Source organism: Peromyscus maniculatus, chromosome 13 (assembly GCF_049852395.1).
Source record: "Peromyscus maniculatus bairdii isolate BWxNUB_F1_BW_parent chromosome 13, HU_Pman_BW_mat_3.1, whole genome shotgun sequence".
In the NCBI taxonomy this organism is placed as follows: Eukaryota; Metazoa; Chordata; class Mammalia; order Rodentia; family Cricetidae; genus Peromyscus; species Peromyscus maniculatus.
In genome coordinates this window covers 2,222,112-2,294,200 of record NC_134864.1, presented here as the reverse complement: position 1 = coordinate 2,294,200, position 72,089 = coordinate 2,222,112, and the positions used below count along the sequence as shown (strand labels likewise).

At 39.8% G+C, this 72,089-nt stretch overlaps 1 protein-coding gene and 1 long non-coding RNA gene across 9 annotated transcripts in view; both read left to right on the top strand.

The window, feature by feature from the left end:
• Pid1 (phosphotyrosine interaction domain containing 1) overlaps window positions 1–5,598 on the top strand; it is a 261,901-nt gene extending 256,303 nt beyond the window's left edge. For all 6 annotated transcript variants that reach the window (XM_076549422.1, XM_016002693.3, XM_042259713.2 and 3 more), the window contains one exon: window positions 3,416–5,598. In XM_076549422.1, the coding sequence (XP_076405537.1) occupies window positions 3,416–3,892 (477 nt within the window). In that variant the 3' untranslated portion in view covers window positions 3,893–5,598. The remainder of the gene's footprint in view (window positions 1–3,415) is intronic.
• A 27,179-nt stretch (window positions 5,599–32,777) lies between these two features.
• On the top strand, window positions 32,778–48,450 carry LOC143268247 (uncharacterized). 3 transcript variants are annotated; one of them, XR_013043932.1, is made up of 4 exons: window positions 32,778–33,040; window positions 39,507–39,619; window positions 42,429–42,772; window positions 46,067–48,450. It is a non-coding gene; the product is annotated as an uncharacterized LOC143268247 (long non-coding RNA). The 3 variants fall into 3 exon arrangements; XR_013043933.1 differs by lacking the exon at window positions 42,429–42,772 and having other exon boundaries at window positions 32,791–33,040; XR_013043931.1 differs by lacking the exons at window positions 32,778–33,040; window positions 39,507–39,619 and adding an exon at window positions 39,632–40,502.
• Window positions 48,451–72,089: the final 23,639 nt, after the last annotated feature.

The window sequence follows — 72,089 nt, the reverse complement described above, 5'->3', positions numbered from 1 at the left end:
TGGACTTTTTCGTTGGGACTGCTGGCTCCCCAGTAATGACATGGAGAATTATTATTAATTATAAAATCTCAGCTGATAGCTTGGGCTTGTCTTTAGTTAGCTCTTATAACTTAAATTAAGCCATTTCTATTAATCTATGTGCTGCCCCAAGGCTCATTTACCTCATCTATATACTGCCCATGTTGCTTTTTCTGTGTCTGGCTGGTGACTCCTTGCCTTCTTCTTTCCAGCATCCTATGTTCCTGAAAATCCTGCCTAGCTATTGGCCATTCAACCTTTTATTAAACCAATCAGAATGACAAATCTTCACAGTGTATAGAGAAATATTCCACAACACTTCCTTTTATATGATACTCTGCCCAGATACGCCTATCAGGTGCCCTTACCAGAGGCCAATCAATGCTCCCCTGCCCCTATCCCCACCCTGTATCACCATTTTGTACTTTAAACTCCCAAACTTTGGGCTAGGGCAACCTCCTTTATATGTGAATAGGCTGGGCTGGGCATCCTCCCTTGTTTCCTTCCTGATGGGATGAAACACTCTGACCAAAAACAACTTAGGGTAGGAAAGGATTTATTGGCTTACAATTCCAGGTCACAGTGCATCATTGAGGGACATCAAGGCAGGAGCTCAAGCAACAATTTAAAGCAGAAGCCATGGAGGAATTCTGTTTGCTGGTTCATTTGCTGGCTTATGCTTATCTGTCCTTTGTCTATAGACTTGGGACTGGGACTGCCTGTTCAGGGAACAGACTCATCCCAGAGTGACCTGGGCCCTTCTATATCAATTAATAATCAAAATAACCCCCAAACATGCCCATAAGCTAAACTAATTCAGGCAATCCATCAATTGAGACCTCTCTCAGGTGACTCTGGACTGTGTCAAGTTGACACAGGTATTTTACTTCCTGATGAAAAACTGCCAAAGGCATTAGTTTCAGTACTGTTTTAAATCCTCCAAAATGGCATAAGGACTATTTCTTTTCTTGCCAACACCTGTAATCATCCATTCCTTTGGTGACAGTCATAGTAATGTGTTTGAAGTATTAATAGTATCTCCTTGCAATTCTGATTATATTTCTCAAATAATTAGTGTCCAAGTTAAGTTTCAATTGCTGTAATAGAAGTCCATGACCAAAAGCAACTTGAGGATGAAAGGATTTATTTGGCTTACATATCCTAAGGACATGTAAGGAACTCAAGGTGAGAACTCAGGGCAGGAACCTTGAGGCAAGAACTGAAGTTGAGGCCATGGAGGAATGCTACTTACTAGCTTGCTCTTCCTGGCTTGCTGGTTTTGCTTTCTTATACCCTCTTGGACCATTTGTCTGGGAGTGAGACTGCCCACAAAGGGCTGGGAGCTTCCACATGTATTATCAATCAAAAAAAAAAAATGCCCAGCAAGCTAATTTAATAGGGGCATTAATTTCCAAATGAGGTTCACTTTTCTTAGACTCTAGCTTGTGTCAAGTTGATGAAAAACCAACAGTTAGCAATGCTGAACATCTTTTCACATGCTAGGGGACATGTGTCCATCTTCTGCATTCAAAAGTTTGTGAAAGTTCTATGTCTTAGTCTCCTGAGTGCTGGGATTGAAGATGTGCACTGCCAGGCCCAGCAAGACTACTTTTTAAAAGGCAAATGCTTGTTTCAGAGAGAACCAGTACACAAAAGGTTACACTACAATCCCATTTTTGTGTTCTAAAGTTTTTGTATATAGTCCCTGTGGTCCCACTAGCATAGCCATTGACTTGGAGCCATTGTGCCAAATGTCAGCTCTCAGTTCTATCCCCTTTCCATGAATCTTTTTCTAGGATCCCCTTTCTCACATTCATCGTGTTTAGATCTCCATGTCTAAGTTTAAACCCAATTTCACACAATTTTGCACTGTTAACTAACCACTGTAGGGGTGTGTGTGTGTGTGTGTGTTAACTCTTTGGGGGCCTGCCACTCAGCTTCCAAATAAATACATGGAGACTTATTCTTACTTATGAATGCCTGCCTTAGCTTGGCTTATTTCCAGCCAGCTTTTCTTAACTAAAATTATCCCATCTACCTTTTGCCTCTGGGCTTTTATCTTTCTCTATTCTATATACCTCTCTTTCCTTCTTATTCTGAGTCTGGTTGCATGGCTTGGTGGCTCATCCCTGGTGTCCTCCTCTCTTCTTCCCTTTCTCTCTTTTCTCCCTCTTCTCTCTGCCTCTTTATTCTCTCTGCCTGCCAGCCCTACCTGTTTCTCTCTCCTGCCTAGCTATTGGCCGTTCAGCTCTTTATTAGACCAATCAGGAGTTTTAGATAGGCAAAGCAACACAGCTTTACAGAGTTAAACAAATGTAACATAGAAGAATACAACACACCTTTGCATCATTAAACAAATATTCCACAGCATAAAGGAATATAAAACATCTTTACTATTCCACAACAAACCACTTAGTTTCATTCTTTTAATGTCTACATTGTAGTGGCAACAGTTCTACCCATTCTGATGAGAAAAACCATACTATATACCTCTTGGGAGATTATGAACAAGGGCACATGGGATCAGAGGACAACTAGGGGAAGTCAGTTCTCTCCTGCCATCATGTAGGTTCAGGGACTGAACTAGTCTTCAGGCTTGGCCGAAAGTGCCTTTATGAGCTAAAACCCTTTGCCTTCCCCAAGGTTTTTAAAAAAGACAGTATCTGAATCCTTTGGCATTATTTTTCCTCCTTTTAATAATGCCTACCTAGCTATTTGATAACCTTGCATTAGTCTCCCCTAATCTCTCAGCTACAGTCTCATAACCAGATGCCCATCATTTCACAAACTATTTAGGTTGAAAAATAGCTAGGCATTATCTTACTTTCAAAACTTCTCATTGGAAGGGGGAAATGATGCTTCAGGCTGTAATTTGGACAGAACACTCTTTTGTCTCTTTGGTATTTGCTGGAAGCAAGCAGCATAAAGGAAATCAGAAATGGAAGGATTTGGGGAAAGGATCCAGTGGAGAGATAAGCTTCATAAAGGCTTTGTTTTGCTGATGTACCGGCCTCCTGATTTCCTGTTGTCCTTGAGCACTCACATTTCCAATTTGATTGAAAGTAAACTTCTAGTGACCTATGATTTCAAAGAAATGCCAAATTAAAGATCATCATCATTGGTCACTTTTAATTTAAAAGGGGTTTGAAAGAACGAAGGAGTTCTCCTGGTATTAGATTTTAAAAATCCAACTCTGTTTAAAGAGTTTTGATGCATTTGCCCCAGAGGAAACTTACTAGGAAGGAAAGGAAGAAATCCTGCTTCTCTGGGGTCAAGGAGTATGCACACCTCCCTGGTGGCCCTGCCACTTCAGTGTGTATCATGGCTCTTGTCTCTCAGCCTATCAGAATGAGTGCAGTTCTGACCTCCCCCTTTGCTTCCTATCTCTCATCTGCAGGTCACCTATCTGGGGAAAGTCTCCACCACAGGCATGCAGTTTTTATCTGGCTGCACCGAGAAGCCAGTCATTGAGCTCTGGAAGAAACACACACTGGCCCGAGAAGACGTTTTTCCAGCCAACGCCCTCCTAGAGATCCGTCCATTCCAAGTGTGGCTTCATCACCTTGACCACAAGGGTGAGGCAACGGTGCACATGGATACCTTCCAGGTAGCTCGCATTGCCTACTGCACAGCTGACCACAATGTGAGCCCCAACATCTTCGCCTGGGTGTACAGAGAGATCAATGATGACCTGTCTTACCAGATGGACTGCCATGCTGTGCAATGTGAGAGCAAGCTGGAGGCCAAGAAGCTGGCACATGCCATGATGGAGGCCTTCAGGAAGACTTTCCACAGTATGAAGAGTGATGGGCGGATCCACAGGAGCAGCTCCTCTGAAGAGGCTTCCCAGGAATTAGAATCTGATGATGGCTGAAGGAATTTGAGATGTTACAGGGAAGGCAGCAATTGGGCAAGGAATTTCAGAAGATAGATGCATTTGCAATGATTCAAATTTGGTATGAAAAGACTGCCAAAACTATTGGCTGACCATGCTTTTTAAATTCAGAAGAGCAATTCTAAATCTAAAGAAATGTATCATTAATTATGTGACACTGAAATCTGCTGCTGTGACCATGAGGAGAGTGGGTGTATGGGCGGGGAAGAAGGTTCCAGACTGTCTGCTCGGTTTTTTTCTCCTATTCCAACACTTCCTGGTGGGAGATCTCCACGACTATTTTCACCATTCTCAGGCAAATGCTCTCGGGCTATAGTCTGATGGACTGTTCTAATCTGCCTTATGAAATCCAACAAGAATGTTAGAGGCATATCTGTGATCCCTAGGCTGGTGGGTGGTGTGGGGAGGTGATGCTGGTGTGGAGGTCGCAGGATGGAAGGGACATGTCCAGTCCAGGTGACTGACTGATTGCTCCTCTCTCTTGGCATGTTTGCAGACACTCTCCTCAGTACTGGTGAATCAGCAGAGCTTGGATTGAGCTTTACAACTAACAGCACGCTAGATGGCAGTTAATTCGCAGTTAAAGCTAATGCTTTGATTTACGTGAGCATATCAAGTAGTAACCTCCTATTGTATTTACTTCATCTATTTTCTTAGAATCCTTGCAACTAATGATCATGTTCCTCCTTCTGCCCCACCATGTTCTTTCTCCTTTCAGTCTCCCCAAAAGGGATGGAAGCTCAACACATTGCAGGACTCCAACAGGGAAGAAAATAAATTAATTCAATAAACTGTCAGCAGACCTACCGGAAGTCTCAGACATCAGAAACCCTAGAACAAAAGGAGAATGGGTGGCCCAAGTCTATAGAGGTTGTCCTTATTAAGTCCTGATATATAGTAACTTACTTGGTTAAGTCCCATTGGATGACTCCTTCATGGGAAGTTTAAATTCTGACATGACATTGCCTGGGAAGTCTTGCTCCATCCTTCAACCTTGAACTCATGTAGGGAATGAGTGAAATCAAGTCAGTTTGCCCATGTCTATCTGGAAACCTAAAGGGAAATGTGACCTTGTTGTCCTGAAGTCAGTAATATCTTAGAGTCAGAATAACCCCTTTGACTATCAGTTCTGAAGAGAAATTATCATTGATAGCTTGAGATCTCTCAATTTCAAGATCTTTGCATATCATAATCATGGAAAGTATTTGTTAAAATATACACATTTAAGATGAATAGACACATTAAGAGGGCACATGAGCCACCTTTTCAAGTGATATTGCTCTTTTAAAGGGTGTGTTTTATTTCTGGTGATGCTAAGGGCAACGGGGTACCTTAGAAGCCTTAAGTGAAAGCTAATATAATCCAGACAGCAATGGTGTTGGTATTTTAGTCTGTGTACCCATGTGTCCATGTATGTGTTTGTGTGTGTGTATGTCCCCTGTGTGGGTCCAGTTTCAAGGCATGTACAATAAGCATGGAGTCGTTTGGTGAGGACTCACCTCCTGAAGATATGCTTGTTGCTTTATGACAACTGTAAACTATTCTTTAGATAAATGCATTCACTCTTTAATAAAAATATGTTTGTGTTAATAAAGCCAGGATGTTTCATACTTTATATGAATTTCCCTTTTTTAAGGAATGGAAATTTGACATGTAAAATAAATAAAACTTGTTAAACAGGGCAATTTTATCTTGTTTTTTAATTGATCATACATAGGACATTCCTTGTATTTTGAGATCTTTTTCAATTTGTTTTTCACATAGATGACTGCCCCTTAATTGAGACAATAATGTTACTAATATTATATTGACCTTGCTTAATGTGATGGACTTATTTCAGAGAAGAATGTTTCCAAACATTTTGCAAATAATTGCTGTTTAAAACCCTCTGTTCATCTTTTGTAGAGCCTATCCTGAAATCCTGAAAGGTAAGCCTAGAATGATTCCTTTGGAGAATAGATAAAAATATCTCTCCAGGCCATGATCTCTTAGAATGGCCACGTATTAATAAACTGGCTGTGAAGAAATAAATAAATAATAAATAAACTGTCCTTCTTGGAATCAGTAATGAACAGAAAGGCTTTGAAGGAGATAATGTGGGTGCCTGCTGAACAGACGGACTCAAGTGTTGGTTACTCCCTAATTCTGATTGAAATGACACTTCTCTAGAGTTGAAGTTCTCCCGATTTCAGGTTCACACTCTTGTCCTTGAATTTAAAAGAAGCAAAAGAGTGAAGAAGGGGAGGAAGGGGGAGATAGTAGAGAAAGGGTGAAAGGAAAAAGGAAGTAAAGTGGACAGGAGAGTAAGAATAAGAAGGAAAGACCCGAGCCATCACATCTCAAAATGATGTCGCCTTCCTTGCTCAGATGTGTACGAGGTTATTTATACAAAAGATTTTTGCTAGAAATCTGTTTTGAGGACAAAGAATGGCATGCTCTGTGACTAGCTTGGCTAATATCAGCTTGAGGATTCTAGGTGGAAGATGTGTAAGTAATTGAAAGATAAATTTGTAATGTTTTCTTTGAATAAACTTAGAAAGTCTTCTAGACAGCCAGTTGTCACTCCTCTAAAAGGGAGGACCTGCCTTTCATCCTGTTTTAACTGTGTCCAGTCTCCTTCTGTACTACAGTCTCTGTTAGTGGCCACAGGCTCTGCTTTTGTGATCATTAACTCCAACGCAAGTCAAACAGACCCACTGGTAATATGGGGATTACTTTAGAATTGAGGGACTCACCCAGGGCTCAGCCAGGCCTTGTACTGAGATCCCTCTCAGGGTGTTGCAAGGTTGTTGCTGTGTTCAGGCAAGATCCATTTTCTTAGCCATTTCTCCATCATTGGGTGATCCCCGTGTCTTTCTTGGGGTCCTGTTTTCCAGGTAGCCTCCCTGGTGATGTGAGTAGCAGTCCAGTCATCCTTGTTCCACCTCTAGTATCCTCCTATGAGTGAGTACATACCATATTTGTCTTTCTAAGTCTGGGTTACCTCACTCAGGATGATTTTTTCTAGATCCATCCATTTGCCTGCAAACCTCATGATGCCATTGTTTTTCTCTGCTAAGTAGTATTCCATTGTGTATATGTGCCACAATTTTTTTATCCATTCTTCAGTTGAAGGGCATCTAGGTTGTTTCCAGGTTTTGGCTATTACAAACAATGCTGACATGGACATAGCTGAGCAAGTGCTCTTGTGGTATGATTGAGCATTTCTTGGGTATATGCCCAAGAGTGGTATAGCTGGATCTTGGGGGAGATTGATTCCCAATTTTCTAAGAAAGTGCCATATTGATTTCCAAAATGGTTGTACAAGCTTGCATTCCCACCAGCAGTGGAGGAGAGTTCCCCTAGTTCCATATCCTGTCCAGCATAAAGTTTCTTCAGTGTTTTTTATCTTAGCCATTCTGACAGGCATAAGGTGGTATCTCAGAGTTGTTTTGATTTGCATTTCCCTGATGATTAGGGATATTGAGCAATTCCTTAAATGTCTTTCAGCCATTTGTGTTTCCTCTGTTGAGAATTCTCTGTTTAGTTCTATAGCCCATTTCTTAATTGGACTGTTGGTCATTTTGATGTCTAATTTCTTGAGTTCCTTATATATTCTGGATATCAGTCCTCTGTCAGATGTGGGGTTGGTGAAGACCTTTTCCCATTCTGTAGGCTGTCACTTTGCCTTGTTGACCATATCCTTTGCTCTACAAAAGCTTCTCAGTTTCAAGAGGTCCCATTGATTGATTGTTTCTCTCAGTGTCTGTGCTACTGGTGTTATATTTAGGAAGTGATCTCCATGAACAACCTGGACATGATTGGGAGTAATGAAGGCCGAGGGTCGAGGGAAAGAGAGCCTGTGGGAGCGGGAGATCCCAGCTGGATCAAGAACAGAGAGGGAGAACAAGGAATAGGAGACCATGGTAAATGAAGACCACATGAGAAAAGGAAGAAACAAAGTGCTAAAGAGGCCCACAGAAATCCACAAAGATACCCCCACATTAGACTGCTGGCAATGGTCGAGAGACAGCCGGGACTGATCTACTCTGGTGATGGGATGGCCAAACACCCTAATAGTCATGCCAGAAACCCCATCCAAGGACTGAGGAATCTGGATGCAGAGATCCATGGCTAGGCCCTGGGTAGAGCGCCAGGAGTCTAATTAGCGAGAAAGAGGAGGGTTTATATGAGCAAGAATTGTTGAAACCAAGGTTGGATAAAGCACAGGGGCAAATAGCCAAACAAATGGAAACACATGAACTATGAACCAAAGGCTGAGGGGCCCCCAACTGGATCAGGCCCTCTGAATAGGTGAGACAGTTGATTGGCTTGATCTGTTTGGGAGGCATCTAGGCAGTGGTACCAGGTCCTGTGCTCATTGCATGAGTTGGCAGTTTGAAACCTGGAATTTATGCAGGGGTGCTTGGCTCAACCTGGGAGGAGGGGACTGGACCTGCCTGGACTGAGTCTACCAGGTTGATCACAGTCCTCGGGGGAGGCTTTGCCCTGAAGGAAGTGGGAATAGGGGGTGGGCTGGGGGGAAGGGGAGGGGGACAGGAGGGGGGAGAACAAGGATATCCGATATCCGTGGCTGATATGTAGAACTGAATGGTATTGTAAAATAAAATAAAAGAAAAAAAAAAGATCCATTTTTTTTTTTTAGATTTTCATTTCCTCTCCAAACCTAGCTTATTTTACATTAAAATACTAAAACATTCTAAATAAACTTTAAAAAAAATATTTGTTTTTTAAGTGTTTAACAGGGACAGAATTTTAAAAGCCAAGTTTCCAAGTGATTTTGGTGGATCACAAATAACAAAGTTTTGATCAAGTTCTTTTCCTGGCTATGGGCAATGGACAAAATCTCCTGGTTATCCTAAATCAAGATGTCCCTTTGAGTCTGTTTTCTAGGACATGCTAAAACTAAATGAAAAACTAAGGAGATGACTCAGCAGTTAAGAATGATTATTGGTCTTGTAAAGGACCCAGGCTTCCTTCTAGCCCCCACATCAGCTGGGTCACAAACACATGTAAGTGAAGTTGCATGAGATCTGATGCCCTGTTATGGCTTCTACAGGCACTAAATGCACATAAAATAATTTAAAAACCTGAACAATAACAACAAAACCCTAAACTCTCTAAATCAAGACTTTTTGCTTCAGGATTCTATAGTTTTATGTTTTTCACCATGGTTTCCAACTACATTTTTATTTATATAATTAAGCAATGTCTATTTAAATCTCTTGGGTGTTAAGTTGTCTTTAAAATAGTAGAAATTGTCTTTGCTGTTGTTATTGTTCATGTTTTTTCTCCAGCTTCTGTGGCAGGTACCAGGAGGAACTAATTAAGTTTCTGTTAGAGTGCTACAGATGGAAGGATGCATAGGTGGAGGGAAGAATCACCATGTCTTGGATTCATAGGTTTGAGGATAAAATCCTGGAATTATGGAAGGCTCCCCAGAGTTTTCCCACTTTCCTCAAAGATGTGCAAATAGCTTTTTACTGAAGTTAAACATTGGCCCTTACCTACTTGTGGGGCGTTTACCCACCACCCCCACAGTTCCCCAGAGTTTTCTTGAGTGCAATCAGCAGGAAATATTAGATAGAAGGATTTATTGCGGAGAATATCACAGAGAAAAACAGATAGACAATAAAGGATAGCCTCGAGAGGGCCTGGAACCTATTCCAACGGGCCCCGACTGTCTCTGGCCCGGGGTTTTTATAGAGACGCCAAGGGGTGGAGCAAAAGACCTCCTCCCCCAGCACAGCCAAGTGCAGACCATCTCAGACACCTGCACTCAGGCCCGTGGTCCTGATCATCCTCTATTCGGACCTGCTGGGTAAAGCCATGAGGAACCCAAGAACGGGCTCCCACACCTACTTACAAAAATAAATTGGGAATGTATGTATTGATGGGGAGAAATACAAAGTTAGATGAACCATACAGCTGAAATATAATGTGCATGACCTAAGGAAACACACAAGCATGGTACTTGTGCTTAGCAGATTACAGAACACTGGTCATGTAGTGGTTTCTGCTTGTTTCTGTTGTTTTCATAATTGGGATGTTGAAGGAGAACATGTTTACATTCTCACAGTATGACACATAAAGATTCAGGTGGCTTACAAGAACATATAGAAACATTTTATTTCCTTCTATCCCTTATTTTTTCTCTTTTATTTCCTTCTTCTGTCATCTTTACCCCCTTCTTCCCATCTTCTTCCTTTCTGCCTTAACTGTCTATATTTTACATCTCAGGCTTCTTCATATTTTAATAGGGAAGAGATATGCACTCCGAATCTGAGACTACACATGCTGTAGCTCATGATCCAGTAATGCAAAGTTTGACACTATTGTAGGAAACCACATGCATTAGTTACTTTCTGTTGTGGTGTGCACCCGTGAGCTTTTTGTCACCCTGACACAAGTTCGCTAGGATTATCTGGGAACAGCCAACCTCAATTGAGCAAATGCCTCCATCAGATTGGCCTGTATGTAATTCTGTGGGGGACATTTTCTTGATTAATGGTTGATATGGGTTCGCCAAGCCCACTATGAGCTGTACCATCCCTGAGCAGGTGGGAATGAGTTGTAGAAGGAAGCAGACTGAGCAAGCCATAGAAATTAAACCAGTAAGCAGTGTTCTTCCATGGCTTCTGCTTCAGTTTCTGCCTTGACTTCTTGCTCTGACTTCCCTCAAAAATGGGTTATGAGATGGAAACATAGCTAAATAAACCCTTTCCTTATCAAGTTCTCTTGGGAAGAATATTTTATCACAGCCAAAACAAGGCAAACTAATACACTGTGATAAACATTCCGACAAAAGCACCTTGGGCAAGAAAAAGAGTTTATTTTTCCTATGGTTCCAGATGGATAGAGTCCATCGTGTCAGGGAAGGCATGGCAGGAGGAACATGGGGGTAAGAGAAGGCAGCACTCAAGAAGCAGAGTGAAAGAGCAAGAAACTCCAAGTGAAATACACCCCCGCCCCAGGAAGGCTCCACCTCCTGAAGGTTTCGTTACTTCCCTAATCAGTTTCGCCAACCAGGGACCAAGCATTTAAATACACAAGTGCTGTGGGACGGTCTGTATGTCAAATTGCTCTGATTGGTCAATAAATAAAACACTGATTGGCCAGTGGCCAGGCAGGAAGTAGGTGGGACAAGGAGAGAGGAGAATTCTGGGAAGCGGAAGGCTGATGCGGAGAGACACTGCAGCCACCGCCATGACCAGCAGCATGTGAAGATGCCGGTAAGCCACCAGCCTTGTGGCAAGGTATAGATTTATAGAAATGGATTAAGTTAAGATATAAGAACTGTTAGCAAGAAGCCTGCCACGGCCATACAGTTTGTAAGCAATATAAGTCTCTGTGTTTACTTGGTTGGGTCTGAGCGGCTGTGGGACTGGCGGGTAGCAAAGATTTGTCCTGACTGTGGGCAAGGCAGGAAAACTCTAGCTACTAATGGCGCCCAACGTGTTGGCAAAAGTTTCTACCTAAAACCTGAGAAAAGATTCTAAAATGGAGCTAAAAACAGCTTCCTAATTGTCTCTCTCAAATGAGCGGCAGCCTGCCGGTTTGAGTTACTGGCGGGTTCCTAGCGTACGAGCTCGGTCTGCAGTATGGCGGGAATGAGGCCTCTGCAAGTGGCACATTAAGCTGCGTGGTGGATTTAGCCTTTGCTAGTACAAAACAAAAAGAGGTTTCTGGGCTACACGCTGCTTGGATAAAAGCATAGACCCACGATGGCTTCCAGAGATGGCGGAAAACGTACCACCGCCATGTTGGGAAGCTGAAGTGGGCGGAGCCAGCAGCCACAGCACCGTTTCAGGCTTAAAAGGCTGCAGTTTAAAACAATAGGCTCAAGGTAATATAAAACATAAGCCATTGCCAGGCGGCGGTGGAGCACGCCTTTAATCCCAGCACTCGGGAGGCAGAGCCAGGCGGATCTCTGTGAGTTCGAGGCCAGCCTGGGCTACCAAGTGAGTTCCAGGAAAGGTACAAAGCTACACAGAGAAACCCTGTCTCGAAAAAAAAAAAAAAATAAGCCACATAAAGATGGCTACCACACAGAGAATCTGGATTATGTTCTCTTTGATATTTGTAACTGAAGAAAAACATTTGATTACAAAAGCTGTTAAGTTATGCCAAAATGTGTATTTTAAAGGTACCTTGACTTCAAAATTTGGCTATAAGGATATGTTGCTTTGGAAAGGAGGCTCTGCTTTTGTTTCTACAGAAAGCCAGAGGCTATGGATTTGTTCCAGATTAAGATACATCAGGTTTGACCAGCCAAGACCACCTGAAAGGTCTCCGATGACACCATGGCCCAGATGATCCAACATCCAGAATCGTTTCAAGGCAACTGGCTCAGACGATACAGCCTCACGGACTACTCCATGATCCTTAAAATTTTCTTTGTGTCCCCATAAGAAACAGCGCCCCCCTTCAGCAGGAAGTAGTAAGAAAAGCTACGACCAAATTCCCAAATATACCAAGCTGACTTTGGAGATGTGTAAAAGTTAAAACCTTTCTTTAAAAAAAAAAAAGAAAGGGGAAGTGCTGTGGGACGGTCTGTATGTCAAATTGCTCTGATTGGTCAATAAATAAAACACTGATTGGCCAGTGGCCAGGCAGGAAGTAGGTGGGACAAGGAGAGAGGAGAATTCTGGGAAGCGGAAGGCTGATGCGGAGAGACACTGCAGCCACCGCCATGACCAGCAGCATGTGAAGATGCCGGTAAGCCACCAGCCTTGTGGCAAGGTATAGATTTGTAGAAATGCGTTACTTTAAAATATAAGAACAGTTAGCAAGAAGCCTGCCACGGCCATACAGTTTGTAAGCAATATAAGTCTCTGTGTTTACTTGGTCGGGTCTGAGCTGCTGTGGGACTGGTGGGTGACAAAGATTTGTCCTGACTGTGGGTAAGGCAGGAAAACTCTAGCTACACACAAGTCTATGGAGGACATTTCTCATTCAAACCACAACATTGCAGATTATCTCTAGTTTCTCTTATTTAAGGTTGTAGTCAGATGGGACATGATGGTGCTTTCATCATGCACAACTTAATATTTCTTAAGGATTCCCAAAGTGTGCTTTTCCCATCTCCCGGAAGACCCTAAACTAATTTTCAGTGAAGATGAAGAACTTGTAGCCATGAGGCAACTCCAAAATTCTTATTATTCTTCAACAATTTCTGTGAGATACCAAGGTTTGACTCTTAGAACAACTTCATGGAATATATTGTTCAGTAAAAACAAGTATTCTTTTCTTTTATTAAGAGTTGTCAAGTGATAATAGTCTCCCCAAGAGGATGTGTGTGGTGTAGAATACTAGCTTTAATAATAAAAACAATTGAAAGGACACAAGCCAATGGCCCAGGGACAAAAATCTAAACCATCTCAATATGGACAGTTAAAAATAAAACATATTTGTTGAAAATGAATTCAAGACCTGGTCTTGGACCTTTTGAGCAAAGCTGATGTTTACAAAGAGATTTGGGGCTGTTTATTTTGGAGTTTCCCAACAAAATCATCTGGGATTTTGTATACTTCATCAAGACTGAGTCTTCAACAAGAATATGAACAAATTTTGCTTGAAATTTTGGTTTTCAAACATTCTCATATTCTGCCTAAATCTTCCCTGGCTTTACTTGGAGGATACTATTAGAAGCTACTCATATGCTCAGAAAATGGAATTCAGAATATCTGTTTGCAAAACACAAAACAAACACTAAAAATGACTAGCCCTCACCCCATTTCTCACAGATATAGAGGCAGCTGTCGAAATAACGAATACCTATTTTTTCTGCTCAATAATCTTTGAAGTCTTTTCTTTGCTAATAAGCTATTTTCCCCTTCAACTATCAAGACACTAAGTCAATGTATAGAATTTTAAGTCGATAACTTATTGACAACATATGTGTATTAGATGTGACAATCATCATCAGTGGTGTGGTTCATATTTCAAGTTCAATATTGTGGACTTTTTCAAGTTAGTATGAGCTGTGGTTACATCAGCCCAATGCCGATTTAAACAATCAGCTTTATTTCAATGGCACCGGCATTCTAGCGTTGACTCCACCTAGCCTGTGTCCTATGTAGGAGTCTTTAGTAAATGGAACCAAGTAGGTACGTTAAAACGGCTGAAGTATCCAGGGCTGGTGCTAGAGGAGGTGGCAGTTTAGAGTTGGGGGAGCCATTTTTCATCCACTAGCATGGAAAGGGTGCCTTCTACCCACTGGGTGCACTTTTTCACAATTCGTCTTTAAAATAGCACCTTTGAATGCTACCTGCATCCTGGTTCTGGGGGAGGGGAGGTGGTTGATAGTGGGGCTATTCTTTTTTTTTATATACATTATTTATTTATTTGTTGTTTATAATAGGGCTTTTATATATTTCTTCTTTTTCTTCTTCTTCTTCTTCTTCTTCTTATTATTATTATTATTATTATTATTATTAAGAGATTTCTATTAATTTTACATATCAACCACAGATTCCCCTCTCCTCCCTCCCTCTGTCCTCTGCCTTTCCCCTGAACCCACCTCCTCCAAGGCAAGGTCTCCCATGGGGAGTCAGCAGAGCCTGGTACATTCAGTTGAGGCAGGTCCAAGCCCCTCCTCCCTGTATCAAGGTTGTGCAAAGTGTCCCACCATAGGCACTGGGCTCCAAAAAGCTGGCTCATGCATCAGGGACGGGTGTTGTCAATGAAGGGCCACTTCCCTATCCACTGCACGCTGCAGGTCGAGCACATATGCTAGGAACGCACCAATAACTCAAATGGGCAAGCTGCTGCCCATTTAAGAGAGACAATTAGGAAGCTGTTTTTAGCTCCATTTTAGAATCTTTTCTCAGGTTTTAGGTGGAAACTCTTGCCCTACATTGGGCGCCATTTGTTGCTGGAGAATTTCTCTCCAGCTCCCGCCAGTCCCGGAGCCCACTTATAAAATAAACACACAGACTCTTACATTATTTAAACTGCTTGGCCATTAGCTCAGCCCTACCATTGTCTAGCTCTTACTCTTATATTCAGCCCATTTCTATTAGTCTTTACTTTGCCATGAGGCTTGTGGCTTACCGGTACTTTACATCTTCCTTGTCCTGGCGGCAGCTCCAGGCGGTCCCTTCTTCCTTCCTCCTTCCTCAATTCTCCTCTCTCCTTGTCCCGCCTATAGACAGGTCCCGATCCCACTGCCTGGGGGACCCCTAAACAGTTCAAACTAAACACAACTTTCTCACCTATCCAGAGGGCCTAGTCCAGTACCATGGGGGCTCCTCGGCTATTGGTCCATAGTTCATGTGTTTCCACTAGTTTGGCTGGCTGTCTCTCTACATTTCCCCATCATGATCTCAATGTCCCTTGCTCATAGAATCCTTCCTCTCTCTCATCAATTGGTCTCCTGGAGCTTGGCCTGGTGCCCAGCCATGGATCTCTGCATCTGCTTCCATCAGTCACTGGATGAGGGCTCTATGATAACAGTTAGGATATTCACCCATCTGATCACTGGAATAGGCCAGTTCAGGCACCCTCTCAACTATTGCCAGTAGTCTAAGGTGGGATTATCCTTGTGGATTCCTGGGAACTTCCCTAGCACTCTGTTTCTCCCTATTTCCATGATGTCTTCATTTATCATGCTATCTCTTTCCTTGCTCTCCCACTCTGTCTCTGTTCTAGCTCGAACCTCCCATTCCCCTATGTTATCATCCCCCAGGAAATCAGTATGGCAGTTTCTCAGAAAAGTGGGGCTCAATCTTCCTCAAGACCCAGCTATACCACTCTTGGGCATATACCCAAGGAATCGTCAATCATGCCACAAGGACACAGGCTCAACTATGTTCATTGCAGCATTATTCATAATAGCCAGAACCTGGAAACAACCCTAGATGCCCTTCAACTGAAGAATAGATTAAGAAAATGTGGTACATATACACAATGGAGTACTACTCAGCAGAGAAGAACAATGACATCATGAAATTTGCAGGCAAATGGATGGAACTAGAAAATATCATCCTGAGTGAGGTAATCCAGACTCAAAAGGACAAGCATGGTATGTCCTCACTCATAAGTGGATACTAGATGTAAAGCAAAGGATAACCATACTGCAACCTGCAGCTCCAGGGAGGCTAGCCAGCAGGGGGACCCTAGGAAGGGTGCATGGATAGCCCAGAAAAGGAGAACTAGATCAGATCTACATGAGTAAATTGCAGGCAAAGAGGGATAATAGAGGGAGCTATTCTCCTTGAGAGCAATCACTTGTTGATTTTTCTTCTTCTTATTGCCTATCATTAACCCCCACAACCACTTCTTAAAGAGTTGGGGAAAGAAATGAAGGTGATTTTTTAAACACACAAGTTGTGCCTACAGGCACTACATCAAGGGACATTTATGTAGGAATATGCCTCCTCTGGTTGAAAAAAGTTCTATCAGGATTCAAGATCAGATGCACTGAATGTCAAACACAGGACACTTTACTCCACCACAAGCTTTGACAGCCAATGGAAGGACCACCAGTGACTGAGATCATCTGTCTGGATGAGAGCCACCTTAGCATCTTAGGAGCCATGGTATGAAAACGTGTTTTTTTAAGAATAGAATCATTGTTTCCTTAGTGATATTTCTTCCCTGTCACTCTAGAGAAAAAGGTGTGATACAGCCCATATGTTAGAAATAACACAAAATTTAGGAAGAAATCATGCATTCCCAGGACCCCAGGGATGAAGTTTGTAAGGCCCATGACAGAATGAGCTAGAACCAGGAGATAAAAACTCGTCAGCACTCTTACTCCAGGAGTCTAAACTCTAAGGCACAATTCTCTATTTCCTTATTCTATGTTAATCTTGCCCTTGTCACCAGTCCTGTAGGACTGCAGTAGGGAGGGGCTCATCTATGAGAGGCATCATAAAGTTGTGAAGGAGAAAGCAGAAAGCCATGCTTTATCTAAAGCCTGGTTTCAATAGAACCATCCCTAATCACTTCTGGACATCAGATACTGATCATTTAATTTTGGAATGCCAAAGGACATACAGGAAGCTCCTCAGCGTGGGACTCTGAACATGCTCCCAACCCCACCACTCCTTGCCCCACAGAGCTTCTGTAGATCCCTAGCTGAAATTTGATTTGCCCAGACTTTTATTTAAAATCCTTCATGCCCCATCAGTGTCTTCAGGAGACACTACTAGTCAGCACCTTCACGTCTGCCTTCCTGCCCTCCTTCCTTAATTTTACATTTTAGTGTAATATCTAAGCTCCCTTTCAAGCTGGTGCTCACTTAGCACACCATGGTTATGTTCAAACCCTGAGTCGGTATTGTTCTGAGTGAAGAACTTATTGTGTCTGGTCTCAGCTTTTTCATTTGTAATGTGGGAATGATGGATGCTTGATTGAGATGCAGTGAGCAGCCATGCAGCAAGAATGCAGCCTGGGATCTATGTATTTCAGATGTTCACTTACAAAGCATTTTTTTTTTTTGGTGGTTTCCTATTTTCCTCTTCTTTGTAGAGAAATGTTAGATAATATAAACAACTCTTTGAAATTCTCAGGATGGTCTTTGGCACACCCCTCATTTGATGTCATTTCATGAATGCTTATGGCTTCTTTTAAACTCCAAAAAAATAGGAGAAGATACTTCCACGGTTGTGTTTGCTTAACACTGTTAATACTTCGAAATCAACTCCACTCCTGGCTTGTGAGCTTCCAGTAAATGCTGTCCAGACACCCCATGTTATCTGCTTCCCATATAATTTAAAAATTTCCAACAGGCAAATTAAACACTTCAAAGAGAAATAAGTGAAGTCCATTTTTTAAATTACACTCTCTACCTCAATATATCAACAGTATCGTAACCTCAACATAAAATATAACATCTATTAAATAGATGTTTGTTTCTTATGTGGCCTTTGAAATCTTGCACATGTATTGCATTTTATTTTGCATTGGTTGTGTGATTAGTAGTCACCATGCTTTATTGCACAGATCACGAGGGTGAGAACACAGCTTGGTCTTCCGTGCACAGAACCCATCCCAGTGGCTGACCAGAAGAAGGAACTTATATCTTGTCAGTGAGTAATATTTTGATCATGAGAAACCACTGCAGGTATGGCCATGGGCTCATTGTCTGGGGCTACATGATGAAGTAGCACAGATATGGTGGCATAATGCAGAGAAATGTATTGCCTCATAAATCTGGAGACTGGATGATTGAGATCACATAGTCTCAAGGTTAATTTCTTCTAAGACTTTGAGGAAGCCTCTGCTTCCCGCCTCTCTCCTGGCTTCTTGTCTCATGCTGGCAAGCAGTGAGTACTTAGCTTCCGTTGTACCATTCTAGAGTTTCCTGCCTTGGTTTGTGTGTGTGTGTGTGTGTGTGTGTGTGTGTGTGTGTATTATGTGTCCAATTTCTTCCTTTTTTTTTTTTTTTTTTTTTTGGTTTTTCGAGACAGGGTTTCTCTGTGTAGCTTTGCACCTTTTCCTGGAACTCACTTGGTTGTCCAGGCTGGCCTCGAACTCACAGAGATCCGCCTGCCTCTGCCTCCCAAGTGCTGGGATTAAAGGCGTGTGCCACCACCGCCCGGCAATTTCTTCCTTTTATAAGGACATTAGTCATCAGATAAGAGTCTTGCTGTGTAATTATTTCCTCTCAACTGAGTAGGAAATACTTCTGTAGAGAGGAGAGAGGATTGTAAGATTCAGGAAGCTCAGGGAATTTACTAGGTTCTGGAAGCTCATAGGTTTTAGGAAGCTCAGGAAGTGAGGAAAAGAACATTACAAGCTCTTCAAGGTCCCTCCCCATAGTTACAAAGGCAGTGAACTAAGCTGGCAGGGGAAGACTTTCTCTTCAGTGGAATGGCTTACAATGTAGCAGAGGGTGGGATGGTGAATGTAGATATGTGTAAATGTTCCAGGAATGTAGCTTCCATGAGTCATTGCTGTGGCAGGATGGGCTTTGTGGTGATAAAGATTGAGCCATTCTTGCTCCTGTAAGCAATGACAATAAACTCATATGATTTGCCAAGTTAGATGTAGGTAGAATCCTTTCTTTGACCTGTCATTGGTGCCCCATCTGGGGTAAATATACTTTTCATATCTCTATAGGATTTATAAGATTCTTTTTGGAACTGAGACCAATTCTCAGGTACTGTGGATTAATGAGAAGGGGGAAACCCAAGTCAGCCTATGATAAACTTACTATTAATGTTGACTCTTGTCCCTGGGATTATGTCTTAGAGAGACAGGGCTCCATTTCAGACCTTTTAATTCCAAATTCGACATATTTTCCTTTGCTGCCTTTCAAGGACTTTTCATTGTCTGGGATTATTCATCCTGGCCATCAAGAGCAGTGCTTGAATTGTTAAGAACAACTAAAGATGCCTTTGTAGCATACTTTAGTTAAATGACTCCCAGGGCTGAGAGCATGGTTCTAGGTGTCAAGTATCTGCTGCATAGCTAAGAACCTGAGTTCAGATCCCTAGCACCCACATAAAAGCTGGGCATGGCAGGATCCAGTAAGGTAGATTCCTGGAGTTTAATGGCCAGACAGCTTGGCCAATCTATAAGCTCCAGGTTTAATGAGAAACTGTCTCCAAAATTAATGTGGAAAGTAACTGTGGGAGACATGTGATATAGATCTTTGGTATCTACACTATGTGTATGCATGACACCTTCACATACCCACATAAACATATATTACTCTCACACCCACAGAAATGAATAAAATGAATAAAACAAGTATTTCTGTGACATAGGTATATTTGCATACTCTGATAATCCCAGTATATGGTAGGCTTTATGAATTTGAGGCTAGCCTAGGCTACATAGAGAGTTCTAGCCGATCTGAATTTCTTTCTTTTTTTGTCTGTCTAGCCATTGTTGTTTTCAATTGTTGGTTGATGGAAATGTAACAGTGAAGGGAAAGTAGTTGGAGGATTTCAGATATACAATTCAATGGCCCCTTTCTATGTGACAACATTAGCCAACTTTTTTTTTTAATAAAGATTTATTTATTTATGTTGTACACAGAAGTGGGCACCAGATCTCATTACAGATGGTTGTGAACCACCATGTGGTTGCTGGGAATTGAACTCAGGACCTCTGGAAGAACAGCCAGTGCTCTTAACCGCTGAGCTATCTCTCCCACTAGCCAACTTTTTAAAGCCATGTTTCCCAGGCCAAAGGCAACCCTACTCTAAGCCAATGCCCAGAAAATTCCCTTGTGGTGATCCTTGTTATTTTAGAGGGAACTGGTATTTCCAAGCATCTCCATATGATCCAACTAAAATCCCCACATCACAAAGGGAAGAATCTTTTGAAGGCCAGAACTTGGGACTTGCCAATGATATTGGGGTTGTATGACATTGCTGCATCTGCAGCCTGAGGTCACATGGGTAGGCCTATTCTTCACCACACTGAAGAATTAGATTCCTTTGCCTCACAAGCAAGAGAGTCTTTTGCCAGTATTTGCTCCAACGGCACTCTGTTCTGATAAACTCAAACCAGCATTGAATTAGCCAGCACCGTTAGCTGCTGCGGAGCTGGGAGAATTTATTCCTGTAGACTGCTTTTCCAGGCTGGTTATTTAATTCCTTCTGTTAAAGATCAGACTAAAGTTTCCATTTTTTAATGAGTTGCCCTCTTTCCTTCCTAATATGGGCTCCTGTCAGAGACTTGGGAACAGTTTTCTTTTTTCCCCTCTGAAAATTTAAGGAGCCTTGCAATTCATTTCAGCTTAATAATTTTGGACATGCTAATACTGGTCTCTCTTAGATGAACCCAAGTGATGCTGAGTTGTAGCATCTCTAGAGGTGGATTTTTAAGAGGAGGGTTTAAAGATATGGGACTTGAGGTAGCCTGCCTTCCTTTAAGGGCTTCCTAAAGCTTTTGTTTAAAGGCTAAAGGTATACTAGAATAAGACCTCAAAAGGCCATTTCTGTGGGCCCTCTCTGGATATGTTCTTATGGCAGAGTTAGGAGCAAGATGGTGATGGATAGGTCATTTCATTAATACTCAATGCAGTGACCTCTCTGGGCTATGGGACACTATAGACCAGAGGCAATAGCTGGGCTGATGATCAATCAGAGAAGGTTGGCTTTATTCAATATATATTTCTATTGGCATATATTCATTATATGAATTGGTAGATTTCATAAAGGCAATCTCATGCAAGTATACCATGTATTTTGTCCATATTCAGACCCCACCCTCTCCTTACTGGCGCTTCCTCCTGTTATTTCCATTCCTTCCTCCAGACAGCTTTATTTCTACTTTCACATTCTATAGTACATACATGGTTCTACATACCTATATATAAACTTGGATCCACAAATGAAATAAACTGTGGTATTTGTCTTTTGGAGTTTGGCTAATTTGCTTAATAGAATGTTCTCCAGTTGCATCCATCTTCCTATCAGAGCCAAAATAATACAAGCGTGCCGTCACTGAATCCAGGGAGAACCCTGTTGGTAAGCTATCATTCGGTCACTATGGATGAAAAGTAGGTGCTGCGAAGTTTAAGGAAATGCAACATCATCTACAAAGACCAGAAGATACATGTAACTGAGACTAGGACACTCTGATCCACAGCATTACATTCATTTACAAGCTTCACAAAGTCTCTGGCATCTTCCAGTTTGCCCTCTTGGTTTCTACTAGGTGACACTTCCATTTTCCAGCAGATTAGGTTTCAGCTCAAATTAGAGAATACAGAACTCACCATCAGGCCAGCAATTGCTGTACTAGCTGTTGTGACCACCGCCAGTCTTAACTTTTGAGCTGGAATGACAACCCAGAGTGGTTCATTCCCATTTGAATTCTTTAGAATGTCAACGATGTGTCCTCTGGACCATTTCTTAGAACTTAGTTTCTAAACTTCTCCATTACATCAATCAGAAATCTGTGTTAAATCGGAATTATGTTAATATTTAAGTAAGATAAAAATAGAAATGAATAACTGAAAGCATATCATATACCCAACATTAAACTTGCTTTTTTATTTGTTTTGTTTTGTTTTTTGAGACAGTGTCTTACCATGTAACTCTGGCTGGCCTAGAACTCACTATGTCAATGAGGCTTGCCTTGAACTCATGGAGATCTGCCTGCTTCTGCCTCCCCTATGCTAGGATTAAAGCCATGCGCCACCACACCAGACTATGACTTCTTTCTTTCTTTCTTTCTTTCTTTCTTTCTTTCTTTCTTTCCTTCCTTCCTTCCTTCCTTCCTTCTTTCTTTCTTTCTTTCTTTCTTTCTTTCTTTCTTTCTTTCTTTCTTTCTTTCTTTCTTTCTCTCTCTCTCTCTCTCTCTCTCTCTCTCTCTCTCTCTCTCTCTCGTCTTTCTTTCTTTCTTTCTTTTAAAGATTTATTTATTTATTATGTATACAGTGTTCTGTCTACATATACACCTGCAGGTCAGAAGAGGGCAGCAGATCTCATTATGGATGGTTGTAAGCCACCATGTGGTTGCTGGGAATTGAACTCAGGACCTCTGGAAGAGCAGCCAGTGCTCTTAACCTCTAAGCCATCTCTTCAGCTCCAGACTATGCTTTCTTATGTCATGTTCTAATTCTATGTCTCACAAAAGTCAGATGCAGAGCAATTATCCTTATCTTTATTTGTATTGAGGGAGAGCTAGGTGACACTTTACTAAAAGTTCATCCTTCAGAGTTGGTCTGACCTCCAAGCCTGACATTATATCTAACTGCTAGGTTAAGGAAAAACCCTGACATTGTATCTAGCTGCTAGGAAAAGCCATTGCATAGGGCACATAGTGCACACTAGTCTAGAGTTGTGAGGAAGATGTTTCTGATCTGGCTCTCTTCTAGAGCACACCCATCCCAGCAGTACCTTTATTCTTGGTTAAATTACAACTTGGAGTCCACACCAAAGCCTTCATTATTGAAAGAAGGTGAGTATCCTAGTTAGCTTTACCTGTCACCTTGACACAGTTGTAGATTTATCTGATGGAGTCTCAATGGAGAGATTGCAAAAATCAGATTGGCCTGTGTCCACCCTGTGAGTGATTATCTTGATTGGTGATTGATGTGGGAGTGTCCAGCCCACCGTGAGTGGTACCATTTCTAGGTCTTGGATGATATAAGAAAGCCATCTGAGCATGAGCCAGTGAGTTAGCTGGAGTGATCTGATAAGCAGTGTTCATGCATCCAGGTTCCTGCCCTGAATTTCCTCAACAATGGATTGTGACCTAAAAGTGTAAGTCAAGTTAACCCTTTCCTCCCCTGAGTTGCTTTAGGTCAGAATGTGTGATCATGGTGACAGGAAGAAAGCTATACCGGGGCAGGGGGTGGGGGGAGAGGAGAGGAAAGAACCAGAAAACTAAATAATATCTCAGGCTTCTTTATGTATTTTAATTTTAATAACATGGTGATAGAAATGTTTATCAGATAAAAATATTGAAGGCAGAGTAATTGATTTCTTTCACTTTATGCAAAGCAAGACTAAGATTCAGACAGTACTCATTTTTAGTATGGTGGGTCCTGGAAGCCAGGGCAGGGTTATCTTTTCATTACTTGGAATGTGAGCATCTCGTAACACTATTCTTTTAGTTTTTGTTATTTTTTTCATCTTGTGTATTCAGTGGTAAAAATGCAGGCTACATTGGGAAATAAGGACTGTAGGGGTAGGGAGATGTTTGGCATACTATAGCTGTCTATAGATTTAGAACACAGAAAAAAATACTGAAGGTATAAAACATATAGCTGAATCTGAACTCATGAATCTTTGTTTTTGAGACCCCTTCATTGCAACAAATTATGCTATTTCACATAATGCCACCTAATCAAATGTTGCATCTACTCCAACTAACTTTGAATGGCATTATGATAACTTTTATAACGTTAGTAAGATGTTGGCTCTAATTTACTGATCAGTTAAACTTTGTGATTTCCAGGATATCTAATAACTGTCATCAATTCTTTTGTGCAAGTCACCCAGAGAATGTACTCTTGTTTGTTCGGATCGTCTCCTTTTCATGTGTTTAACTGTGCCTTCTTAACTTTAAGAACAGATGTTAAAATTTACAATCCATTTGTTACTCCAGGGAGAAACCTGACAGCTCTGTTGTGTGGTATTCTCTTCTGTAGTTTTATTTCAAAGTCTATGGGAATTGTTTAGAATAGAGGAAAGAAAGGGGTAGGCCCAGGGCTTTTGTTAGGGTCACTCTTCCAGTGCTGGTGTGACTAAGAAATGAGTGTTGTGTGTTCCAAAAATTTCCCCATTTGCTAATGAGTATGTTATTATACCTTATGAAATTATAAATGAAAATTATTTAAAGTGCATGTATGAATATCTAGAATTCATTTAAAAGTTACTTCCTTCCGGGTGCTGCAGAGAGGATTCAGTTAATGAAGGGTTCTCCCTGTAAGCATGAGGATCTGAGTTCCATGCCCCAAATCCACGTTAACAACTAAACGAAACAAACAATCAAAAAATAGAGTTGGTGGTAGATGGCTTGCAACCCCAAAGCTGGGTGGGGAGGTGGAAACAGGCAGAGACAGGCAGATCCTGTAGCTTGCTAGACAGTCAGCCAGCCTAACCTATTAGGCAGCATCCAGGCCAGTGAGAGACCACTTCTCAAAGAAGGTAGATGGCATCCAAAGGAAGGACAGCTGAGGTTATCTGCTTCTTTTTACATGCCTATATTTATGTATGCACACTTAAAAAGTTACTTCAGTTGCTCTTTCATTTTTGGAAAAAAAAGAAGAAAAGAAAAAGAATCACATTGTTAGCTTCCCTAGTGAAAATTATCTTCAGAAGACACAATATGCTATGAGGTACACACTAACAGCAGGAAATCTATAAAGCCATTTCTATTAAAAAATATGCCATCTGGCAAGAAACAGTTTGTGGGAATATGTATCATTGTGACTGTGTTATCTGAGGTTAATAATAATGGTAACTGCATTGTCTAAGTTGTTTTCTAATAGGAAATGGAGCATCATTTGGGAAGAGACATTATTGATAGTTTCAGATTAAGATTTGTGTATTTGAAACCAAGCCTGTGGAGTTTTCCCTGTGTGCTAGAGAATATGCAGGAAATGCAGTGAGTTGGGGTGTGTGTGTGGCGCTTGCATGTTGATATGACTCAGAAATCTGCTCCTTATGTTTGCTATACACAGAGCTGTGATGAATTCTATCCAAGTTCTGCAGTGCTCTGTGTCTCACTATCCAGGTCATCTCCCATCTATTTTGAACTCACACACATCTAAGGCCTTTCACATGTTGTCTTCTGAGCCTGAAGCAGTCCCAAGTCTCTGGCTCCAGTTTCTCAGTCTTACACTCAACCCGATGCCATAAGCAATGATTCTTCAGCCTTTTGAGGTGACAAAAATCTTACATTACACCCAGCTTGAATGTACAACAAATTTTTGTTTCTGCACTTACCATAGCTGTCATTGTGTTTTGGGGACATGACTATAAATAACTGCTTCATGATTATCTACTGCTATGATAAAACACCATGACGAAGGTAACTTATACAAGACAACATTTAATGGGGGCTTATAGTTTCAGGGTGAGTTCATGATTATCATGATGGGGAGAATGGCAGCTCTCAGCAGTAGCTGGGAGCTCATATCTTATTCACAGGTTGGAGGTAGAGGGATAGAGATAATTGGGAATGGTGAAGGCCACACCTCTTAATTCTACCCAAACAGTCCACTAATTGGGCACCGAGTAGTCAAACATATGAGCCTGTGGGTTCCATTCTCACTCAAACCTCCACAATGAGAAATACCTAGCCTGAATTCCTTGAGTGCCTACCACATGTTTGTTATTAGGGGAGACCCATTCAGCTCTTCTGGGTGAATTAATGACTTGGATTTGGAATGGTGATAACTGGTCTTGGACCATCATCCTTTGTTTATTGCTGGCTTCCATAAGCTGGCAGTGACTTTGCTAGTGTGTGTCATTGTTTTCTGGCTGGATTCAAGCACAAATGGTGACTGTAGAATAGAGATTGTATTTGCCTGAATGTGTCCTGAACTGAGTTGGGGGTCAAAGATAGCATGACTGATTCCTTAGCCAATAGCATCAGAGTGCCTTCAAAGATATTTCTACCTTGCAAAGGTTAGAAAAGAGCATTGACAAGAGTCAAAGCCTGGATGTAGGAAACAGTGTACAAGTTGTTCTGAATTTAGCTATCTATCTACAACATCACATATGGTTCTAATTTAGCACCAACCCTGTGCCCAACGAGAATTATAATGATCAGAATTACAAATTGTGGGAAGTAAAAAAGGCCTTGGAAAATAGCTTGGTTCTTTTTTTTTTTTTTTTACCTATAGTCTCTTGGGTTTGGCCCCTGCTTCTTAGAAAAATGATTGCCACTTCCTAGGAATAGATGACTGAGGAGCAGGTGACCCAAGCTAACCTCCCAACCTTTAAGGACCTCAGGATTTTCTTTCCTATTTGTAAAGTAAGGCTATCCTGGATAATGTTTAAATTTCCTTTGGATCCTGAATTATTCATATTCACAAGTAATCCTTTATAATTCCCAGCCTATGTGATTTCCTGGAATCATTTCTAAGTCTAAACCTTCCAATACATAGTTTGGTATGGAAAAATCAGCATTAATAATGGGTGATACTGATAGATATCTTATTACATGTTAGTCAAAGTTCTGAATTAGAGACAGCAAGAAATTTAATCCCAAAGACTTTAGGTGTGGCATTGTTATTAATTTCTTTTCACATATGGGAAGTCTGACACTTAGAAAATGTGCCCCAAATCTCCTAGAAACTAAGTGAGCTGGTCAGGATTTGAACCTAGACATCCTGTCAGAGTTCGTGCTAACTTGGTTTAGAGGCAATTTTCTACACCAAGTGAACTTGGGTTTTTTGTTTATTTGTTAATAAGTTGTTTCTTTTCCAAAAGAGATTTGAAATGCCTCACTAATAAAATCACTATATCATTTACAAAATGTATGACGTATAAAAGTAATAAAGGGGGGTATATAACTAGATAACGTCAATATGGAAATTCTCATGACTATTTTACTAAAGATGCACTTAATACTTGTTCTGAGTGTTCCAATAGTGGATGGAGATATTGGAGGAAAGGAGGATGAAAAAGGTGGGGGAGATTAAACAGAAATATAGAATGATAGAAAGGAATAAGTAAGTAAGTAAGTAGGTAAGTAAGTAAGTAAGTAAGTAAATAAAAGGAGCAAGGAAGGGAGGAGATATGAGAAAGAGGAAGGGAGAGAACGAGGGAAGGAGTTGGAAGAGAAAAAGAAGGAAGAAGGGGAAAGAATCAAACCACCTAGAAACCTCATCCATCTGATACAAAATTAAGAAAATAAAACATTTTGTGTGCTCTGCAGAAATTATTCTCTAAGATAGAAGAATGACTTTTGCTATACTAAGAAGTTAAAAGAAATAAGACAAAAATGATTAGTCACAATAGGCATTCCTCTAAACTTTAAGACACAGAACTCAATTTTATTCTTACCCTTAAAATATTATTTCAGTAATTTCACAAGATCACATGGTCTTCTACAGCATCTTCTCTTTCTATTCTTCTTTGTAATCACAAGTATTCAGCCATATTGGGGAACATGACCACATACTAGGGAACGTGGCCAGTTATGATCTCAGCCTTCTTTTGTCCTTGGCAAGACAGTTGACTCTCTGAAGCTATCTGTAGTGCATTTTCAATTTTTGGGACATGCCTGACATTCATAATGCAAGTATCTTATCTGTGAATTTTCAGAAGTGCCCATGTGCCCTCACAAACTCCTCTGAAGTCAGAGCATCACTTCTGATTGTCACTTCATGCTACCCCCCTCCTTGTCCTTAAGAATAAACTACAAGTTATTTGAATCTGCAGCCCAACATGGTCACGGCCATAGTCATGGTCATGGTCAAGGTCACTCTCTCTGGTGTGAAATCTCCTGGGAGTTCAGTATCACACAACTTTTCCAATCCACATGCAGGATGCATATGCTCCCCAAGGGCAGCTGTCCTCATGCTCATCCCTACAGTTAAACATTCCTTTCTATATTAACCAAGAGTATAAAGATCCCTTCTTCTATCCAACTCAGTGACTGGTAATGTCATTAACAAAATTTTACTATTTCCTCATGGGACCTGATAGATTAACTAAATAATCTCATAATTAAATGTATAGCATGTTTTGGTAAGTTCAAAGATGATCAATGCTGATTGTGAAGTTGATTGGATTAAGACACACTTAAGACATTAGTAAAGTATGCTTCTGTGCATGGTTGTCAAGGTGTTTGCAGAGATAGCTGTCATGTGGAACAGTAACTGAAAAAGACCCACCCTGAATGCAGATGACATCCAAGGGCCTGGGGCCTGATTGGAGTAACACTGGAATGAGAAGGCTAGCTATACATGTGAACGCTACTGTAGCCACAATTGACTGTGAATCTGAGATTCTAAGAAAGTTTATCCTGTGTGTGTGTGACTTGTCCACATTTCTTTTTTGTATAAGGACACCAGTCATGTTGAATGAGAGGCCAATCCTATTCCAGGATTGTTTACCACTCTAGCTGATGGTGTGAACTTGGGAGACTGGAGCCTAAAATGAGGCAGACTAAAGTCTTATGCAATAGCCAACTTTATTCAGAGCATCAGATAGTTTATACTATGAGGGTTAAGAGTCATGTAAGTAAAGTGTCCAATCACAAGGATAAGCTGCATGCAGCAGGCAACTCTGATGTGGTGGGGAAGTTGCATGTGACAAACCATGTTTTTCCATAAAGGCATATAAACAAATAACAATAGCTAATTATAATTCATAGTCTGAAGTAAACTCGCTCCTATCCAGTACACCTTGTCTGGTTTTCTTGGCGTTTTCTCACAAGCATTCAGAATCCCCCTTGTGTGACCCATTCTTGGACCACGTTCTGACATGTAAGACTCCACATACTAAATAAAAAGCCTGCAAGGATGGAGTCTTGGGAGATATTTAAGTTTTGGAGCTTATGAGGATAGAGCCCTTCTTGTGGGATTAGCATCATAAACAGACAGTGGAGATCTTGTTTCTCTTTTCTTTCTGTCAGATGAGGCCACAAGAAGAAAGCTCATTGAAGCCAGAAAGAGATCCCACACTAGGAATCAAGTTGGCTGGTAACTTTCTTGGGACTTCCTAGTTTCCAGAACCATGAATTTTTTGAGTGCTGTATAATTTACTTAGTTCAGAATATTTAGTTGAGGCATTTGAGCTAACTAGAGCAGTGTTTGGTGCCAGACGATCTTCTGGTGGAACCAAAAGGTCACAGAGCATTATTCTCAAGTTAAGATCTAATGGAGTTTGTCTTTAGCATTTAGGTTTGCTTGACATCCATTACCTGTTCGTGTCTTCTGATTGTTCCAGTCTGGAATATGATTATCTAGTCTGTGCCTGTCATAGCAACTTATTTATTCTGGAAACAATTTATCTGCTATAGAAGATTTACAATGGAAGGAAAGTTGCTCTGAATGAATTATGTCTTGAGTGACATGAGAGGATGGCTTCAATGACAGAAATGCATTTTGTCACAGTGTCACAAGTTTGAAGGTTGGAGGTCTTGAATGAAGGTGTCTGCATGGTCAGGTTCAAATGAGGGCTTTATCTCTTATTTTGTATATCATTGCCTTCTTACTATGCATGTTGAAGAGAAGGTCAATAAAGGGAAGGAGTAAATTATGTGAGGGGGGAAAGAAGAGGGATGAGTATAAATGAAGATAAGGAAAAGCTTCCTAATGTTTCTGCCTGTAAGATACAAATTCCATTATGAGTTTCTCCTCCTTAGAATCTCTCCTAAGGTAAATTGCCTCCAAAAGGCCCATATCCAAATGCTATATGGCTTAGACCTTCAGTGTATGGATCCAGAAAAGGCGCAAACACTCCATCCATGATGTTCAGTTTCTTTCTTTTGTAATGTGTTTGTGTATACATATATATGCCTGCTTATTTTTAACACTGTAAGTAATATTATGTGTTTCTGTAATTTGTAAGGTATAATTTGAAGAATCCTAGTATTTCTTGAAAATATTATAGGAAATCTACAAGGTGAAAATTGCTAAAGCATCTACATTTAACTATTTGACACTTGTACTGAAAATAAAAAAAGCAATGCTGGGTAAAACTACTGGCATTGTAGTCTGAATAAGAGCAATACACTGTAGTCTTCACTGTCATAGACTCACAAAGATCTCTCCTTGTTAGTGAGAATATTCATAATAAAGAAGAAATCATGGCTAGTTAGTATTAACTTTTGTGTGTTCTTTGAGTATATATCCTTTTAATACCCTATCAAAGAAATAAGAAGAAAATGTGAAGCACTTTTGATGAATATACAGATGTGAACTTCATATTTATAAAGTATCTTTGCATGGGAAAATAGTTGACAGAAGAAAGGGGTTATTGAGGTTTCAACATCTGAGAAATGGTTTCTCAGAAATGAATTTTGAGCCTGCCATATCAAGAAAGATATTTCATGATATTTGTTGTCAAAGATAATATTGAAATAATTAATACAAAATGATAATTTTGGAAAAGTTCATCCACTATTGTGAGCATAACACCATTCCAATACCTATTGTTATGTCTGATGAGTTGTGTTATGTAAATAATATGATTTCTCAATATCACACAACACAATATGTTAGTATTTGAAAGATCTTCATCAGTCAGTGAACCAGATGACTGATGCAAGATGCTACAGAGTCACACACGGAGAAGAATCAGGCACAGTATGTGAGGCTGATGGATTTTAGTGCACCAGAGGTACAAAGTTCATTTCTACACTACAACCAACCTGAAAGAAACAACAGTTTTCCTTGCAGTTTTATAAGATTAAGAAGGATATGGATAATCTTTTGGAAAGATCTATAGTGCTCCTTTGATATTTGACAGAGATTGGTTCTAAGACTCACACACAGTCCATACCTAACTTTCTGTTATCCTAGTGTTAAATATAAAGTGGTGTAGTATTTACACATGACCACAGGCATTTCCCTGTATCATATAATACTTATCTCCAGATTATTTGTAATACCAACATAATGACGTTTAGGAAGAAATGACCATTCGTGTCATACAAACATAACTACTTTGTTCTCCAAACCTTTCGTCCATTTGAAACCTACGAACTGATGACACCAAAGTCCCTTCATATACTTCAGGCAAAACAATGTGTCTCAGCTGATTAAATGCAGGAACACATCATAAGTCCAACATTTTTTTCATGTCACATGAGCATAAAAAGATTTAAAAGACATATAACAGAGCCATTCTTGTCACTGCATTTTTTGTTTGCAAAACAGTAAAATATAAAATATTTTCATTTTACTATTTATCTTAGTCAGGATTTCTATTGTTGTGAAGAGACACTATGACCATTGTAACTCTTATAAAGGAAAACATTTAATTGGGGGCTGACTTACAGTGTCAGAGGTTTAGTCCGTCATCATCATGGCAGGGAGCATGGTGACATGCAGACAGACAGGGTGCTGGGGAGGCAGCTGAATGTTCTACATCCGAATCAGCAGACAGCAGGAAGAAAGTAAAACAGAGGGCCTGGCTTGAGCATTTGAAACCTCAAGCTGCATGCCCCCTGTGCCACTACCACCTCCCTGCCTCAGTGGCACATTTCTTCCAACAAGACCTCACCTCCTATTAGAGCCATTCTCTTTGAGCCTATGAGGGCCATTTTCATTCAAACCACCACACTATTCATTAAATTTAGTAAGATTGTTATTGATTTTTAACTGTATTAATAAACTTTTAATAACCTTTTATGTGATTTGTTTGTTAAATATCAATAAATGCAACCCATAGAAGCAAAAGTCTTGGGTCATTCTCAATAATTAGAGAATAAAAGAGTTCTGAGCCTAAAAGCCCTTATGTTTTAGAATGACCCATTCTATCTAATTTTACTGGTGACAGATTTTTTGAATTTCACCTTAGTATTTGACCGTATTGCTTTTCTGTTGGAGACAATTTCAGGAAGAAAATGAACCATTAATCCACACATAAGATATCTATTATAACATTGACAAAATCTGTGTGCCTTTTTTTTTGTACTAAAGGTTGAACCTTGCATCTTACAATTGCTAAGCAACATTCTACCATTAAGCTTTCTCCTCAGCCAATATGTCATTTTCATGTTAGAATTATCTGCTTTCAAGTTGCCAAAAGAAAACAGAATAGTGTTTGACATTTTTTTCTTTATTATTAAATTATGTTTGTGGCTTGATGCTGTGCTCTCAATAACACGAGGGTTCTGGAAGACCTCAATTGTTTTTTTGCTTAACTCACTGTGCCCCAGTGTGGTCATACATATGCCGTGGAAACAGAAAGGCATAGCAAGCATTTCCTTCAAAGAATTTGCTTTGAGGAAGTTTCCCTGCTCCTCAATTCCAATATCACCAAATGTGAATCCCATATTATATGTCTCCTTTTCTTTCCCAGGAATCAAACCTTTCACCTGACCTCAGCCGCCACATCTCAATACACACACACACACACACACACACACACACACACACACACACACACACACACACACACCACAAGATATGTATGAAGGAGAAGAAATGTCTTGGAAACATTTAAAAGTGAAAGGAAAAAATGGATGAGTTTACAAGGCTACTTAAGCAGAATACTTTTCCTTGAGTCTATATGACTCAGCTTTGCTCTGCTGCCTCAGCCTGAGCAAACATGGTTTTAATTTTGAATACTACCTGTTTTAAAATGATTTTCCATAAAAAATAAAGGTAATGGATTCCACATTCAGATTCAGTACATCCTCAAGAAACACAAGATACAGAGCCCAGGAAGGTAATGAAATGTGAGGAAAACTTCAAAGCAACACCACCCCCGGGCCCCGCCACCCCACCCCCACCCCCACCCCCGGCCAAGGAAACACTCCATTTCACATCTTGGCTGTTTATCTAACCATGAGAGAGATCAGTCAGGAAACAGGTGTGAACTAGAGAGTCAGTGGAATTGAGTGCTGTCCACTGTTCGGTTTCAGGTGGGTTTCCTTTTCCCTTTCAAGAAATTTAGAGCTGGAGCACTGTGACTTTAGATTCGTCTGGACTGCATTGAGAGTGCGTGCTGAGCTGTCTTTCTATCCTGCCATGGAATCACTGCCTCCCTCATGTGACATCAACACTTTGGAGAGAGCTTTCAGGTGTGAGGAGGGGGGTAGTTCCAGCTGTGGACTTCTATGATCATCTTTGTTCACAATACTTGATTCTAATGACTGGTGGAAATGAAGATGGAGTTTTCCACTAAGATGAATCTGGATTTGGTTTATTAAACTTGAACAGATAAATGCACACAGATTGAAGACTGATGATCAAGTCTGTGGCTGAAGGTGGTCAAACAATAGTGACGACATTGATGAGAGATGGACAAAAAAATAGTTTTCAGCTACAGAAAATCAGTTTAGAGGCTGGAAGGAACCTTCTAGGTTATTGCTCTCTAAGGACCCATCCAGAGCTAAAACATTTGTTTTCCCTGCTTCAAAGGCACACCTTTTCTCTGATGGGGTGCTAAGCAAAGCTGAGTTATTTTATTATTTTGAAAAGTCTTTTAAAATGAGTTGAATCTGGCCATTTTGGCCAAATTGGTTTTGAACTGAAGGTCCGCTTGACTCAGCCTCCTGAATAACAAAGAAACTAGAATGGCAAGTGCGTGCCCTTGCTACAGGTAGAAGAATGAACCTTTGCATAATCAAAACAGGAAGGTTAGTCTTTTGCTTTTTTTAAAATTTATTTTATTTTACAATACTATTCAGTTCTACATACCAGCCACAGATTCCCTTGTTCTCCCCCTTCCTGCCCCCTCCCCTTTCCCCCAGCCCACCCCGCATTCCCACCACCTCCAGATCAAGGCCACCCCCGAGGACTGAGATTGACCTGATAGACTCAGTCCAGGCAGGTCCAGTCCCCTCCTCCCAGATTGAGCCAAGCGTCCCTGTATAAGTCCCAGGTTTCAAACAGCTATCTCATGCAGCGAGCCCAGGACCTGGTACCACTGCCTAGATGCCTCCCAAACAGATCAAGCCAATCAACTGTCTCACCTATTCAGAGGGCCTGATCCAGTTGGGGGCCCCTCAGCCTTTGGTTCATAGTTCATGTGTTTCCATTTGTTTGGCTATTTGTCCCTGTGCTTTATCCAACCTTGGTTTCAACAATTCTCACTCATATAAACCCTCCTCTTTCTCGCTAATTAGACTCCCAGTGCTCCACCCAGGGCCTAGCCATGGATGTCTGCATCCAGATTCCTCAGTCCTTAGATGGGGTTTCTGGCACAACTATTAGGGTGTTTGGCCATCCCATCACCAGAGTAGGTCAGTCCCGGCTGTCTCTCGACCATTGCCAGCAGTCTTTTGTGGGGGTATCTTTGTGGATTTCTGTGGGCCTCTTTAGCACTTTGTTTCTTCATTTTCTCATGTGGTCTTCATTTACCATGGTCTTCTATTCCTTGTTTTCCCTCTCTGTTCTTGATCCAGCTGGGATCTCCCACTCCCACAGGCTCTCTTTCCCTTGACCCTCGGCCTTCATTACTCCCAATCATGTCCAGGTTGTTCATGGAGATCACTTCCTAAATATAACACCAGTAGCACAGACACTGAGAGAAACAATCAATCAATGGGACCTCTTGAAACTGAGAAGCTTTTGTAGAGCAAGGGATACGGTCAACAAGGCAAAGTGACAGCCTACAGAATGGGAAAAGGTCTTCACCAACCCCACATCTGACAGAGGACTGATATCCAGAATATATAAGGAACTCAAGAAATTAGACATCAAAATGACCAACAGTCCAATTAAGAAATGGGCTATAGAACTAAAGAGAGAATTCTCAACAGAGGAAACTCAAATGGCTGAAAGACATTTAAGGAATTGCTCAACATCACTAATCATCAGGGAAATGCAAATCAAAACAACTCTGTCAGAGTGGCTAAGATCAAAAACACAAAGACACTTTATGCTGGAGAGGATGTGGAACTAGGGGAACTCTCCTCCACTGCTGGTGGGAATGCAAGATTGTACAATCACTTTGGAAATCAATATGGCACTTTCTTAGAAAATTGGGAATCCATCTCCCCCAAGATCCAGCTATACCACTCTTGGGCATATACCCAAGAAATGCTCAATCATACCACAAGAGCACTTGCTCAGCTATGTTCATATCAGCATTGTTTGTAATAGCCAAAACCTGGAAACAACCTAGATGCCCTTCAACTGAAGAATGGATAAAAAAAATTGTGGCACATATACACAATGGAATACTACTCAGCAGAGAAAAACAATGGCATCATGAGGTTTGCAGACAAATGGATGGATCTAGAAAAAATCATCCTGAGTGAGGTAACCCAGACTCAGAAAGACAAATATAGTATGTACTCACTCATAGGAGGATACTAGAGGTGGAACAAGGATGACTGGACTGCTACTCACATCACCAGTGAGGCTACCTGGCAAACAGGACCCCAAGAAAGACACAGGGATCACCCAATGCCGGAGAAATGGATGAGATCTACATGAACAGCCTGGACATGAGTGGGAGCAATGAACGGTGAGGGTGGAGGGAAAGAGAGCGGGAGATCCCACCTGGATCAAGAACAGAGAGGGAGTCTTTTGCTTTTATATTTTCCTCTTTTTCTATTTATTTTGTGGGGCTGGGGATTGAACCAAGGACCTCACGAATGCCAGGTAAGTACTGTACCATGGAGGTACTTTTCCAGCACAGTCCTTAAATTTAAGATCTGCCAATATTTAGCAATTTGGCTACTGCATGTGTCACACTCTTGTGATGCCATAAAGGTGCTAGGGCAGGGACAGAAAAGTTCCAAAAGTCTTGCGGGCTGCAGAAATATATCATAAGAACTCAGCTGGTTACGGCAAAGTCACTACCTGGAGGGATCAGGGAATTCCTCCAGAGGAAGCCAAATCCCAAGGAGTTTTTGGTGTTACTTGGCTTGTTATATATCAGCTGTATTCTGTTATGAAAATCATGTGTGCCTTCATAGTTTTCCCAATTGACTTTCCCCTAAGAAGGACTAACAGTGTAGACTGATCACTCTCTGGACATACACATTCCAGGTATTTGGAGAACAGCCTCAGGAAAGGCTTTCTCTGGAACCAGTTATCTCCCTTAGCCACTTTCAAGGACTACAGGAAACACCACCCAGGTGGACGCCCAACTGCCAAAGACTAACAATGATAACAGCCCACCTGAAAGTCTCCTGACTTAAATTCCACAAGGAGACACCACCCAGGGGGGCGCCCAACTTCCAAGGACTAACAAGTGATAGCAGCCCACGTACAAGTCTCCTGACTTACAGTAAATTCACAAGAGGACGCCGCCTAGGCCAGGTGGACACTAAGTAATAGTTTTACACAATTTAGCTTAGGCCCTTCTTTCTTACAGCCTTACTAACTTTATAGACCTCTAACTACTTACCTAACCACTTCTAGGAATATTTAGATAAACTTCTGTGCTAACAGCTATGCTCAGCCAGAACTCCCAGTTCAAACCTCCCTGTATCACCAGAGGCATCTAGCTGTACACAGGTTGCCTAGAGACTGAGCACACTTTCCCCCACCCTGCAGTAAACGGCAGACAGCTTGAACAGATAGGAGCCACAGGAAAAAAGAAGACAGTTTTATTTTCTCCCATTGACCTAGCAACTTATAGATTTTTAACATCCTTTACCAAACACATTTAAGGTTATAGTTGTGCACGTAAGATCCCTCTTCTTAGATGTTACCCATATTTAGCCTTTAGTTAATTCATTAGTCACTTCCCCTTTGGGTCACAAATGGTAATTAACAACTAGTGCCCCTCTTTGTAATTCTTATCAACCCTCCATTTGATCCTGATAGCGGACAATCACTGCCTGAGGAAGTTCAGGCTGAGTGTCCTGGGTGGAGGGGAGGATCGTGATTTTGGGGAGATATATAACTGTAAAGCAGAGGACAGGAGGAGAGAAGAGAGAAGAGAATGGAAGAACGAGATGGGTAAGAACTTGAGAGGAACAAGCTGAGATGGGGAAGAAATAGATTGAAGAGCTAAAAGAGAAGACTAGAGGAACGAGATGGAAGATGAGGAAGAGCCAGATGGGGAAGAACAAGATGAGGAAGAGCCAGATGAGAGAGAAGGAGACAGGAGAGGAGCTGATAGGGGAAAGAACTAGATAGATGAGAACCTAGAAGGGACAGAACTAGATGAAGGAATTAAGATAGAACATAGAGGGGACAGTAGATAAATATAGAGAGAAATCAGGCAAGAAAGGAGCTAGACATGAGAACAGAACTGAAGCTGTGTATAAAGGATGTTATGCCAGAGGAATTAAAGCGAATGGATCAAAGAACTCTGAGTGCGTAGACTGATTTACCGACCCTAAAGATTCTCTGCTGGTTGATAGAGCCTTCTGCGGACCCTGGGAGGGGACTATCGAGGGGCTGTACCCCCATAGTCCTCGTTACAAAAGCAGGAGACAGAGAAAAAAAGGGCAGTGATACTAAAAGACATTAGGTGGACACATTGATAAGGATTTTGATGTCATGAAGTCTGCCCTTGTAATACCCTTATCCCAGAAATGTAATGGTAGTTCCATCAACGTCTATGATTCTATAAATCTGGGTGAAAATCCCAATTCTACCACTAATTAACTAGGTGTTGGGTGTGTGAAACCTTTGTATTATCTTCACACTTTTTCTGCTAATGTAAAATTATTTTAGAATTGCAGTTTTCCTTGCTTAAGAAGCAGGAAAACACTTTATATTGCAGTCTGCAGACTCTCTTTCTCTCTCTCCTCTTTCTTAGCTTGTTGATATTTTATTTGCTATTTCAATGTTCTGCTTTTTTGAGCTTGGCATCTTTATGAAGTATCAGAGGACCATAATCACCCTTTATCATGTACCCATGTCCACCTCACCCCTGAATACACACTTAAGCCCTAACTATGGAATGGAGGAAGAACTTTTGTGCAAGGTTGATGGCTACAGGCCTGTCTCAGGCAGGCAGGAAGCTGTATAAGGTGATAGGAAAGAGTCCATACATGAATGAGAGGAAAGAGACTAAACATGAATGAGAGGAATGAGATAAAACATGAAAGAGAGGAAAGATACCAAATATGAATGAGAAGAAAGATACCAAACATGAATGAGAGGAAAGATACCAAACATGAATGAGAGGAAAGAGACCAAATGATGAATGAGAGAAAAGTGACTAAACAGGAATAAGAGGAAAGAAACTAAACATGAATGAGAAAAAACAGACCAAATGGTGAATGAAAGGAAAAAAAAACCTAAACATGAATAAAAGGAATGAGTCCAAGTATGAATGAAAGGAAAGAGATCAAACACACTTTGATCTTTATTTAGTAGATTTCATCTATAAAACTAAAATTCTAAGATGAAATTGTGACAAATTTTAAGATGGTGACTTGAGAACATTAATATCAAAAATAAGATCCCTTGCTTTTGAACATAGAAATTTGGGGAATCACAGTGACTGCTCTTGATATATCTTTGATATCAATGGCTCTTCCATTTTCTTCCCAAGGAGAATTGCACATCATAGCATTTCCTGTAGCTTCAAAGTAGAGGTTCTCCATCTTCTTTCATTATCCAGACTTTTTTTTGGCAAGCTAGGGACTTCTACTGACCTGTCTCAGAATACATGGTAGTACATTTTGTGAATTACATTTAAAATACATCCTTCTACATGATCACATTTTGAGTAGAGATTATTGTGCAACCTAGGTATAGAAATATCAGGGGGCTTGTACTCAGCAGAATTCTTTTCACAGAATACTTCAGCTAGGTGTGATTCTAGTAGCAATGTCTTCAATGTGCTTTTCCTTCTTTTGTATCATAAATCCTATACACAATCTTCTGTTGATCAATATTCAGATTGAGTTTAATGAAAGATCATTCCACAGCATAAGCTAAACAAGAGTCTGTCCATCAGAGATCCCCAAAGAGAAAGCAACTTTGAAGTTTTGGAGTTCTGATTGTCCTAGAGAATATGAGAGATGTGAGATCATTCCTGGATGGGTTTCTTGGTATAAATAATACAGTTTTTTAAAGTATAAATAAAATAAAAATATGAAATAATGGGGAATAATTAGTGCCCCTTTTTTTCTGAATTCCTGGAATAGTATTTTGTTTTGTTTGTTTTTGGAGACAGGATTTCTTCATGTAACAACAGCCCCTGACTGTTATGGAATTCTCTCTGTATACTAGGCTGGCCTCAAACTCACAGAGATCCTCTTGCCTCTGGCTCCAAGTGCTGGGATTAAGGCATGAGCCACCACCACCAGGTCAGGAATAGTATTTTAGGATGAAAAGAAAAAAAAAAATAGAGAGGCTTACTAGATTTCAGACAGAATTTTACCAAAAAGTTGTCAATATTTTCCTCCAACAATACTGATATGATTATAACCAAGGATGACTAATGGTTGAAGACCATCCTGTTGAAACTGTCCCATGATGAACAAGTATGGGGACTTCTATAGAGACTTCCTTGTTTTGTATTCAATGGTACACTTGACTTTTTATGGTCATAGTAGAATGGGTTAAGTTATCAAGAGATGGGAATACAGTTTAGCTGCTAGTTGAAGTATTTATATTGCTTTCTAGGAAGTTGGTACCAAAGAAGTGGAAGTAAATGCACTGAATAAAAACCAAGAATGCTCTTTTGAAGTATTTTGAAGTATTTGACCGATTATAGAAGCAGCCTCCCAGGAAAGAAGGTAAGAACGCATTTTAAAACTTTTCTTTTACCATCATATCAATTCATTCATCAGGGGATCATGAAGTGTGACTGCAAATGTTTCCCAGCTGCTGAATAGAAAGAATGTATGTTGGAGAAAAAAAAACCACTTTTGTTTGGTACATACATTTAGCTTTGTACTTATAGTATAAAAGAAAATAAACAAATGGAGTCTGAGAGTATCTCTTCTGCTATCTATTGCATTAAATAAAAAGTAAAAATAGAAATACAGTCAAAGTGAAAATGCTATTTAAGAAAAAATTAGCATTGTTTACTGTCAGTTCTGTCTTTGTTTATTTGGGGTTCTAAGCAGATTAATCTGGATCATCTTTTTAAAAATCAATGTTTATTAGTAATAGTTGTATGTGGGGGACACAGGTATATGTACAGGTAAAAGGATAACTCTCTCTTTCTACTTTGACTCATGTGAGCATACATGGGTGGAGCTTTACTCACTGAGCCATCTGGTTGACCCTAGGTAATCTCATTAGTTTATTTTAATATAAATTCAACTTTTCTTTTTGTCTTTATGCCATTCCTCATGTAATACTTTGATGTTATTTACTTATTACTTATCTCTGGCACCTCATATTCTCCATTTCTGATAATATTAAGAATACGATCTTTTGCACTTCTAAGAAGGCTTAAGGTGGCAAGTAACCTTTCTGAGTTTAAGCAGGCCATGATATGTTTCTTCCTGTCTATGACATGTTCTCTTATCTATCTCCAATAAATGTGAATGATCTCACTTCCTGCTTGCACAGCTGAGGAGTCACATAATTCAAAGGAAAATCAGTTTCCAGTTCTCCATACTGACATCAGTAATTCTCTGCCTCTTTGAGAATTGGCAGTCGAGGTGTAAGGTGGAAGAGAGAAAATGCAACCTTGCATGAAGTTAACTTCCTGTACTGCTATGATGTGGCATGATGTTCTCCAACTCTGAAGTGCTTTAAGCCAGCTGTCTCCTTACACACTCAGTATTTCCATTATTTAATAAGATGAGTTGTTTGAAAGATCATTTATAAGGTTGCTAGAAATACCCTGACTTCAAGCCCTGGAGATGCCATATGTTTTAGGCTTTAGATGCTGAACAAAAAAAAAATTAATATTTATGAAAAGGGTTCCAGCCAACATGTTCATACCTGGGTTCCTCTCAACATCTCTAGCCCAAGCATTTTGCACTCATTTCTAGTTTCTCTGAGTTAAGGCTGAGTTGGGGCTCAGTGTTTACATTGTAAAGAATTCCTCAAAACAAAGTTCTTTTGTAAGCATAGGAAAAAGGAGGAAGATAGGTAGCTAGAATATGACAAGAAACAGTTTATTTCTATAGTTGGCTTTCTTTAAGTACTAGGTGGGGTGCTAATGGTTTTAAATAACTCAATTATTTATTGATTATGCAAGAATCATTACATAATGAACAAGTTATGCAATGCACACATTACTAAGCTAATTGTTAAGGCCACCATGGGAATGATTTCACTAAACAATGCTTTAATGATTCAGGAAAATTGTTCTTCAGCAGCAGCTCAACTGCATGAAAAGGATGGAACTTGATCCTAATCTCTTACCCTTCACAAATATCAATTCCAAATGGATCAATGACCTCAATGTAAGACCTGGTACCTTGAAATTGCTAGAGGAAAAAGTAAGGAGTCCATTTCAAGATAGAGGCACAGAGCCTGGAGAGATGTCTCAGTGGTTCTGGGCTAGATACTCTTCCAGAGGATACGGGTTCAGTTCCCGTATCTATGGGGAACTCACAATCCATTTGTAACTCCAGTTCCAGGGGATCTGACAACCTCTTATATCTCTGTAGGATATATGTGGTATACATATGTATATGCAGGAAAAATACTTATGCATATAATTAATTAATTAATTAATTAATTAAAAAGAAAATTTAAAAGACATAAACATAGGTAAAAATTTTTTGAATAGGAGTCTAAACACTCAGGAAGTAAAGTCAATGATTGACAAGTAGGATTTAATGATATATGGCAATAGTAGAGTATGCATTATATGAAGATAGAGGGCAGAAATGCTGGGGATGGAAAGGTATAAGAAGTGATAGAGTAAGGAGAGTGGTGGAAAGCAGGAAATGTTAGCCCAAACTAAAGATGCATGGATAGTCTTATGACAATCTACTACTTGTTAAGATAATAAAGACTATAATTTAAAAAGGAGTTTAAATAGTAACCTTCATAGGTGGGCAATGGTGCTCCCACAAGATGTTAGTTATGAGCTATTACACAAAAATACCACTGTCAAAAATACAACCCTAAGGATTGTTGGTTGTGGAGTCTCCAGAGTTCCACTAAACAATGTAGGCTGTTTCCTCTGCTCTTGGCTGCCCATGAGAACTAGATGGTAAGACACTATTGCAGAAGACACAGCATGCTTTGCTTTTAGATGTAAAGAAATCAAGCTGGAGTCAAACTGGAAATTTCTTCTCTGCTGGCCAGCTTTCACAGCACTGGAAGTGTAATGTGGGTTGCTGGAGGACAAAAGATGTCAAGGTCTTATCCAGAAGTAGACCCTGCATGCTACAGTGCCAGCCTTTCAAGCTTGAGGTACCCATGGGTACAAAAGTAGTATGACTCTTATAAAGATAATCACCATATTTCTGATTGGTTTTGAGGCCCATTCCTCAGGAGGGAATTCACAAATGGTACCATAAACATGCCTATGGTTTAGGAAGTTGTAGGTCCTACAGGGAATCTATTACTGCTGCTTTGCTGAACAAATATGCTGTCAAAATACCTTCTAAATATTTGTGTTTATTCTCTTAGATTAGTGTTGCTCTCAACCTTGACCAGAGAAACTTTGTTTGAAGTGGGCAGTGGTTTATGCAGAGACTCACAATTGATCAACATGTAAAAATAGGTGACTGCTGAGTGCTCAGCCCTACATGGGACATCTATATACTCCTCTATTATAAACCTCAGGGGACAACTGTAAGAACCTGAAGTTGAGGATGATTGCTGTGAGATGGTGTCTTCTACACATAATCTGGATGTTGCACTCATGAACTCACCAGAGCTGAAGTTACAAGCACAAGAACTGTCCAAAACTGAGCCCACCAGCATTCCAGGATGGAAGGGAAAGGACACACGAAGCCCCACCCCTAGCTGAGGTAGTTACTGAATGCTGGAGGGGGGGAGTCATTTTTTTTCCGGGAGTATAAGCAGACATGAAAATAGGAGGTGTTGAGAAGAAGGGGACTTCCAGAAGGAATGGGAGGGAGATGAGAGAAGGAAATGGGGGTGAATATGGTCAGAAGACATTGTATACATTCCTGAAATTGTTAAAGAATAAATTTAAAAAGTCTTTTTTAAAAACTGTCTGTGAAATTAAGACCTATGGTAGATTAGACATGGTACTTATGAAGTCACAAATCTTCACACTAAAATGTTGGACTCGTTGCTTCTTGGAAATGTCCTTTATGCTTCAGGAAGAGTACATTGCATCAGTAACATCTACTCTACAAATATGCCCTGGTTTGTCTCCTGGCTTTGCCACATTCACAGGACCTCATAAATAGAATCAGCTTACCCAACTTTGCCAAGGCACACTTTAAGCATTTCTGCTCAGGGACCATACTAGTCACATAAATGGATATATTATGCCCTAGTCAATAGGAATGGATTGAGAATCATCTAGGAGACAGGACTCTGAGTGTGCCTGTGAAGATGTGTCCAGAAAAGTTGGACAATACCTTCAAACTATGAGTTAAAATAATCCCTTCCTTCTCTAAATTGCTTTCATAATACATCCTGTTGTAGCAATGAGGAAAATAACTAATGCCCACTGTTTAGCACATAGTTACTACATGGCATCTATCACTCTTACTGCTGTATTGTTTATCTGTGGTCTAGCTTGACAACAGGACTTTATAAGTCATTGTATCATAGCTACTCATCAGGAAAAAAGGATGCATAACAAACATTTGTCATTTTGTGGCTACCCATAATTTAAACATGTTCTGTGTTTGGCAGGAATCATACGAGTTACACAAGACACATGAACAAAAAGATATTCTTTCCCCCAACTTTTTGGCAGTTGAAGTGGAAATTGGAAAATTCAAACTGGTTAAATGAGTTTTGGTAAATGACGACAAAAGCCTCTAGAGATTGTTTCCTGGGGCTGTGACAGGAAGGGAGCCATAGTGGGCTATGTGTAGATTTGGGAGTTATACATAGAGCATGGTAGGACAGTAGCCTCTCTCTCTCTCTCTCTCTCTCTCTCTCTCTCTCTCTCTCTCTCTCTCTCTCTCTCTCTCTCTCTCTCTCTGTGTGTGTGTGTGTGTGTATGTGTGTGTGTGTGTGCATTTGAAAACTTGGTTCTCCAAATATTTTACCTATGAAAATCTTACATGGCAATCCTTTCACAATATAAACAAAGCTCAATGGTGTTCAGCTGAAGCATATTTCAAATGCCAATGAAAACAGTTGACAGGTAATCAGTTTTTCTAGGCTAGACCTGACAAGGCTTGACTTCCAATTATGGTTGAGCTGAGGTTCCACAAACTCTAGATATTCTCTTCCTTGAAATGAAACTATTTGGAAGCAGGTAATTCTGGTGGTAAATAATGAGGATGCATGAAGGCAAGCCAAGCTGAACAACTGTCTCATTTTGGCCTGTACACACTTTATGACATCTACTTGGCCTGTGAAAACCACATGGCTAACTTAACTGCCTCTAAAGAAGGAACTGTAAAGACACAGCAAGTGGATACTATAATAACTATGTTCACATTCATCAGAAGAGATGAATAGAAGAGACCAGAACAATGGATTGATCACACATGGGTTTTTCAGTGTCTTTTCTATTAAAGGATTTTTTGTATTCAAGTCAGTGTTTCTCCTATTTATTCTAACAGAGATCCTCAGTTTATGGTTATGAGATTTTTAAGACAGAGAATTATCTTTTCTTTCGGAGTTAGGGGGAATCTTAGATTGCCACCTGGTTCAAAATTAAAGAACTACAATAAAAAATATAGTATTTTCTAGTGTAAAGGATGAGAATATAGCAACTAGAAATATTGAGAGAGGTACAGACAATGGAGGCCTGGAGTACGAAGTTCCAGAAGGAACTAAAGACTGTGAGGTCTGTTCATGGGAAATTTTGGATTGGAATCTGTGAAAGTGAAACCTTGCTTTACTGGGACAACTGACGTTAATTAGCTGGGTCTGAAGAATCCACTGTGATTAACAAGAGATCAATATCATGAGGTAAAATCTGGGTTTGCACACAGAAGCTGTGATACAGTGGGAACCAAGTCTGCACCTCAAGCTGGCAGCCAGACTTGATCATGCATAAGGCCTCCAACCCCCACATAGTCCTGGTTTGTTATCATGAAGCTGCATGATTGAAAGGGCCATGTGAACACCTGAGGCTTGGGACTGTGAGACCCTGGAAGAGGACACTGGTGAAGGTGTAGCCTTAGTAGCAGTAGAGGTGACAGGATATTGAGGTTCTAGAACCATGTGACACCTACTAATAACAGCAGCAAATATGGAATGAAATAGACCTGATAGGATGTGTGCTGTGTGTGGTAGAGCCAGAAGTAGAACTGTCTAAGCCATTTGAAGCTCAGAAGATCACAAGTGAATCCCAGATGTCAAACATTGAGCTAAACCTCCATTCTTTGGTTTTGCTTAAGTGTGATTGTTTCATGTCCAGATTCTTCCCCTTTGGAGTAAGAAAGTATTTAATTTATTTTTCATTTTACAGGGACCCACAGTTAAGATATTTTGTGTTTTAAAATAGAACTTTGTGTTTTAAGTCTTTGGAATGTTTTAAAGACTGGGGGTTTTAAAAAGTTGTACTGTATTTTATATTGTGTTATTAATATGGCATATTGGAAACAAACAAGAAATGATAGGTTATGATTATGATTTAAGGCAATGTATTTCTGTGTCAAATTAGACAAGATATGAAATGTCCTGGTTAATTTGTTATCAACTTGACATACCCAGAAAGAGGGAACCTCAATTAAAGAATTGCCTCAATCAGATTCAACTAGGGCATGCCTGTGGGACATTTTCCTGATTGTCAGCTGATGCAAGGGTACCCAATGCTCTGTGGGTAATAACCTTCCTGGGAAGTTGTGCCTATGCTGTATAGTAAAGGTAGTTGAATAAGAGCCTGGGAGCAAGCCAATAAGCATCAGCCCTCTATGATTTCTGCTTCATTTCTTACCTCCAGTTTCCTTCTTGAGTGTCTGCTCTGATTTCCCTCAGTGATAGGCTGTGATGTGGAAATATAAACCTTCCTTCCCAAGTAGCTTTTGGTCAGTGTTTTAACATGGCAGCAGACACAAAACTAGAACAAGACCCATAGGTGAAGGAAGATTGCAGAGTGGCTAAAGTGTCTAAAAAATAATCTCCCTCACAAAGAACACAGAGTTCTTCATTTTTATTTTCAGAGACAAAATAAAGACCAGAGCATTATGTGTGGGAATAGATTCCAAGAATGCTAGAACAAATGTGGAAGAATATAAACATTGATCAAAGTAATTTATTTTAAAAGGTAAGAAATGTGAGAGATTCTAGATTCAGTACTCCACAGCAGCAGGGATGGTTTTCAATGTTTGTTTAGTCTGTTTAATGGTACATGCTAAATGAATTTTGGATGGATATATTCTTTTATCTAACAAAGAGAGGGGGGGAAAGGGTGAATTTATGGTGTGTGATTAATTCTTCATCCTTCTATAGATTGTATGACTGGACAGAAAACATGTTCTTTGTAAGGTCTTAGAAACCTGCTGTGGTGAAACCATTAGTCTAAACAGTATTTCCATGGTGTCTTCTGAATGTTGAGGACTGCTGTTGCCGGAAATAGATGAAGTTTAAGTGGACTTTCTGATTTTGAGGCTATTGAAGTATGTATGGTGTTAGACATCCACAAAGATCCTGTGATCCCAGAAGTGTAGTAGAATGGTAACCATATTTTAGGATCAAGATGGGAAAGCAACCATCCTGACACAGAATGACTGTGACTGTGATTTGTTTATCACAGGGTACCAGGAACAAAAGCAGACAGAAGGTTACTAAAATAGTTGTTAGGTTTGTACAACTTAATATATAAGTGTATGTCTGTGTGTGTGTGTGTGTGTGTGTGTGTGTGTGTGTGTGTGTGTGTGTGTGTAGTGGGGGGTGACTTAGGTCTTCTTGCCTGGAACAGCTCTTTATCAAATTCCCAAGTGTGAGTCAGCTCACAGATCTAATGCTAGGTAGGGTAAAGTAGAGGCATGGGTGCTCATGAGGCAGAGCCTACTGGCAACTACACATGGTGTAAATATGACTCCTTGCTGGGTCTTCTTTTACATGACTTGCAGCTATTGAATAAGGTCATGCTGACAGCTTTAGAGGTTGAGTAATCCAGTCTCAGAGAGCATCAGGAAATAAACTTTACTTATGTTTAAAGAACAAATGATCCAAGAAAAATGAAAATTTGACCTGAGTTGGCTTCACAGTAGAGTCATCTCTAACACCACTCTACAGCTATTTCTATAGCAACTAAGCACGAATGTACAAGTCTTTAGGGGTATCTGTTTGTCAGTTAGTAAATATACAATTATGAGTAGTAGAAGCAATAGAACTACCCTAAATTGCTAGCACTTTCTATGGAATACAGATGCCAAAATTTCTCTGTCTATTTTCATATAAGAACTTTAAAATCCTATAGAATTCAAACTCAAACAATTTCAGTTAAGAATAATTCTTCAAATGAAATACAGTTGACTGCATTAAGAAGCTGAAGAAGACCAAATAATGTTAGAAATAAAGACTTAATTATAATTTACCTAAAGAATAGTAAGTGTAATTGAGAAAATACAGTTTGAGGAAAAGAGAAAATTTAGAAAATAATGCAAAAATAAAATATGAATAAAACAGTAAAAAGTATCTGAAAGAAGTGGTTGAAATTAAAGACAAGCCAAAAGTATATTTATGTGTATAATTTGAGTCCCAAGTCATATTTAAAAAATTCCCAATGAAACACAAACAGTATTTAAAAGCATAATGTGTCATTTCTGCCTTTGGAAATGTCTAAGGATGGTCCAATCAAATAAACTATTAAGCAACTAACAACCACAACTCTAAACACACACACACACACACACACACAAGAAGCAAAAGAAGCACACTGGTTGTAATGGAGTTCAAGTTTGGAAGCAAGAGTGTTTAATATAAACTACCTGCTTTGTTCTTTCAGCCTGAGAAAGCCTCATGTGTAGACATATTGGTGGGAAAAAGGCAGTGGTTTTGGTTAGAACAACTAGGGAGTTATGGTTGGGAGAATGATCACTACTAGGGAAATAATCTTCCTGGGTAAGTAAAAAGCCAGAGAAAGACTGTTGACTGACATTTCCAAGTGGCATTTTACCCACAAGTGGCTGTAGTCTTATCAGCACAGATTAGCCCATAAACTATTCTCATTTGAAATTTGAACTGAGTAGAACCAGTTTAACCAAGCAAGGTAAGTGCCTGGTAAAACTAGCAGACAAGAGCCTAGAATAACTGTACGATCAAAATATAACCCTTTTCAACTAAGTTCCAGATTGATTTAAGAAGAAGGGACAGAAGATTCTAAAAGCCAGAGGTAGTGACTTATCTGTATCAAAACAGCTTTTTCCAAGCAGACAGCTGTACACCTTTGCTCACAGGAGGTGTGGCTGCATGTACAAAGGCCTGCACAGGAGCAGGTTGGCCAAAGTTCCAGCATATGTGGAGGAGGGGCCCACAGTCTCTCCACTGTAGGGGATGTTGGAAAAAGATGTTTTCTTGGATAGAGAGTCTGTTTTGTGGATACAGCAGCCTATACACCAGTAGGTCATTTAATACCCACATGAACAAGTTGCACTTAAGAGCACTCAATAGGTTTAATAAGAAGAGCACATGAAATTGGGATGGAAAAGTAGTGTGGAGGAGGGAAGAGGTGAACTTAGTTGGAGAGGAATGGCAGTGGATTTGAATAAAACTCATACGAAACTCACTGAAACAAATAGTTTCCAAGACTACAGAATGGAGGGGACAGAAGAGAAGCCCTGTGATAAGATAAATGAACAAAAGGAATACATTTGAACACAATAGAAGCAAAATAATATAAAGAACAAATAGATTATAAGGGTTAGAACTTTCAGGATTATGATGAAAGATATGTACTTACGGGTTTGAAATACCAGCTCTCAGACAGGCCAACACAAAGAAGGAATCTAGCCCTATCAAGAAAAAGAACAAATTACATAAAATTACATGATAGATCAAATAAAAGGTGACGTCTCAGCAATGATGGAGCTGGAAAGAGAAGCATCTTTTATGTGCTGAGAGAGAACTATTATCCAATATTACTTTCAGAAAAGAAGACCAGAACATATATTTCAAAGGTGTCTACTTATTACCAGGAAAACCAAACAAAATGATCAATTTGAAGCCATTTCTTGGAGGAATGATTAAAGATTATAAGAATAAAGAAAATGCTTTAAGACCCCTATGGAGAAACTGCAAAATAACTTCAAAGTGAAAAACTGAGATTCTTATCAGGTGTCTCAAAAACAACGTCCAATTTAGCTGATAACAGCAGAGCAGTTCCCAGGACTTCAAGAGTTGAAAATGGAACCAAGAATGGCAAATTTGGTGATGTCATTTTTCAAGCATCAGCTCTGTAGAAAAGTGGTTCTGAACATTCAGAGATCAAGGCATTTTATACTCATGATCCCATCTTTAAGAATCTACTGTAGGATGTATTTCAATTACACAAGAGAAGGCTTTGAAAACAGCCACAATCAAAGAGCTACTGAAAAGAGACTCAAAGTGAAGACAAACACACTACATGATACATGCTTCTTCACATGCTTCGTATTTTATGTTGCGTTGGCATAAAGGAACGAAGATACACAAATGGAGAGGAAAAATCTAGAGGAAAAGGGAATTTAATAAAACTACTGTTTTATAAGTAACCCATTATGAGTACCATTAACAGCTAACAAAGGAGAATATGAACATTGAGAAAAGGAACGAGAGTAAGAATAATAAAAAGTGATAGGTACAAATTATTATTTGTATGAAAAAGCAAACTTCCTTAGTTACAACAGGTGATAAATACTCATAGCTTCCTCTGCTTCATAGGGTGAGGCAAGTGAATTATTGGGGTCTAGGAGATTCAGACTAGCCTGGGTAATAATAACATGGCATATTTCAAAAAACAAAGTGAACAATAAAACCTTAAAATACAAAATAAAGGAATGGTGGAGAGAAAAAAGTTTTTTCTTTTCTTTTTTTTTCTCAAATGGTCATTTAACAGTGGCCTCTGGACACTATGTCCTGGAAATCTGGTCCCATTTTTGTTTTTGCCAACCAGATCTGACTGGAATTTAACCACAAGGAACCATCCTGTAAACACAGAGTGACAGACAGGCTATAAAATTGCTCATCTGAATTTTTCAATATTAATGTTATGAAAATACAAAGAAAACAAAACCCCTCTTGAACCATTGCAAATCAAATATGATTAAAAAGATAAAATAAGTGGATGCAACAAATTATGTTGGGCTTTTTGGTTGATGTTCTAAAGCTCACTATATCTGAATGAGCTCTGTGGAATTAGAATATGTATCAATCATATTAATTCTCTGATATTGATAATTTTACTATAAATTCTATCTTTAAAGAAATACTACATTTAGGGTAAAGAAACATATAACTTGCTCTCAAGTGATTAGGGAAAGAGAGAAAGAGGAAGAAGGAGAGGAAGAGAGAGAGGAAGGATGGGGAAGTAGAGGAGGAAGTGGAAAAAGAGAAGGCTAAAATGTCTCTGACTGAAGGGTATCAATGTTTTTGCACTATTATTTCAACTTCTATGTGAGTTTAAAGAAGTGTTAAAATAGAGACCCTCCAAATTACTGCTGTAGGGAAAAATAGCTTGTAATGACAAAGGAATCCACACAATACAAGTCCGTTCCTGGGTGGTAATTACAACCCAGTCCATTCTCTTACCACTTTTGCCACCAGAGAAGATAAATTGGCTTTGCATAACCCATGGATAATTGAAAGTTTAATCAGGGATGGTGTTAATTAAAACTATTGTTACATATATGTTGTTCATACTTAAAAGGAAAGATCAGTGGAGCCCTGCGATCTGTCATATAGCTACTGATTGGTAATTGTTTTTCTCTTTGAGGAAGAAGAAATCCCAGGGAAGCAATATGAATGGCTGCCTTTCCTTGAAGTTGTGTAAGCCATGTGCTTTGTCCTGTTCTAACATCTGAACCAGTAGGAATGTTGTTTTAAGTCAATGGGAATGTGGACGGGGTATTGGAAATTAGTATTGCTATAATTGACTGTGTTCTTAGCATCTACCTGTATTTCCTGTGTGTGTGTGTTTGTGTGTGTGTGTGTGTGTGTGTGTGTGTGTGTGTGTGTGTGTATGTGTGTGTGTGTGTAATAAAGAATGGATGAAAGGAAGAATGAATAGGTTTAGTTCATGTTTGAAGGTAGTTTGTGACAGAATTTGTCATTTTCCTACCCATCTCCTAAGCTTTGAAATGCAGAAGGATGTCAATGCATGTGATACTGAAGGAATGTTTGATGTTGGCCACTGCACAATCCAGCATTCAGAGGCATAGTCATGGAAGGCTATGGGATTATGACTCCTAATTATTTTCCAGAAGTAGTTCTCTCTCTCCCTCTCTCCCTCTCCCTCTCTCTCTCTCCCTCTCTCCCAGCCTCTCTCTCTCTTGCTCTCACTCTCACTCTCGCTCTCTCTCACTCTCTCTCTGTATGTGTGTGTCTGTCTCTCTCTCCCCCTACCTCTATCATCTATCTATCTATCTATCTATCTATCTATCTATCTATCTATCTATCTATCTATCTATCTATCATCTATCTGTTTGTTTTTATATCCTGACAACAGTTTTCCATCCCTCCTCTCTTCCTAGGCCCTCCCCCCATCCACTCCTCCTCTTCCATTTCTCTTCAGAAAAGGGCAGGATAGCCATGGATATCAACCAGTCATGCAGTGAGACTAGGCACCTCCTCTCCTATTGAGGTTGTGTGAGGCAATCTGGTAGGAGGAAAGGGTCCCAAAAGAAGGCAACAGAGTCAGAGACAGCCCCTGCTCCCACTTTTAGGAGTCCCACAAAACAACTGTGATGGCTTTAAAGAAAATAGTTCCCAAAGGGAGCAGCACTATTAGGAGTGTGGCTTTGTTGAAGTAGGTGTGGCCTTGTTGGAGAAAGTATGTCATTGTTGGCGTGGGTTTGGAGATCTCCTATGCTCAAGCTACTCCTAGGGTCAAAGATCATTTCCTGTTGCCTTCTGATCAAGATATAACCAACACCTTGTCTGCTTGCACACTGCCATGCTCCCTGCCATGATGATAATGGCCTGAGCCTCTAAAACTCTAAGTAAGTCGCCCCAATTAAATGTTTTCCTTTGTAAGATTTGCCATGACCATGATGTCTCTTTAAAGCAATAGAAACTCTAAGACGAAGACCAAGCTACACAATGGTCACATATATGCAGAGGGCCTAGGTCAGTCCCATGCACGCTCCCTGGTTGTTAGTTCAGTCTCTGTGAGCCCCTATGAGTCCAGGTTTGTTATTCTGTGGGTTTTCTTGTGGTGTCCTTGACCCCTCTGCCTCCTACAACAGGAGTAGTTTTGAATGTTACTAATCATTTGCTGAACCACTAGTATCATTCCAAACAACTTAACATATTTGTAATAATTAAAATGTGTAAAGTGCACACTAAGATTCTGAAGGAAAAAGAATCTCACAAATTCATTGTATTTCTGCTATGAATGGTTGAGATTTTTTTAATAATTCAGAGTCATTGGCAATTCTGTACTGCAACCTCAGGCATAGAGCAGATAGATTCATATATGTTGCTGTTTTCCATTCTCAGGTTAGTTTTCCTGTCTTCACATCTGAAGCTAGATCTGTTCCCCTCTTTGGAAAGTTCAAGATGGTGAGAGAGGGCAAGGGACTTTTTTTTTTTTTCAAAGTAGCTATTTCTTGCATTTGATTTTTGAAAATATAGATATACAGCCACGTTTAGCCATGAGAAAGGGTGGGAAGCAGAGCTTCCTTTGGGATAATTTGTGCCTTCGTCTGAGTCAGGAGATTCTATTTGCTAGAGAAAGAAGGGACTAGGGGATCTTGGGATAACCAGTTTGTTGTGCCCCATTTGGAGAGAATTGCCTTCTATCTCCAGGAACTCAAATCCCTGATGAGTCATGAGAGCTTTGTTAGCTTCATCTTATCCTCTGCAAATATCTGAACCACAGACTGTGTTTTAAGGCAGGGATGATTAATATGTAAGTCTCTCCTACCTCCTCCTTCAACTTTTCAGTGTCCCTAATACATTTGAATGATAGTTCCATTTTTAAAAGTTTGGTTTTCTCATATTAAATTACATAACAACGAATTTGCACTTCACACGGAGTTACTAGAGTCTATAATAAATTAAAGGAGAGGCTAGACTTGCTTACATGAAAGATTGTTATAAACTCCAAATAATCTTTCTTCTTCACTGCTTGCAGCAGTTTGCTTATACACAAAGGAGGTTCACTTAAGCTATTTTCGCTCAAAGGGCTTGAAGTGGCTCAAAATTAATCAATCAATCAAACAAACAAACAAACAAACAAACAACAACATAGTTATATTAAAGCCAAAAGCTATTTTCCCCAGAAAAGAAAAATGCAAGATGAATTTGATGAAGGAATGGCATTGAGGACAGAACAGAGAATCATATAATCAGAACTTGAGGCCAAAGAAGAATAATGCAAATGAGTTCAGTGGTCTACACTAAGCCTACTCACAGCTACTCATAGAGACATGTTCAGATGCTCAAAGGGTAAGGCTGTGTGTGTGTGTGTGTGTGTGTGTGTGTGTGTGTGTGTGTGTGTGTGTGTGTGTGTTTAAGGAGAGCATGATCTTTAGGAGGGAGGAGGAATTTGGAGGAGGAGAAGCTGGGAGGAGTTGGAGTGACTGGAAAGCCTGCAAGTAACTGAAGCACACTGTACATGTAAAGAAATCTCAAAGAATAAATGAAAATAAAAAAAAAAAAGGAAGTCTGCCCAATACAGCATGGTATTAGGTTTTCAAAAAAGCAAACAAGGGTGAAGAAGCATGGATGCACTTACTTTTCTTTGCATGACTAATAAAATAGAAATGCTCTCCTAGGATAGATAGCTGCATACTTGAAGTTTGCCAAGAATAGTCAAAGAATTGTTATTCTTGCAAAACTATTCATGTTTATATTCATAAAGAGTGCTATGAAGAGCTTAGAATTTTCGATTCTTACAACTTGTCATCTATAAACTCTCACTTGTTCTTATTATTTAGCTTTATAGACTTTGATAATTTGATAAAGGTGGACTTTTGGCCAAACTCATTTTAGAAATATTGAATAAAGGAAAGTTATAAGACTTGATGTGATTTGTGTTTAATCTGATTTCCAGCTCAATTTTGTATTATCTGGTCAAATTCTCTAAATTCCCAAACTAATTGTATCTTTATGTGTACTTTATGTATGAAAATACATGTGTAGCTGTGTGTTCCTGTTTGTAGAGGCCAGAGGTTGACACTAGGTGTCTTTCTCAATCACCCTTCACTTTAATTTTTAATAATAGTTTATTCTTTGATAATTCCACAGAATAGATATTGATCATATTTACCTTCCTCTTATAATTCCACCCATACCCACTCTTTCCACACTCACTTCCTTGCCCAGAATCCACCCTTCTTCCTAGAGTCCTAGTCTGGCTCTCCAGCCCAATCTCTTCCTGCCCAGTTATAGGCCAGTCAGTTCTTTATTAACCAATGAGGGTAATACATATTTACAGTATACAAAGATTGTTCCACAGCAATCCTCTGCTACATAGCATGTTTGGGGCTAGCCTGGGCTACCAGAGACCATAATTTAAAACAAAATACAATGAACAAAAACAAACAAACAAAACCAGAATGTGTTATCTCTAGAATAAGGCGTGAAAAATCCAAACCCAAACCTTTGTTTTCCATGGGATCTGGTCATAGACTATGGAGGCTTTAGTACTATGTTTAAGGTTACTTATAAAATTTGATAAGTAATATAAAATACTAGTAAGCTAGCTTGCTGTGCAGTTGCCTTTCAGCATTGCTTTCTCTACAATCATATAGCTCTTTATAAGATAATATTCTTATTATAAATAAAAAAAAAATCTTTCTGAAGAAGCATGGAGAAAGTCCCTCTAGGAAATTCTGGCTGTCACATTCAATTGTAATCTCTTAATGCTTCCTCATGAGGCTTCTTTTGATGATCACCTGCTCTATCCCTTCTGGAAAAATTATTTAGAGATCATGTAATTTGCATAAATGCCAGTATTGCCCATACCGAGGGCTTTCTTGCTGTTCAATGAGTGTCCTTGTTTCATGACTATGAATACAATTGACAAATCACGGACACAACAGAAACTTCCAACAGTGCTGGGGTAAGGAGATGATGGGTAGATTCACACAGAGTTGGATGAATGGGCAACAGTGCCTAACTTAGGGTTGATAAGCATGGTCATGAATTTGCTGTGTGGCCTTCTACTTGGAAAGATGTTAGAACTGCATACAAAGTGAAGTATGCTATAAGCATTGTAATAATTTTTGTCTACAATTAAAAAGACAAAATAAGCAATGACTTGATACTGAAGAAGAAGTAGTATAGAAAGGTGATACTAATGACAAGTTTAAAGCCTCGGTGATTCATGTAGAAGGATATTGATGAGATCAAGAGGTTGAAAGGAGTTCTGACTATATGTGAGCCAAATCCCTGCTTCATACTATGTTTATCAAGATTATTTACTATGGACTCAACAGGTTATATGTGGGTATAAATGTGTATATACAAATACATATATGCATGCAATAAAAATCAGTGTAAAAAAGAGGCTATGAATTTGAAGAAGAGTGGGGAAGAGGGTTCAGAAGGAGAAAACGAAGGAAGAAATGTAATTAAAATACAACCTCAAGGGGCTGGAGAGATGGCTCATCAATTAAGAGCACGGGCTGCTCTTCTAGAGGTCCTGAGTTCAATTCCTAGTAACCACATGGTGGCTCACAACCATCTCTAGTGGGATCTGATGCCCTCTTCTGGCATAAAGGTGTACATGCAGATTTAGCACTCATTCATAAAATAAATGAATAAATCTTTAAAAATGTACAACCACAAAAATAAATAAATAAAAACTATTTTGGAAGATGATATCTTGAAAAATAATCCTTATATTTTGGAATCATCTTAGTTTTAAAGAAATATTTCAACTTTAGTACAAAGGGATCTCCTGTGTCCTTAACTTAGTTTCTCTTTGTAAGAACGATTCTTGGGGGGCTGGAGAGATGGCTCAGAGGTTAAGAGCACTGAATGCTCCTCCAGAGGTCCTGAGTTCAATTTCCAGCAACCACATGGTGGCTCACAACCATCTGTGATGAGATCTGGTGCCCTCCTGTAGCCATACATGCAGGCAGAACACTGTATACATAATAAATAAATCTTAAAAAAAAAAAAAAAAAGAACGATTCTTGGTTAGCATAAGGAATTTGCTATTAACAACTCCTTTTACAGTGGTTTGGTGCACACATCATAGTTGATGAGTTCAGTCATATTGATGGATTACTATCAACCAAAGTCTATGCTTGTTTCTAATTTACTTGGTTTTTACCTAAGGACATTTTGTCCCCTTCTTTTTTAGATTCCCATCCAGGATCTCACAGTATTTACACAGCACACATTCTTGGGTTTCTCTTTGATATGAGAGTTGATTAATTTTGGTGACTTCTATAGTTATGATCAATATTCATTGGGTACTTACAAAAATAATTTCAGCTGCAGTTTGATGCCTTTATCATGTTTAGGCTAGGGTTATGAGAATTAAAAGGAGTGTCTCAAAATTTTATTTTTGTGTTTATGTTTGTGTGTAGATATACATACATCAGTGGAAGCATGTATGGAGACTAAAAACGGCATCAGATCTCCTGTATCTGGAGTTACACACAGTTGTGAGCCACTAGATGTGGATGCAGAGAACTGAACTTGGGTGCTTTCGGAGATCAGTGAATACTCTTAACCACTCTCATGAAGAAAATGCCACCTTTTCACGTCATAACAATGATGCATGACCAATCACTGTTGATGTTGATTTCAATCATCCATCTAAGGGAGTGGTCCTTAGGCTTCTCCATTGTAACACTATGTTCATACTCCCTCCCCTTCCCACACTGTCCTTTTTGGAAGGAAGTCACAATGCAGAACACATGCTTAACTTCACCTTCATGAGGATCCACTACTTATATAAATTATTTGGAATCACATATAAACTTATCTCATCTTCTCATATGCCACTATTTATTATACATTTGTATAGATATGTGGATATTATTTTATGCTTTGGGGGTAACCCAATGTTGAGCAGATGATAATTAATTTTTTCTTAATTATGCACTGTGAATTTCATTTATATAAATATAACACTGTCTAAAAGATGCCTTTAGGGCTAAAAGCTAGGATTTATGAACTGATGTGTACATTTCATATCAGAAAGGTGTTGTTGACAAAGCATCTTGTTTATGTATCAACATTTCTATATTTGTATACTATAGCTTACATATTTTGTATTATTGAGATTATACAGCTTTTTATGTATAAAATTATAGATATTTACTGATGAGGAATGTTCCTGAGAGCAAGTGAGAGAATCCCAAGTAGGCAAGGAGAAAAAGGAAAAAACAGGGCAAGCTCAAGGATTGGCACAAGCTGAAGAGTAGCAAGTAACAGACACACCAAATGTGATGTAGAAGAGCACAAAATGCAGGTCGTGTGTGTGTGTGTGTGTGTGTGTGTGTGTGTGTATTGCATGTGAGTGGTGCACATATTTGTTTGTACATGCATATGAAGACCAGCTACTGAAACAGGGTATGATCTTTCTGGATCATTCTCTATTTTATAAACAAAATCAGGGTCTCTCACTGAAGCTGGAGCTGGCCAGTTCAGTTAGTCTAACCACCCAGCTATGGCTGGGGATCCTTTTTCCCCACATGAGCATGACAGTATACATGGCTTTTATTTGGACCACTGGTCCTCACACATGCACAGGCTTGAGCCATCTCTTCAGTTCTAAAGTTTACATTAAATTCATAATTCCTAAAAATTAACCTGCCCCAAACCAAGATCCTGAGAAGGAATCATACACAATTTAATGTTTGAGACATACATTTAGTAATCATTTTAAGGAGACATTTGTTTCTGTTAAATATTTGGGAACAAAGGAATTGGACAATGCTAACCTTATCTGAAGGTTTTAAGTTCAATAAATATTAAACAAACATGTGCATTAAGCATAAAAAGAAAAATAAAATGCCTGTAACTTGTCTTACTGGACTATAACATTAAATCTAGACTGTGATCATATCAAATAAAAAGTTCAGAGGCATAATTTCTTACCCATTCTGTGGGTATCAATAGTTATAAAAAGTAATTGTAGATCTCAGAGGAAAATGAGCCAAGTCAAGAAAGCACTGATTGTAAAGCTCTTTCTTCAAACTTTCATTCTAGATGGATCTTGTGTTTAGTTACTATAAGACATCAAAAGTCCTAGGGAATTCCCCCATGAAATGACTAAGATGAATTGAAATGTCAGCATTTGTGAGTCATCTTTATTCACAGACTAGCAAGACAATGACCCTCAACTCTTTAAATAGCATGGACTATTAGAATTCTGTGGCTAAACTTTGAAGAAATCTATACATGGGCCCCCAACAAGAGAGTATAAAGCATCAAGTGGGCACACAAACTCTTGCTAAAGTACTTAAGAAGTCTGGAATTTACTTATATAAGCAGGGAGCTGCAGAGAGGGCTGAGTTTGTCTGAGCTGAAGTGACCTGAATTACCCTCTGAGTTAAAGTTATGTCACATGTGCATGTGTGAAAGATTCAAGGGTTTATCCGTTTACACTGCCAGGTAGAGATCGAGGTTATTTGTTAATGAATTTCCCCCAAGTGCCTGCCTTGGGAGATTTCTACCAGAGTCCAGAACAGATTCTACAAGCAGCTGAGGGATATCAAATGAATCTAAACACACTGAGTTTTTTACTCCATTCACTTTATTCTTCTAAGTCAATTCTATGTACACAGTTTCAGTTTTGTCCTTACATTCAGCTCCTCTCTGTGCCCAGTTTTCCTGTCCTCATAGTCTTAATAAGCTGTTATGCTTTTTTTTTTTTTTTTTTTTTTTGGTTTTTCGAGACAGGGTTTCTCTGTGTAGCTTTGCGCCTTTCTTGGAACTCACTTGGTAGCCCAGGCTGGCCTCGAACTCACAGAGATCCGCCTGGCTCTGCCTCCCGAGTGCTGGGATTAAAGGCGTGCGCCACCACTGCCCGGCCAAGCTGTTATGCTTTTGACCTGATAGTCACCGTCCTCTGTTCCTTTATCCCCCATCTATATACTTCCTTACCCCTGCAAGAGATCTGCTTTACCCTCTACAGAACCTCTGTCTTCCTCTCTTCTCTCGGGCCAAAAGGTTCTGTGTCACCTCTGGAATTCCATTCCAGTCCTTACTGCACCTGGTTATGCAAAAAGCCCTATTGTCCTCAGTCAAACTCTTTGCTATGCCCCTAGGCATGGAGGAAGGGCTTCATTTGCACAAGAAGCAAAGCTATGCATCTCCAGCCTGCTTGTCACCTAGGCTCAGCAGGGGAGTTAATTACCTAGAGATTCAGCATTTGAGAAGCTTAGCTGTTTGCCAAAAGGTCTGTAGTATTTAGGCTTGCAAGAATTTCATAGCAGAAGACAGCTGAAATATTAAAAGCTGGATAACACCAAATATTCCATAATAAATGGCTTGCCTTTTGACAGACACTTGGCCAGTCAAAGTATAGCTTTAATACACAGCTGAATCTCTATAATATAATCTTGCAACCTGCAAGAATTTGTAGTCTCAGGACATTGCCCAGACTGTGCTAAGCACTGAAACTTATTGGCATTAAGTGGTTTGATGAAGGCTGCAATGTAGTGCAACTCAACAAGTTTTGTAATTACATTCTTACTGATCACACTAACAATATACACACAAAATTTTACTATTTTCTGTTAAGAAATGCTTGTAATATTTCTTAAAATCAAAATTAATAGTAGGACTGTGAGAAAAACAGAACTATAAATTTAAGATTTTTTGGGGTGAGATAATGAAGAAATATCTTCTGCCCTTGTTTCTCATAGCACTGTGCACCGTGTATGGGTTCAGTCAACTGAAAAACTGAGGCCTATTGGGCTATGGAAGAAAGTCTTAGTTAGATGAAAGGGGATATATATATCAAGCAGCTTCAGTATAGCAACCGCAGTAGCATATGATAGTAACAGAAATAAATGCCCTCTTACAACTCCTTCAGTGATACTCAGACACAGGACTTGACTCAGTAAGTCCCACACTGTTCTGCATAGTTTAGAATAGCTGTCAGTAGAGCTGAAATGGGCTTGATTCTCTGTAAGTCAGAAATTATTTCTATGACATTCCAAGGATTTTATCCAGCTAAGCCACATATCTGTATAAAAATTCCCTGAATTCAGGAACACCCAGGCAAATGAGGATGATAGTCACATTTTCATGACCAGCTTTCATGAGCTTTATATTCAGCTTCTCTGAAAATTATTCTCCCCAGAGCAGCTCCTGATAAAGACTATGTAAAGATGGGCACTTGTCCATTCACTGACTTGAAGAAATGTGGAAGTCCTATCAGACAGGAACTGCTTATTAAACTATTCCATATGCATTTATGCTTAAAATGTTGTTAAAGTGATAATTTCAAAACTCTACACTGGATTTCCTCATGTTCCTCCCTCAGCTCCCACAATTATAATCCCATGTTCAAATTGGTTTCATTTGAAGGCCAACCCACTGCCCCATACTAGGTCAATGTATTTTCATTAGGAAGTATTTAAAGTACATATGTAAAAACGTAAGGACTTTTAGGCAAGCATGAGCATCATAGGATGATCACACCACAGCAGCTAAAAGTAAAATCAGAAGCTTTCACATTTGCTAGAAACTATTTATTTCAAAAGATATAAAATTTTATAAACAGCTGTCACAAACATCAAATGCTGTAGTTATGAATGAATGGATGCCAAAACTTAATGTTTTAAACTGAGTGTGGTGGCTCATGCCTGCCATCACAGTACTTGGGAGAGAGATGAAGGTGGATTGACAGTGTAAGGACATATGTGGTTACATAGGAATTCAAGGCCATCTGGGCTACATAAGATCCCATTTCTAGAAAATACCAAACAACACCCCAAACAAAATAAAAATACCTTATTATCTTACTATCATCTATGATATTCATATGAAGTAGAATGTTTTCCAAATTTAATTTTTTTGAGAGTGGACATTAAAATTTAGTTAATTTTAACTGAATATTAAAATTAAGTAGGAAGTTACCAAATATTTATAAGAAAATATAAAGATCATAGGGGTCATAGAAAACATTTCTGCAGTCTCTATCTCCTTTTTCAAGTTTTATTTTTTTGACTTTTTGATACAGGGTTTCTCTGTGTAGTCCTGGCTGTCCTGGAACTCACTTTGTAGACCAGGCTGGCCTCGAACTCACAGAGCTCCACCTGCCTCTGCTTCCTGAATGCTGGGATTAAAGGTGTGTGCCACCACTGCCCATCAAGGTAAATTTTTATTATGTAACTTAAAATAGTTGATTAAATATAAATGACATCATTTGGAGTTTTTCTGATTAATTTATTGGATTGGTACATAAACACACAGACACATAAGTATCTAAGCAATCTTTGTAAAATTTGTTTATAAATTAAGCTATAAAACTCCAAAAGGACCTAGTTAGCTAATATTCAATAATTTCCACTAGTCCTGAAAACTTTAGAAAAGGTTCTAACAAATAAGGAGAAATTTTTTTTTTTTTTTTTTTTTTTTTTGGTTTTTCGAGACAGGGTTTCTCTGTGTAGCTTTGCGCCTTTCCTGGAACTCACTTGGTAGTCCAGGCTGGCCTCGAACTCACAGAGATCCGCCTGGCTCTGCCTCCCGAGTGCTGGGATTAAAGGCGTGCGCCACCACCGCCCGGCTAAGGAGAAATTTAATATCAAAGACAAAATTTAAAATACTGACATTTTAAAGGAATTATGTACTCACAAAACACATTATTTCAGTGTTTCTAGAATTAAAATAAGAGCTATAACTCAGCTAGTGGAGTGCTTGCCTAGCACTTGTGAAGCCCAGTTTTGAGACCCAGCACTTCATATATCTACAAGATCATCAGAATAACAAGGTACGATAATTCAAAATCATCCTCAGCTATGTGAGAAGTTCAAGGCTGTCCCAGCGCATACCAGATCTGGCCTTACACTGGCAATCCTCTTGCTTTAACCTCTCAAGTGTTAGGATTACAAGTGCCTGCCTCCATACCTGGTAGTCTAAGATCATCTGGAACTCTCCACTCTACAGCCTTAGGCCTCAGATGCTAGGGTTACAGATGTGTGTCACCACACAGCCATTGAATCATTTTAAAAGTATGTTTTCTCCATTTTCTTATTCTCATATGATTTTTGCCTTCATTCTTAGAAGAGTTTGCACTGGCCACACTGGAAGATAGAAGCCGGACCCTGTATCATTCCCTTTCTTTACATTTGCATTCAATCCTGCTGAATGTTCTTGAATGTTCAGACACAAAGCTTCCACACTGGGTATTTCTCCTTTTTTATTATTTAATTTTATAATTAATTTAATTATCTGCCACAGATTCCCCTTTCCTCCCTCCTCCCACCCCCTATCCTTCCCCCTCCCAATCTATCCCCCATTCCCACCTCTTCCAAGGCAAGATCTCCCCTGGGGATTCAGCTCAGTTTGGTAGATTCAGTTGAGGCAAGTCCAGTCCCTTCCTCCCTACACCAAGGCTGAGAAAAATGTCTCAGCATAGGCCCTAGGTTCCAAGAAGCCAGCTCATGCACTAAGGACAGGTCCCTGTCCCACTGCCTGGGGGCCTCCTAGATAGTTCAAGCTAATCAACTGTCTCATTTATCCAGAGGGCCTGATGGGTGTTTCTCAAACATGGGTTGGCTTCTATTTCTGACCTGCTCTGGGAAATGATGGGAGTGAAGTTCATGGCTGTTCAGCTTTAGCCATTTCCTTCCAGGGAGAGCTAGGTTTTATGAGCATTTCAACCAGGTACTTGACAGCTCAGCTGGGCAGCACAGGGCAAACCTCCATATGGGGACAGTTCTGTGTCACTTGCTAATTTACTTCAGGTGGATGGTTTTTTTGTCAGCTGGTGCAGAAAGAGAACTCTTCACCTTTAGCCAGTCAACTCCTGCAGACCTCCATCTGGCTCCTTGAGGGGAACATTTGCAACCAGAATAAAATGTGTCCAGTGAGTAGGAGCAGCACTTGACTTGCAGGAAATGAGGTCATGGATGTTTCTTAAGATGTACTTCAATTTGGACACAGCAATTCCAGAGATGGGGTACATCTCCACTTTTATCGATCACAGGCAATTCTGAATGACTTATAACTCTTTCTCAAAGATTGGTTGTGAATTTCAACAGCTGCTGCATGTACAGGAGGGTGACAGAGTCAATTTGGCTTCCCGGGAAGAGTGTTATCACTGTTCATGGAGAAGATTAGAGAAGCATGTATAATCTAATTGTCTCCCAGTAACATAGTCACTTCAAATAGGCTGCCTAGCAGATTCCTTCTTGGATTTTTAAATGGTGCCCTCTGGGTAATCTAGAGAGTGGCTTGTCATGTTGCTGTGATGTCTAAATAGTGATAGTGTTCTGGGCATTCACTTTTCAGGATCTTCCATTGTTTCCCTGTGGGATGCTAGAAGGTGTGTACATTGCTACAGAATATTTGGGAGTAGGTCAGAATGGTACATTATTAAAACCAAATTCCATGTCCTCTTCTCTTCTCCTGCCCTCCCACTCCCCCTTCTTCAGACAGGCTCTCATACAGCTGAAGATGACCTCGAACTCCTGATCCTCTTGTCTCCACTTTCCAAATGCTGGGACTACAGGTGTGCACCACTATGCCAAGCTCTGGATGGGTACTTCTTACCTAAGGCTAAAACTCGCTGTAATACTTGTGATCCCAAATCACATCTAGTCACCTATAAATTAGCCTTTCCAAGATTACCATGGGTTGTGAGAATTTTCTAACATCAAAATGTCAACATTAGGTGTCCAAAACTTGAATTATAAATACCTGTCTATTATTAATTTTCCCTGCAAATCATAACTTACATTACTGGTAAAGTTAGGAATAATAACACTGGGTAATGTACAAAAGAGAAGTAGAAAACCTTTAATTTCTTGGTTTTTGGCTTTTTAGTGCTATTGTTTAGTCACAGCCGAGGACCAGACAGGATATTTGACCTGTGACATTGAATGGAATTGAGAGAATTTTCCAGCAGAGGTGACTCTGAGAACTCTGCATTCACTGCATATAAGTGGAAATCTGCCTATGTAACACCCTAAGGGCAACATTGGAAACTGCCACCTTTTCTTAAAAGCTGAATTTTGCAATGGAAAGAACTCACACATGAGGGGTGTTCGGAATGTTTTCTTAATCCCAACCTTTTTAGATAACATTGCTATAAAAAGTTGACTACTCCATGTCTCCAAGTACTGTACAGAGAATGAACTCAATCCAGCAGCCTAAAGTCCTCTCATTGTTGGGGGTCTCATTAATTCTCTGGGATGCTTAACAACTATCTCTACTTGGGTGTTGTGACAACAGAAAAGGATTGTATTGTCCTGAAAGCTGCAAGTTCTAAAACAGTATTGACAAGGCTAATTATTTCTGAAGAAGGTGAAGGGAGAATCGGTTCCAGGCATTTTCCATTGGCTTCTGAATAACAATACTCACACTATTTGATCCTTTCCTGTATGCTTTCCAGTCTCCAAATTCCTCCATTTGCTATGGTACCAGTCATATTGGGATAAAGCCCACCCAAAGACCATCAGCACCTTAAGAGTCTTATCTTCAAATAAAGTCATGCTTTGAGGTGATGGATCTTAGAGTCTCATCCAGTGAATTCCAGGGAAGGATAGAATTCAGCCTAAATGCAGTTAGCAGCTTTCATTTTAGGTTCTCGTGTGATGTATGAAAGAGAGCATCTCCTAGAAAAAGTTCTCACATCTACAAATGCTTCTAATGGGAATGGTCAGATACTAATCATAGCCCTGCTGTACCAAGACAGTGAAAATGAGTTGCTCAGAAATAGAAGGAAACCACTCAAAGGCAGCCCAGGCGACATAAGGCTTATTGAAACTTATCAATAGAGAATAAGTTAACAGGTGACACAAATATAATGACAGCCAAATAGCCAGTGGTGGCATCAATAACAAGAAGGGTTCAGGTAGAGTGGGTAGGATGGTGGTGGAGTCCTTGGCCTCTCTACTTGGCTCCATTATGATTATGTTTCCCACTGGGAGACAGATCTTAAGGCTTATACTGTATAAGGGGTACCACCTTTTGCTTTTTTCCTTTGTCCTTTTATGATCAACATTCCAAGGAGTAGCTGCCTTGCTTGTGGCCAGGTGTAGATGTAACCGTCTTATTAAATAAGAAACACAGAGCCAATACAGAGATGAAAGTAAGAGCTAAAAACCTTATCCTTCACTGTCGCTGTTGTCCTACCTCTCCAAAAGAGACCTACTTTGTGTGTGTTTGTGCTTTTAATTGACTTTCCATTCTGCCTTCTCATTGGTTGTAAACTCAACCACATGACCTCCTTGTCACTGCCTGTCTGTACAGATCTCCAGGTCTTCTATGGTTGGTATTGAGATTAAAGGCATTTGTCTCCATGCTGGCTATATCCTTGAACACACAGAGATCCACCTAGTTCTGCCTCCCAAGAGCTGGGATTAAAGGCGTGCACCACCAACACCTGGCTCTGCTATGGCCTGCTATTAGCTCTGACCCCCAGGCAACTTTATTTATTAACATACAAATAAAATCACATTTCAGTACAAATAAAATATCACCATAGCCAGGTTCTCTAGACAACAGTAGCCTTCCCTATATACAAAGAAAGGTGCCACTGGTCTCAATCATTTTCATTGTTCCCTTTATTTGGCAAGTATAGTGAGAATAGGAAGGGTTATTTGAGGGACAAGGCACTTGGTTCTGCTTGTCTTTGTAATCTGTAGTTGTTTCCTGATTTTTAAATGCAAACTGCTCTTGATGTTTCTGAGGCTCTAAGCCCAATGGGACCTATGCTTCCTAAGAGCCCACATGTGCCTTTTCATGTGCTTCTTGAGCAGAAGTGGGCTGTGCCCCTTTAAAGGCTACCTTTCCACATTGTCTTTAAATGCCCAGATGAAATGACAACAGCTAAGCTTGTGTGCCAGGGCAGAATTCCATCTTCTCCAGTGCAGGTGTTCTTAGCTGGAGTGACCATTTCTCCTCTTAAATCTTTTCTTTGATTGGAGTTCTTTTTCAACTCCTGGGTCTGTGCAGAAGCACCATAAATCTAAAGTTGGTAATGTAATAACTTTTTCTCTGGCTCTAAAAGCAGAATGGGATTTGGAGAACATGATAGAACACTAACTTCTTAGGCCCAGAGCTATAAATATGAGCTTGAGCCATGATAACGCTTCACAGATTATGAAGTTGATGACCTTCCCTTCTGAAGGGTGTGTGTATTTTTCTGTTCACCAATGAATAAATTAAGTATATGAAAAAGTATCCCTTGCCTGGTAATAGTTTCTGTCTAAGGTGTGTCATCCTGGGAAAAGCTTAAAAGAAGAATTGTGTATCTTTAAATCAGTCTATAGCCCTAGTCTTTGTAAAAGCTATCTTTGTAGCCCAGACTACCGAGGCCTGTGCCTCTACTGACAAATAAGCTAAAGTCTACAAATCACTTACTTTAGGCCTGGCATGCATAGCCCTAACTCTTGAAGCAGCCATTTGTCTGTGGACACAGACACCACCAATTGCAGTAACTTTACAACCCAAGAATTCCCAGTGACATAAAAATCAATCTAACTCACCTTACTAGGTGTCAGAGGTCAGTTAACAACTCAGGTTTCCTCTGACATCATGGTCCCTGAAAAGTCCAGAGGTTTGTTCAAATACAGCAGGTTCAGAATTACTGAAAATCATGAACCTCATGTTTCCCTACATGTCTCCAAGTATTGTTTTGGTCCAGATTCCACTTCCACATCAAGGCTCTGCTCTGGATGTGAAAGGTCAGATTTGAGAGAGATCCAACCAAGAGCTCTTTCTTTTCACCTGATCTCTGAACTGTGAAGTATGAGAGACCAAATGCCATCTTAATTTCCAGTTATGCTGATTTTGGAGACTGTGACACAGGCCTGGTTGTTTCTCAAGTGGAATCAAAGAAGTAGAAGTACCTGTGTCACAGGAGAACTGGGAGTCATAGTTGATACCAGGATAATGTTTTAGAGTAAGGTGGAACACTCCTGCTTCTGCACAGGTAGCTCTGAGGAACACACTGGAAAAAAAGAGGTAGAGCTACACGAACCTGGTTCTCCTCTTATCCTCCTCCTGTAAGTTTTCCCAATCTGGGGAAGGAATAAGATGGGCTTGGTCTACAGCAGAGTCCCATCTGCGTGGTAATACTCTCAGGTATTTGGAGGAAGATATCCCTGCCAGCCACTTCCATTAACTCCCCAAAGAACAAACAAACAAACAAAATCAATGAAATAGAAATGTTCTACAGTCTGTATTTTATAGCAGCTCTTTTTACCTATATATGAGACCACTTTTTTTTTTCTTTTCTTTTTAAGGATATTTACTTTCTTGGGCTGTCTTGGAAATCCAGGGATCTTAAATGCACTATCACACTGGGGCTGTTGACTCCTAGGAAATGCCTCTGTTCTATGACCCACAATGAAAATGTCAGATGCAGTAAATGCTTCCTGACCTGGAATGTGCCTTGAGTTTATGATGGAGATAGGCTGAAGCCACAGAGTAAATATGGCTCTTCTTACTAGACTTTATCAGAATATCTAGAGGGGAGAAAAGTCACAACCACAGAGCCACATGATACACAGCCATAAAATGTAATTATATTTTGGAATCCTACAAAGCAAAAATGTCATGGACTTTTAAGTAAAATAGAAGATTTTCAGTGAAATTGCCCAATCATTGCTGCCTTGGGCTCTTTTTCCGGTGCCTCTAGGAACACACATTCACTTTATGTTGGTGTAAATGGGCCTGTCATTTGATTGATACCAGAGAAAGTGCTACCATGGTAGAAGAGGAGGTTGTTTTTTTTTTTTTTTTTTTTTTTTTTGATTCAAATAAGTATTTTGGGCAAACCTCATTTTCTAGCCAAATGGCATCCTACAAGTAACCTGAAATGGGTTCAATTTCCATAGGGAAAAATGTAAGGAACATTGACATAGTATCTATTGAAAATGTGGCATAGAGCATAGAATGCTATAGAGATGATACTGTCTCAGTGCATGTGTTTATCCCAGCAGCATAAATTTACTCATTCACTCATAATTATATACTATTATTATGTAAATATATAACTACATAGTAGTCAATAATTTTAATATAACAAAATAAATGTTATATGTTTGTAAACCCAGACCTTTTACTCTTAGTCCAAATTCCACCCAGATTTAATACAAGTTAGATTCTTCAAGCCCACGGGGCATTACTGTATACTGGAACACACAGAAAGAGATGACATGGTCTCTGCTGAGCCTCACTCAACACAGAAGCAGGGTGGTCTTTAGCAACCAAATAAAAGCCGAGAGAAGTGGGTAATAAATTCCAGAATTTTCTAGTGCAGGATAGAATGAGATTTGTACAACACAGTCCCAGAGGGTATTCACTATAAAAGCACTCAGGTCCTAAGTTCTCAGAAACAGATTAATCAAAATGCATAACTAAATGGCTAATGACTGAACTGTAAATAACTCCTGTAGAAGCAGAAGAAGAGCCATCTTGTATGTCATCAGGGATGAAAATAGTTACAGAAGATGACTGACATGTGCTATCCCTTCCTTGTATTTCAATCTGGGGTTACATCAATTTATTCTGTAACTTTATGCTTTCATTAATGTCCTGTGCTTAAAAGCAGATTTCAGAGACTGTATAGCCTGTGTATCACTGGAAAGATTGCCTGGCCTACAGAGTGAAGGGTTTGGAAAAATGGAAACAGATGCAAAAACTTGAATGATATTAAAGTTTAAATGTTCCCACTAAGATTCATGTTGAATTTGATTCCCTTATATGAGGAGGTGGGACGAGTCAGGACCTTTGGGAGATGAAGATTCTGCCCTCATGGGTTAATTACTTCATGCAGAAATTCATGTTGTGGTAAATTAATGGCTTTTCTCAGGAGCGACTTTGTTTTAAAATAGACCCTGATCTCTTGCTCCATCCAGTCATGACTCAGAAGGGAGGCCCTCATTAGGTGACAAGCAGAACCATGAGCAAAACAAATTTATTTTCTTCGGAAATTAGCAAGCCTGTTGTCAGTTATAGCAACAACAAACAGACAGAAAAGAAATTGATAATGAGATGAGGAATCACATTAGTTACTTGGAGGTGGATTAACATCTCTGAGAATTTCCTCACTGGCAAGGGGGAGTGTGATAGCCTGTCGTCTGTGCCATTTTTTCAGCACACAGTGACTGGCAATGGGGATGAGAAAGATGGATCAGGAGGAGGGATTCAGTAGGGCTGATCTTGTACTTGTCTCCAATAATTGTTGGCAGCCCCTGGGAGGTAGGACCAGGATCCATGGGCTCCTCTGGAGCAGTGATCTGAACAGACACTGAAAACAATGGTGGGGTTGACCGCAGCAATGGCTGATACTTGCTGTAATGTGTTCCCATCTATGCTTCATGTGCATTACCTCACCTGACCCTCAACCGCCCTTTGAGCTGCACAGTAATCTTACAGCAATTTTTTTTTTTCAAAAAAGAAAAGTGTGATGTGCTTTCAGGTAATGCAGTTTACGAAGGATAAAGTCTGGATTCCAATCTGTCCCTAAGAAAGGCTGCAGTTAACATGTCCATTCTCTTCCATTCCTACAAACACCATAGGAAAGCTTTATGGAATTTGTGTGTGAGAAAATTTAAGTTCTTACTACTGATCTCTGGCTGCGAACTTCTGGAAAGAGCCCAGTATTTGGAGGGGTCTCTACAAGGAAAATTTGCATAATGGTGGAAGAGCAAGAAGGGATTCTAGCTCTGAGAATGACTAATTTTGTGAGACTGCACAGCTCAGTAAATCTCACTGTGTGAGGAAATGATGACAGCCATAGTTGTATACACTCCGTATTTTAATGACTAGTTGATATATTAAATACTTAAGTTCATACCTGTTCTACATCAAGCTATTTTATGTCACAACGGAGTATAAAGAATGATAATGAATATGGTTTAAAGTGAATATTTTTTATGGTATATCTACTGAGGATTGCAAGTGATTCATGTTGTATTCAAGCTTGTTTAAGGGAAATAAAAATGTTGCTCAAGTTTCAGATAAGGCTTGAGGCTAGGGATTAGCTCAAGCTACCAGCATCTTTCTCCATCTACTTACTCTCCTTTAGTCTTAGGCAGACTTTCTACATATGGCCCCAGGTATAAATGACCAGGCATTTTCCAGTTGCCCTAGCAGAAGGTCTTCAGAAAAGAACTGATGTGAGTTCTAGAACTATCATTCTAATGAAGAAGGATGGTGATATGCTGCTTGTTGGGTAGTACCACCACAGGGACAGTGAAAAGGAAACCTTCAAAGTGAGGACTGCAGCTAGATGAAGCTAGTACATTAAAATCAGGTAGCTGGCATCTATGACACACAAGAGAGAGCCTCTCACCAACAGGTTTTTATTTTTTATAACTGAATTTAGTACTCAGTATGTGATAAATGTCTTCAGATGTTTTTTATATGTTACCCAACATGAAAAAATTTGAGGATAAAGCATTTCCCAGTGACAGCCACTTACTTGATTTGATCAGTCAATAGCCAACATGTTTTTGTCAAGCAATTCCGATAACCCAAGGCTCCTATTCACACACAACACAAGCCAATTCTGAGCACAGTCAATATATGATAATGAAAATCTCCCCTGACCAACAATACCTAGACCTCAGCTACAAGCACATGTTCCTTAGAGTGACATTTGGAACCACCACCTCATAGCAATCCAAGAGTTTGATTACTATTTCAGTTCACATGGGACAGGTCCATTAAATGACTCTGCCTCTTCTTTCCTTAGTGCCTTTCTTTTAGGTATTTCATTATATGTAAACATCCTCTGGAACACAAAATGGATCACAAATCTCTGACTTGCCAGGGCAGCTACCATTGGATGGTCGGAGAGAGGAGTACTCAACTGTACAACAACAGCTTAGGGGTGTTCATCAGGTCCCCCAGCAGAGATAGCACAGCTAGTTTTATGACAAAATGTCATTTCCTGTTGACTCTTGAATTCAGAATGTTCTAGATGACAGAAAACTGTCAGTCTTCAAAATCTCCCCCCTTTCAAATCTTATACCAGGAAAGGTTATTCCAAAGAGGTAGATAGAATCTGGCCAAACTAACATATCAAGATTTCATCCTGCAGCCATGGGGAACACTTAAAAGATTTACAATAAATGATAAAATAAAATTTGTATTTTAGTAAGCACATGCTGGCAAAAGAAGAAGGAAAGACATGAAGACAAGAATTTTTGCCCCAGCCAGTGGGGTCTTCAATGGGGACCTAAAGGAAGGGCCGGCAAATGAGAGGGACAAGAGACAAAAAGAATGAGAGCAAGACAGGACGTCTGATCAAACTCCAAAATTTTATTTTTCTCTCAAGGCATACATAAGTAGGCAAAGGGGGTTGCAAGCAGGAAGGGACTTAATTATGGGGGTTGCAAGTAGGAAGGGACTTAATTATGGGGGTTGCAGGCAAGAAGGGACTTAATTATGGACCGTTCGGCCAGCAGGAAATGTTGCTCTGAGGGTTATCTATCTACTCTTGTCTAACTGCCTAATTGCTTAACTGCAGGTCATTCACCTGATATCTGAGAAGAGGTTCTGGTATTTGTAAGAAGAGGTTCTGGTGCTATGGAGACTTAAGCAAGGCCTAGATCTAAGAAAAGAGGGGAGAAACCTAAATATGGCTGTATGTGTGTCAAGGGTCGCTTAGGCTTATGGCTCCCGTCAAATTTTGACTCTGTGAGAGTCAAAACATATATATGTGTGTGTGTGTGTGTGTGTGTGTGTGTGTATGTATCACCAAAATATATAGGTGAAGACACCATTAAACTTACCACATAACCATAGGCTCCTCTGTTATTCTCAGTATCAGAGCATGAGAGTAGGAAAGACAACTTGGGTTGGTCTTGGTGGACTGTGATCTCACAGCGGTGAGTGGGGGGCAGTGGTGGAGGGGCAAACTCCTGCAGGGCAGATGGAAGTCTAGAT